Here is a 60,577-nt window from a genome sequence, read left to right as displayed (position 1 = left end):
AGCAGCAAGAAGCCAGAGTTTACTTGATCAGGCAATTGGTGCAATGCAGCTCCTTTAGGCTCCACGAAGAACTTAAGAACGCAAGTTGTGCGGGAGGCATGGATGGCCAGTCAATGTCAGCTAAAGAAGCAGAGATGACCAAAACAGAGAGTACCTAACTAGAAAGGTTTCTTTCTCCTTTATTCCTCCTTTTAACCTCAACACCAGAGGAGCTAGCCTTGAAAAAGAAAAATGTCCTATAACCAGATACAGTCCCAACAAAGCACGTGGAAAGGGACAATGAGTGAAAAAAAAATAACTATATTCCCTTCCCCACTTCAGGTCATTGTGGCCAGCAATGGAGGAGGTTTTAACAGAAGACCATAGTTTTAAACCAGGCCAGGCTGGACTTTGAATATTTTTAAAGACCAGAAAACTATGGAATCTGCCAGGGCGGGGGGGGGTGTGGGGGGTAGGGGTGGGAGGCATTCAACATAGTGCAGTGGGAGTAGGGACTAGAGAAAAATAAAATAAATAAATAAAACATTTTATGCTTGTAGACCAACCAAGTTTAGATTTCTTAGTAAGCTGGGCACATACTTAAGAGCAGTATATAGTTAATGATAAAATGTTAAGTGAATGAATCAGAACTTGAAATTATAATGCATGTGGCAAATACAATTGCACAAGTACTCTGAATATATTTAAAAAAGCCTGGAACACATAACTGACTTTTTCTTAAATCACAATTTTGCATAGGGTCGGTAATGACCATAAATCTAACCAAACCTACTATTATATTTTTTTTCCTTTTTTTTGTATTTATTTGTTTAAGATGTAAAATAAGTTTGGCATGATTGCTTTTCACAAACCCATGCTGGATGATAGATACTTGGCTACCTCTGTGGATCTATAAATTATGGGATCTTTTTTTTTTTGGTTGTTGTTGCTTTCTTTTTTAAAGATTAATGCTATAGTATTTCAAAGAAGCAGATGAAAAAACCTGTGATCCCTCAGTTCCTCCCTTTTCCATTAAAAACTGAGTAGTATTCTTGACTTTTTCCATTATCTGTAATCATTCCAGTTTGCAGGGAGCCCATACATATAATTGTGAATAGCGCAGAGATTTCAGAGAACATGTCTTTGAACACTCTAGTGAAGGTTCCTCTAGGCCCACCTGATGTGAAATCATCTACCCTAACCTATTCCATCTCTAACTCTAATTTCTATAGCATCATTGGTAATATTTGTGTGAGGACTTTAATTTATGAAGTCTTCCTCCCATACTGGAGTGTTTTAGGACACTGGAGCAGGGTTCGACTCTTCTGGTATTATTTGTAGTATATTGATCTTATGCCTAAGAATGCCATATCCCCTTTATAAAAATTAGCCTTAACTGCAAACTTCAATAGTGCCCAAGACTGCCAAGAAATAAAAAGTTTGTGCCTATTATAGTTTTCATATAGATTTTTTAAAGCAGTTTTAGGTTTACAGAAAAACTGTGCAGAAAGCACAGGTTTTCATACATCCTCTTTTCCCATGCAGTTTCTCCTATTATTAACATCTTGCATTCCTGTGCTTTATTAATTACAAATGATGAACCAATATTGATATTAACTAAAGTCCATAGTTTACATTAGGGTTCATTATTTGTGTTGTATAGTTCTATGAGCTTTAACAAATGCATAATGTCATGTATCCACCATTACAGTATCACATAGGATAGATTCACTCCCCTAAAAATTCCCTGTGGTCCACCAATTCATCCTGGTTATCATTTATCTTAAGTCTCAAACATACATGAACTCCATGGGAAATGTACATAAAATGTTGTTGTTAGGTGCCATCGAGTCGGTTCCGACTCATGGTGACGCTATGCACAACAGGATGAAACACTGCCCGATCCTGTGCCATCCTTACAATCATTGTTATGCTTGAGCTTATTGTTGCAGCCACTGTGTCAATCTACCTTGTTGAGGGCCTTCCTCTTTTCCACTGACCTTGTACTTTGCCAAGCATGATGTCCTCCTCCAGGAGCTGATCATTCCTGACAATGTGTCCAAAGTATGTAAGACAAAGTCTCACCATCCTTGCTTCTAAGGAGCATTCTGGTTGCACTTCTTCCAAGACAGATTTGTTCGTTCTTTTGGCAGTCCATGGTATATTCAATATTCTTCGCCAACACCACTATTCAAAGGCATCAACTCTTCTTCGGTCTTCCTTATTCATTGTCCAGCTTTCACATGCATATGATGCAATTGAAAATACCATAGCTTGGGTCAGGCGCACCTTAGTCTTCAAGTACATAAAATAGATAGCATAAAAATAAGGGAAAGTGAGGTTCACTGAAGAATGCCCCTTTCAAATCACAGCTATTTTCTCATCTGTTACAATGATGATTTAGATAAGTATTTACCTATATTTAACAGAGAAGGTATTATCATGTACTAAATGTATACCGAGGCAATTTTCACTTGTGCTTATATATGTGCTCATATACAATTAAATCTTATAATAGGAAATAAAACTGTCATTTGGCATTTAGAGATATTTAATTTATTTCATTTAACAGAAAGCACAGCAAAATCTAAGATAATTAAATCATACTGATACTACCTAAATGAATAGAACACTCCGTGTCTCCCTGCTGCAGGCCTTCTGTGCATTTTACTCAAAAGAACAATGTGAAGATCAAAATGAGAATAAAAAAACTTGCACGTCTACTTGAAAAGAAAAAAACAGCAAAAATCTTTACCAAATGAAGGAAACATACAGTTTAGCTCAGCAGGGCTTCTATATATCCATATATCCAAGGACAATGTAGATGTACAGCCACAGATTTCTGAAAAAAGGAATTTTTTTGCTGGTCTTTGTGACTCTCGTTTAACAAAGCTTACATAAAACAAAATGTTATAATTATTTGTTAATATTTTAAAAGGCTTTATAAATCCCTTGAGATTTCTCTTAAACTTTTTTAATGGAAGTTTTCATTTCTTTAATTATTAATTCTTACATAAGAATATTAGTTACATGCTTGTTTAAAGTTATTTAGATTTTTAGTTAAGATTCCATAAAATGAGGATGTAACCCAGTATTTCAGTAAATAGGTAATTTCATTTATATAGGAATTGTTGTTAAGGACCAGACAAGGAAAGAAGAGGGATAAACAAACCTAAGAGAGTGAGCCTAAGAAGAGAGGATATGGGCAAGCCGAAGTACTAATGTATTAGCTACAAAAAGGGGACCCTGGTGGTACAGTGGTTGAAGCACTGGAATGGTAACCAAAAGGGCGGGGGTTCAAAACCACCAGTGGCTCCTTGGGGGAAAGATGTGGCAGTCTGCTTACATACAGATTTACAGCCTCGGAAACACTATGGGGTTGCTATGAGTTAGAATTGATGGGATAGCAGTGGGTTTGGTTTGGTTTTCATTTGGCTACAACAGTTAATCTGACTAAAAGTCCTTAGTAAACATTAGTTAAAGAAATTTGTTCTCACTTCAAGTTAAGAACTCCAGGATGAAGATGACATAGTCCCAGCCCTGGAGTAGTTATCAATAAGGGGTAAAGAAGTTTAAGAGTGGAAAGGTGATGACTCATAATTATCCCCTGTGAGGACAGAGGAGAAAGTGAGGTAATCCTTCAGTGATAACCCAACCTACCTTGGTGAGTGAACACAGCAGGCCCCAGATATAGCAGGCCTCAACAAAGCCAACTGGAGTGCAGTGAGAGAGGGGTACTAAAGCCTCTCTGGGGATGAAATGTGGGACTGCTGCAGAGAACAGCATAGGCTTGTTGCTGCCTGTTGTGGGAAACCCAGTGAGAAGAGCAGGAGAGATGTTATATCCACTCAAGCAGGGACTAATTACCCAGTAAGCAAGGCACGCACGGGTTTACTTGTGTTTACTTACTAATCTGTAGCACACAATTTCACCTTTTTTAGTGAAATTGTACCCTACAGATTAGTAAGTACATACAATTAAGCCCTTGCTCCCTTGCTTCCTGTAAGCCCGTGCATACCTTGCTTACTGGTTAATTTGCCCCTGATCCACTGTACCAGTTCCCAAGTACCTCTCCTGGACTCCATAAACCCATTGCCATCGAGTCAATTCCGACTCATAGACTCATAGTGACCCTATAGGACGGAGTAGAACTGCCCCATAGGGTTTCCAAGGAGTGCCTGGTGGATTCAAACTGCTGACCTTTTGGTTAGCAGCCAAACGCCAATAGGACTCTGGGTTTGGGGAGGTAGTAGTTTACTTTTAGTGTCTGAATGTTTGGGTTTTAGTGACTGAGGGGTAGAGAATGAGAATAAGCTTCTGGTAGGGAATAGCTAGGCATTTTAGAGATCCATAAGAAGGGTAGAAGTTAATTTGAGATAAAATTCTCTGGAGAAACCCAGGGCTGCTGGAGATCTAAGGAGCCTTGGTGGTGCAATGGTTAAGTGCTTGGCTGTTAACCGAAAGGTCGGCAATTCACATCCACCAGCCATTCTACAGGAGAAAGATGTGGCAGTTTGCTTCCATAACGGTTACAACCTTGGAAACCCTATGGAGCAGTTCTACTCTGTCCTATAGGGTCACTATGAGTTGGAATAAACTCGATAGCAATGGGTTTGGTTTTGGGTTTTTCTTCTGGAATGCACAGGTGATCTACTGGGGTAGAAAATAACTAAAAGTTAGCAATAGTAATATTTAATATATGAATTAACAATAGTAAAAAGATACATATTTATAGGGAGTATATGAATAAAAGTTTTCGTTCATATGTATACCAAGTAAAAAAGTATGACGACTAGATTACTTGATCTCTAAAATGACTTCACTCTAAAATTCATGAGTTTATATTATTCATAGAATGTTAATTTCTCTTAAACTATATTAAAAAAATAAAACCACGTCTATGGTAATATTAACTTCCTAATATACACTAAAATTTTACAAAAATATGAAAAAGCAAACCTTTTATTCTTTAAATGGATCTTAACCCCACTGACACATCCTTCTTACCTGATGAAGCCAGTCCTCTTTGTATTGTATGGTGCCAACTGGCATGACCCTTTCTCCCTCTTTGCTCATTCAGGAGACTGGCAGTGGGATATTCTGAGAGCTCTGTGTTGATGAGCTTACTGACATTAAACTTAAAGTCTGGATCCTCCTAGCAAAATTATAAGAAAAAATTCCTTTATTTTCACTGATTTGCACAGTGATTTGAACCTGGTTGGTTTAGCTTGGCGACAACTTTATATATTTCTTCAAAATTCAGATCTTTAAAAAAAATTAGGAAAAGCACCATCATAAGCCTAAATTTTATGTTATTGTATTTTACGATTCTTTTGAGGAACAGACTTATAAACTAAACACTGAACTAATAACATTATGTACCTGTCATAAAAACTTGTTACTTTGTGGGTCCGGATTGTGGGAAGTAGAGTCTTGTTATATACAGTGATATAGGTAAATAGGTTACAAAAGAATTGGCTTAAAACCAATCCACTAAAATGACAGATTGACAAACAATATACTAGTTTAAAATGAATATTTCTAGTCATCATTTTCACCACTTTTTAGTCTTATTTCTTTAACATCTAAGTAGCTTTTATCGTTTTCTTCATCTCCCCCTCTCCTACAGCTCCTCTACATTAAAAAACAAAACAACAGCAAAAAAACTTAAAATAGAAGTAATGGCCTTTTTTGTTGGCTAAAATTAAAAAAAAAAAGAATTAATATTTGAAATATTTTAACCATGGAATGTGAAATACCATAGGTACTATTATATTACTTACCCTAAGTAGACAAATAAAATTAATGCCATTCTAATTACAGTTTCTAAAAGTAGAGCAGGCATCACTGGCTGCCCATTTTGTATAGAAGTATAAACAATTATAGTGCTTTTCCCTTATCTTGACAGATCATTTCTTATAATGACACGATACAAAACTAGAAGTAATTTTCAACTATTTCTTGTTTCAATTAAATAATCTGCTTCCCTTTGTTTTGTAGAAAACAGAGAAGAGAGTAGTTAGCAACCATGTCGAAAGGTATCCAAAAGGATCAAGAAGTTTCTAATTATACATTTTAAAAAATGCCCCATTAATCCACATTTCCAAACTTCCCCTTCTAGGTGGTGTAGTGGTTAAGCATTTGGCTGCTAACCAAAAGGTCAGCAGTTCAAAATCACCAGCCACTCTTTGGAAACCCAGTTCTACTCTATCCTATAGGTTTGCTATGAGTCGGAATTGACTAGACAGGAAACAGGTTTTCAGGTTCTGCAATTTTTTTTAACCTATTATATAGTAGATATTTTCTAACTCAGTACATATCAGCTAGCCCCCCTTTTAAAAAAATTATTTTTATTGTACTGTAGATGAAGGTTTACAGAACAAACTAGTTTCTCATTAAACAGTTAGTATACATACTGTTTTATGACATCGGTTAACCACCCCACAACTTGTCAATACTCTCCCTTGTCAACCTTAAGTTCCCTCTTACCAGCTTTCCTGTCCCCTCCTGACTTCTAGTCCTTGCCCCAGGGCTGGTGTGTCCCTTTAGTCTCATTTTGTTTTATGGGCCTGTCCAATCTTTGGCTGAAGGGGGAACCTCAGGAGTGACTTCGTCACTGAGCTGAAAGGGTGTATGGGGGCCATTCTCTCAGGGTTTCTCCAGTTTGTCAGGCTAGCAAGTCTGGTCTTTCTTTTTGAGTTAGAATTTTGTTCTACGTTTTTTTCCAGCTCTGTCCGGGACCCTCTGTTGTGATCCCTGTCAGAGCAGTCAGTGGTGGTAGCCAGGCACCATCTAGTTGTACTGGTTTCATTCTGGTGGAGGCTGTGGTAGATGTGGTCCATTAGTCCTTTGGACTAATCTTTCCCTTGTTATCTTTAGTTTTTTTCATTCTTCCTTGCTCCCGAAGGGGTGACACCAGGGGAGTATCCGAGTAGTTAGCCCCTTTTGATGGATATTTAGGTTATTTCCAATTTGCCAGTAAAAATAATGCTTTATTGAACATCTTTGTTTATATATCTTTGCATTTTTGTGCAAACAGTTTTGTAGGATAAATGCTTATAAGTGGAACTGCTGCCTCAAAGGATATACAAACAGAAAATTTTGTTAGGTGTTGTTAGGCCTTCTCAAAAAGTTATATATATATATATGTAATGTATGAAAGTTAAAAAATGGAATGTCCAAAATGTTGGAGATGTGTATATCTTTAAGCTATTCTTCTAGCAGTAGTTTTCAGTATGAGCTGGTCTATTTTTATTTTCTTTCTGGTAAACCATTTCAAAGTTGTCTAGATGAATAGTGGTTTCTGGTTAATTTTTCTGAGAACTAAAACTCATAATCCTACCCTCATTAGTACCACGAGTTAAACAAATAAGTTAACTAGCTATTGTTATTTGCCTGTGGAGAGGTATATATTTTGGAATAAGGACACATTAGTCTTTTTAGATTAGTCTTTTTAGATTTCCTACATCTACTTTCTGGTGACCGTCTTTTTTATATTATGTAAAAACTCATCCCTCTGGAGGTTTCAGGACAGCATGGTTAAATTTACTAGTACATATGCTCTTGAGCCTACACCAAACATAAAGTGGCTAGGTCATTCCTAATAGTGTAATGTAGCCTTTTTCTCCAGAAAAAATGACTTTTTCCAGGTCTCCTATACTAGAACAAATATTACCATGCAATATCATCTCGCATTTACATAGAATTTTAGAGTTTACAAAGCTATTTTATAAATACTACTGCGTTTAATTTTCACAACCCGGTGTGGTTACTGGGAAGGTATTATCATCTCCATATAACAGACAGACAAGGTCCTGTGAAGTTAATTAATTTTCCAAGGTCAAAAAACCAGGAAATAGTAGAATTGGGACTAGTATGACATTGAGGTTTCCACACTATGTTACCTCTCCTGTATATATCAGGACAGCAGATTCACACATTCTTTTTGTAGAAATTTTGTTCCATGGTGTCAACATTTACTTCCTTAAATACCTTTAGAACAAAGTAAAATACAAATTTATTCTTAAATACCTTTAGAATACAACCCTACAAAAAAAAAAAAAGGAAATGCTTTTTCTTTTTGGTGATTTTATTATTAGCTCTCTGAAAGAAACCATTCTTTTATCTTTCACATAAACTAAACCTGTGTGTTCTACAACATTTTTGTAAGTATGTGTGAACAGTTTTAAAGCAAGAACAACTTAAAACTGTAACCTCAATTCTGCAAGCAGATGGTACTAAGTGCTGGTTACACAATACGTCAATAGGTTCCATCATATTTCTTCCCTATAACTAACCATATCTTCATAGGACTAATTCTCTTGTTTTAGGTTTGGGGCAGTTAAGGAATAAATTCCTCTTGATTCCTCCTTAAATCAAAAAATTCCATTGCCATCGAGTTCATTCCAACTCACAGTGACCCTTTGGACAGGGCATAACTGCCCCATAGCGTTTCCAAGACTGTAATCTTTAGGGAAGCAGATTGCCACATCTTTCTCCCACAGAGCAGCTGGTGGGTTTGAACTGCTGACCTTTTAGTTAGCAGCCGAGTGCTTAACCACTGCACCTCCAGGGCTCCTTATAAGGATCATAATTGCTGGTCAGCTATTGACTACAGATAAGCTGGTTTTGGAAAGAAATGATGTCTTGCCATTTTGGAATAGCAATTATAAAAAAAAAAAATTGTTCTTTTTTGACCCATAATGTTATTAAAAAAAAATTAGTAGCACTGATTTCAGTTTTCTGTCTTAGGATTATGACTATCGTTGTGTTTCATTAAAACAAAGAAAAGTGATGTGAACATTCTCCCTCAGTACGTTTTTTGATCTTTATTTTAAGAGGACCATCTCTGTGTAGTGGAACTCGTACTGGACTGGGTATCTAGAGATTTGGCCACTTGTATAGGCTGTATACCAAATAATGTGAACTTGGACAGTGTATCTTTACTGGACTTTAGTTTCTTCATCTCTAAAATGAGGGGGTGTATTAGGTCTAGACTTAATCCTGCTGGTCCACTTTAGCTCTATCATGCATCTTTGTAAGCCTATTAACCAGTATTTGTTAAGACAAGGTATTCTAGTATATAGACAACAATGTGGGAATATTTGTATTGTTGTTTGGTGCTGTCGAATTGGTTCCAACCCATAGCAACCCTGTGTACGACAGAATGAACACTGCTTGGTCCTGTGCCATCCTCACAATCGTTACTATATATTTAAGGATACGTAAATAGTGACTTATCCTCTGGAAGAAACAGTTTCAACAGCTACTAAATATTAATAAAGTCTATGGCCAAAACCAGGTAGTATCCTGTGATGTGATTCAGGTCACTACGGCTTGAGACCTGCAGAATGGAATCAGGCCATCTGAGGTACTATTAGGTAATGACTTTGGTGTATTAAATGGTTGCCTAGAACCTCAAGAGTGAAAGCAGAGGATTGTAACTAGTGTCACAAAACAACATGTATATAAATTTTTGTATGAAAAATTAACTTGAACTGTAAACCTACACCTAAAGCACAATTTAAAAAAAAAAAGGAGTGAAAGTAGGGTACCTGAATATCACACTGTACATTGTTAAAATATACAACGGTATATTGTTAAAAACACAATAAGCCAAAAAAAAAAAAAAAAAACCAAACCCGTTGCCATCAAGTCAATTCCAACTCGTATATAAAATACAATATTGAATATAAAATATTATTAAAATATGGGCTGCCAGAAGAAGGAACAAATCTGTCTTGGAAGAAGTACAGCCAGAATGCTCCTCATAAATGAGGATGGCAAGACTTCGTCCCACATGCTTTGGACATGTTATCAGGAGGGACCAGTCCCTGGAGAAGGACATCGTGCTTGATGAAGTAGCCGGTCAGCAAAAAAGAAGACGACCTTTAATTAGATGGATTGGCAGAGTGGCTGCAACAATGGGCTCAAACACTGCAACGATTGTGACCAGCAGTGTTTCGTTTTGTTGTCCGTAGGGTCACTATGAGTCACAACCAACTTAATGACATCTAACAACAAATATTGTTAAAAACATGAGAGAAAAGAACAAGATCTTTAAAAATATTTACGGCAAAAGTAGAAACAAACAAGGAAAATAAAACTGAAAATTTCTTCCTCAACTGCAATTTAGTTCCAAAAATTTATCTAGGTAAAACTAGGACTCACGTTTTGAATCTACTGTCTAGGCCAAAAGGAAAGCTTTTGAACAAGTCCCCAAACCATCCCGGGGTCGGGGGGAAGGTAAATGGCCACAGAGTGTATTAGTCAAATCAACCCGAAGAAATTCTCCTCGGACCTGCAAGCCTGTCTACTTGGAAGGTTCCAAAGGCGGCCTCCTCCTCCTGCTCCTCCTAATCCACTGCCGTCCAGTCCCTGTGACCTCATAGCGATCTCACAGGGCGGAGCAGAATTGCCCCATAGAGTTCCCAAGCTGTAATCTTTACAGAAGCAGGCTACCACATCTTCCTCTCCCAGAGCGGCTGGTGGATTAAGCTGCTTGCTGACTTTTTGGTTAACATCTGGGTGTTTAACCACCGCGACAAGGTTAACAGACGAGCGCTTAACCACTGCACCACCAGGTCTCCTCCGGCTCCGGCCTGCAGAAAGAGGTCGACTGCAGTTGCAGTTGCTAGGCGACGGACTGAGCATTCCCGACTGTGCCAGCTTGCCTCTTGAGGCACTTCCGCTAACGAGCGCCTTGAACGTTTTTCTCTCACTGGTTACCGTCACTCCGAGGGTGGGCGGGGGAAATGCGTTTGATAGTGCGCTCACTTCCGGCCAGGGAGCGCGCGGGTTGATTCGTCCTTCCTCAGCCGCGGGTTCTCGCAGCTCGGAAATGGCGGGTAAGTTCCCGGGAAAAGTTTACCAAGGGGAGGGGCGGGCACGGCTGGGAAGGGACGCTGAGGCGGTGGTGGCAGCGCTCGCCTGGAACCTCGGGGCTCTGGCTTTAGTTCCAGAAGGCCTTCTTCGGCCAGGAAGCGCGGAACTCTCAGCCCAGCACCCTGTTGGCCGCATTCCTCGCCGCCCCCGCCCCCACCCCCACCCACCCCACCCCCACCCGCTCAGGGTTCTGAGCTTTCTGCGAGGAATCCAGCTCCTGCGAAAGGCTGAAGAGGACTGGAGAAAGCGTCACAATCTGGGCTTGAAAGGTGCCAGATGCCCTCCAGACCTTGCCTCTTTCGGGCCTCTTTCTCTTCCCGTTCCTTTTGCCCACTGCCTCGGTTAGACCACAACTGACCCTGCTCCCGCTAGCTGATTTAGTGCTCTGATCCCTCTCTGCCGGGTCTCCCTCCACTTTCCACTCCAGTCAACTTCTCAGCTAGCGCATTACTGTTTTGATCTGCACCAGGGCTCTCACTTGAGTCTTGACTGACTTCGTCATGGTCTTCGTCATCTCCCGCAGCTCACTACTCCTAGTATCGCGTTTAGATTTCCTTTGGAGAAGAGTTTGTTCCCGCCCTCTAACTTCATCTAAACTTTTAGCGTATTCTGTAATCGTGTTCATTCTACTCTGCTCTCTCCTTTATTGAGTCGCTTCAATTTGCAGCATTTAAAATTGTTATGACTTTGTAAGCGTATTAAGGCTGTTTTGGTGGGAGTATATACTTTTTTCCAATTGTATATCTTTCGAAGTGATGGGTAATTTCTATTTCTGCTTCATCTTTTCCCAGTGCCTTCATAGTCTCACTGTACGTACCTTAAACATTCCGTTTTTATGAATGTGCTTAATAGACAAGCCGTAGCTTGAGCTTTACAGATGTTTAAGGAAGTACTGTCCTACCAGATAGAGACTGTGATCTTGGGGTACACAGGTACCATAAAACGGGAACGTATGTGCCGTAGAGGCTGTACATATTTTAAGAATTGTACCTAGACTCGAATCTTAGTTCCATCACTTAGTAGTTGCTCTTGAACAAGTGACTAAACCTCTTTCTAAACCTAAGTTTTTAAATCGGAAATGGGACTGATACAGGTAGTACTTGCATGTTTTATAGAATTGTAGAAACTAATGTATGATTTTGCACGTTAAATTTAGTTGCTTAGGTTGTTCATAAATTTCTTAAGACGAGTTCTGTTATCTCCTATCTGTTTTATAAATAAGGATCAGAGAGGTTTTATAATGTGCTGAAGTTCATAGAGCTTGTAAGTAAATTGTTAAGCCTGGGTTTAAATCCAGGAATTCAGACTTCAAACCATTACTCTATCCTGTCTCAGGTCTTTCCCATTTTCTATGTATGTGTGTTTTAACCACTTTTTGAAGTTCATGGCCTGTCATTGTAGCCCTTTTTTGTGCTGCTCATGATTTTTGTTTGTTTTTGCTGAATTTTCATTTTGTCAGGAAATTGTATTCACCTGAAAGTTTCTGTTGATAATGATGTCTTCCGATGTTTGGTCATTCCAGTAGCCTACAATGTCTGACTTTTATGCACACATGGTAAAACAAAAATTAATACAGCAAAAAGAATTTTCCTTGCTACCCCACCCCTATTCCCTTTCTCTTATCCCAGAGGTAATCACTGTTAACCAGTTTCCTGTATGTTCTTCCAGAGATAATCCATGCATCATCTGTTGACAGGTTACAGAAATGAAATGTTGCCAAAATTATCAAAGGTCTTCCTCACTTTGCTCCTTACACCTGGTAGTGGTAGCAGTGGTATCCTTTAGCATTATGTATCTTTAAGATAAAGACTATCTGGGTATGAATGCTAGCAGGTAATTTGTATTACTATCGAATGTTCAGAAATGTCAATAGTCTGTCACGTTAATTTTTAGGCTTACTCATTTACGTAAAGCAGGCCAAGTTCATAAGCTTCTATCTCAAAGTGTTTTTTTTTTCCATTTTGTTATGAGGCAGTCATACTCAGTACATTCATTTAGGACTATGTAGAGAATGGGCTGTACTTTTATGACCGCTTAGCGTGTTTTAAATCTTACCTTCATCCCTCTTCTAAAAAGAATCCTATTTGTGGTTTTCACTGTTTAAAGCACTTCCAACCAAACCTTTTAAAAATCTTTTCTTCTAGGGTTTGGTGCTATGGAGAAATTTTTGGTTGAATATAAGAGTGCAGTGGAGAAGAAACTGGCAGAGTACAAATGTAACACCAACACAGCAATTGAACTAAAATTAGGTATGTACTGGCTATGTATGTACATATAATCTTTCTTTTTAAATTTGAAGTAGGATTTTATGTAACAGCAGTTTACCTAACTATAGTTCTGCACTTATTGAACACATTCAGATTTTATTCTGCCTTGCTTTACATCATGGAGTGGGTAGATGTTTGAGACGTGGCAGAGTTTCACATATAGGAAATATAATGTGGCAAAAAAAGACAAGTATATATATCTGGTCTCAACCTCTTATAAATATTTGCCTTGACTCTTTATGCTTATAAGAAAGAAACAATAACAAGTGTTGATGAGGATATGCAAAACTGGAACATTCATACATTACTGGTGGGAATGCAAAATGATCAGCTGCTTTGGAAAACAATTCGACAGTTTCTTAAAAAGTTAAACATGAATTTACCATATGGCCCAGTAATTCTATCCCTAGGTATCTACCCCAGAGAAATGAAAACATCTCTGCACAAAAATGTGTACATGAATGTTCATAGCAGTATTATTTATAATAGCTGAAAAATGGGAACAATCCAGATATCCATCAGTTGATGAGTGGGTAAACAAAATGTGTCCTACCCATATGAAAGAATATAATTTGACATTAAAAAGGAATGGAGTACTGATACATGCTACAACATGGATGGACCTCAAAGATATTATGCTAAGTGAAAGAAGCCAGACATAAAAGACCACATATAGTATGATTCCATTTTGATGAAAAGTTCAGAAAAGGCAATCCATAGAGACAGAAGGCAGATTATAGTTACATGGGGCTAGAGGTGGGAATGGAGAGTGACTTCAGATGGGCAGGAAGTTTCTTTTTGGGGTGATGGAAATGTTTTAAAATTAAATTGTGGGAATATTTGCAAAACTGTAAATTTACCAAAAAACCATTGAATTGTACACTTGAGTGAATTTTATCATATGTAAATTATACCTCAATAAAGCTGTTTAAAAAAATAATATATGCTCATGAACTCTGGCTCCATCATTTGCCATGCCTTAGTTTTCTCATCTGTAAAATAGAGTTAATAGTGCATACTTCATAGTGGTGGTCAAGATTAAATATGAGGGTACATACAAGTAAAGTGCCTAAATAAATTGAACATACAGAAAATGCTCAATAAGTGTTAGATGCTGTTATTGAAAACAATGCAGATATAACAGAAATAAAAAGAAGGTGGCAGTCCCCTGAACCCTCATGACAAAGATACTAATCAAGATTCTTTTTCTTATTCATACATTAGTTTGTTTTTCTGAAACCAGGATCCGGTTGTACAAAATGTGTTGTTAGTTGTTTTGCTTAACAGTACCTTGAGTATTGTTTCCTGTACCTACATACAGACCTACCTGATTCTTTTAAGTTATGTAATACAGTATGACTGTATCACTCTTCACCAGTTAATAGACATTCAGGTTGTTTCTAATTTTGGTTGCTGTAAATAACTCTGCTAAGAATGTTCTTGTACAAGTCTTTTTTGTGAACGTATGCTTTTATTTTGGATAAATTCCTAGAAGTGGATTTGCTGGGTCGTAGTGTAATTGTATGTTAAGCTTTATGGGATCCTGCCAGACTGATTTTCAAAGTACTTTTATACTCCACCAACAATGTGTTAAAATTCTGGTTGGTCTATATCCTCACCAACATTTGTTGTCAATTTTTACAATTCCAGGAATTATAGTGGGTATGTAGTGGTATCTCACTGTGGTTTTAATTTGCTTTTTTCTGATGGCTGCTGCTGTTAAGCATTTTTTTTTTTTTTTCGTGTGTACACTGGCCGCTCGTATACCTTTTGTGAACTTTCTATTCAGATTGTAATGAATTGAATTGTGTCCCCAAAAAATATGTGTCAGCTTGGTTAGGCCATACATGGTTGTCCTTCATTTTGTGATTTTCCTGTGTGTTATGAATCATAATCTCTGCCTGTGGTTAAAGAGGATTAGGGTGGGATGTAACAGCCCTGCCCAGGCCACATCCCTGATCCAATGTAAAGGGAGTTTCCCTGGGGTGTGGCCTGCACCACCTTTTATCTCTCAAGAGATAAAAGGAAAGGGAAGCAAGCAGAGAGTTGGAGACCTCATACCACCAAGAAAACAGTGCCGGGAGCAGAGTGTGTCCTTTGGACCTGAGGTTCCTGCGCTGAGATGCTCCCAGACCAAGGGAAGACTGATGCATCACAAGGACCTTCATCCAGAACCAACAGAGAGAAAGCCTTTCCCTGGAGCTCATGCCCTGAATTTGGACTTGTAGCCTACTGGACTATAAGAGAATAAACTTCTTTTTGTTAAAGGCGTCCACTTGTGGTATTTCTGTTACAGCTGCACTAGATGACTAAGACAGAGATCTTTTGTCCATTTTTTTAGTTGGGTTATTTGTCTTTTTGTTATCAAGTTATAGATATTCTTTATACGTTCTGGGTATATGTCCTTTGTGCCAGATAAATGTTTTGTGCATATTTTCTCTCAGGCTTGTTTATTCATATTGTAATCAATATCTTACAGACAAAAGTTTTTTGTTTTGAAGAAGCCTGGTTTATTAATTTTTTTCATTTACGTTAATGCTTTCTGGCCAAGGACATGAAGATCTATGTTTTCTTCTGGAAGCTTTGTAGTTTTAGCTTTTTACAATTAGGTTTATGATCCATCTCAAATTATGTAGATAGTATGAGGAAGGCGATGAAGGTCCCCCCCCCCATATCCATTCCAAATGGATATGTTCTTATACAAGATGGATATGGATAGCTATTTATTCCAGTACCATTTGTGTTAATGCTTTGGTGCCTCTGACAAAAACAAATTGACTTTTTAAGGGTGGATCTATTTCTGACTCTAATCTGTTCCGTTGAGTTACCTGTCTATCCTGCCAATATCATACTGTCTTGATTATTGTGACTTTTATAGTGAGTCTTGAAACTGGTTAGGGTGAGTGCTCCACCTTTGTTCTTTTTTCAAGATTGTTTTGACTGTTCTTGACTTTTTCATTTCTGTATACGTTCTTGAGTCAGGTTTCCAGTTTCTATTAAAAACTCTGGGATTTTCATTTGTATTACATTGAATCTGTAAATGAATATGGGTAGAATTGTTATTTTAATAACACTGAGTCTTCCAATCCATGAACGTGGCATATCTTTGTATTTATTTAGGTCTTCCAGAAGTGTTTTAAGTTTTCAGTCTTAGATGTATTTTGTTAAATTTCTCTCTTAATATATCTAAGTATTTTGTTTTCTGATGCTGTTGAAAATGGTATGGTTTTTACATTTCCTTTTCCAGTTGTTTCTAATGTGTGCGAGTGTGTGTGTGCATAGTTGTACAATTGTCTTATATCCTGCAGCCTTGCTAAATTCACTTATTAGTTCTAGAAGTTTTTTTTTTTTTTTAATTATACATTACTTAGGGTTTCCTACATACACAATCATTTTGCCTATTATTGAAGACGTTTTCAATTCTGCCTTTGCAGTCTGTGCCTTATATTTCATTTTCTTGCCTTATTGTCCTGGCTAGAACCTCTAGGATAATGTTGAATGGAAGTGTGGGAACAGACATCCTTGTCTTATTCCCAATCTAAATAGGAACACGTTGAACCTTTCACCACTAAGTATGATGTTAGCTGTAGGTTTTTCGTGTGTGCCCTTTATCAAGTTGAGAAAGTTTCCTTCTATTCCTAGCTTGGTAAGAGTTTTTATCATGAATGAATATTGCATTTTGACTAATGATTGTCTTCATCTATTAAGATGATCATATGATTTTTCTTTTTTAGTTATGTTAATGTAGTGAATTACATTGTTAGATTTTATATATACATATATATAAAATCAATCTTGCATACCAGTATATTGTCCCTTTTCTGCTTGCTGGATTTGATTTGATAACATTTCTTTAAAGATGTTTGCAAGTATGTTCATGAGCGATAGTGGGGTTTTTTTCTTGTTATCTTTGTTGGATCTTGGTATCTGGATTTTGCTGGCCTCATAAAGTGAGTTGGGAAGTGTTTCTTTTGTATTTTCTTAGTTTATGAAAGACTGGATTTATTCCTTCTTTAAATATTTGATAAAACTCACCAGTGAATTTTCTCTGTTGGAAAGCTTTTAACTATATCTCTAATGAATAGATTGAGTTCTATTCTGATTTTGTTTCTTCTCGTGTCAGTTTTGATCATTTTTGTCTTAAGGAATTTATCACTTCATGTAACTTTCTTGGCAGAAAGTTGTTCATAGTCTCTTTTTAATAACTGTGGAATCTGTAGTCCCTTCTCGTGGATATTGCTAACTTGCATTTTTTCTCTTTTCCATGATAAGTCTGGCTGTGAGTTTATCAGTCTTATCGATCTTTTCAGTAATTTCTCAATTATTTCCTATTTCCCATGTTTAAGCTTTATGATTCTTCTTTGGGTTCAATTTGCTCTTCTTTATCTCTTCCTAATGTAGAGGCTTATATCATTAATTTTAAACATTTCTAATACCAGCGTTAAAATTATAAATTTACCTCTAAATACTTATTTTGTTACATCCCACTAATTGATATGTTGTTATTTTTATTATCATTCAATTCAAAATATTTTCTAATTTCCCTTGTGATTTCTTCCTTGACCCATGGGTTATACAGAAAAGTGTTAATTAATTTTCCAAATATTTGGGACTTTTCTAGCTATGCTGTTGTACTGATTTCTGATTTAATTCTATCGAAGTCAGAAAACATACTTTTATTTCAGTTCTTTAAATTTACTGAGACTTGTTTTACAGCCCAACATATGGTCTGTTTTGGTGAATGTCCCAGGTACACTGGGGAAACAAATTTGTATTGTACAGTTTTTTGTATAGTGTTCTATAAGTGTAAATTGGGTTAATAGTTTTGTTCAAGTTTTCACTATTTTTACTGATTTTCTGTCTACTTCTATCAATTAGAATAATTGAGAGAGGCTGTTGGAATCTCCAGCTAACTGTGAATTTGTTTCTGTGTCTTCAGTTGTCAGTTTTTTCTTTATGTATTTTGAAGCTCTGATATTAAGTGCATACAGGTTTGTTAGACTTGTATCTTCTTGATGAATTGACCCTTTAGTCATTATGAAATGTTCCATCTTTACCTCTGGTAATATTCCTTATCTTGAAGACTACTTTGTTGGATATTAATATGGCAATGAGAGTTTTTTAAACATGGGAGAAATAACATCATGTTTATATATTAATGCCAAGGATCTATCAGAGAAGGGGAAAAATGGTACAGGAGAGAAAGGGGAGTATTGGTGAAGTGTGATATCCTTGAGAATATGAGCAAGAAAAAGATCTCATTCACCAGTAGAGGAATTAGCTTCAGGAGCATGGAGAATTTCTCTACCATAACAAGAGGAAAGCAGACAATATGGAAATAGCTACAATGAGTTAGGTATAGAGGTAGCAGACTGAGCAGATTCTCTTGTGAATGTTTCTATTTCCTAAATGAAGAGTCGGTAAGGTCATCAGAAGAGAATTTGATTATAGAAGAAAGGTGTTGGAGGTTTGAGGAAATAGTCACGTAAACAAGTAAGAGGAGTGAATGGACTTGAAAAATACGGTATAATTGTCAAGCAGCACAAAGGGTTCACTTGAAGTTAATACTCATGATGAATATAAAGTGAGGTCAGCATGGAGGGGCCATATAGTCGGATTTAACTAGAGTTGGACTTTTACCAGACTGATATGACAAAGATTGGAGCAAAGGAATTGAGGATGTGTATGAGGGAATTGAAATATTGACAGGCCATGAAATTCTGTGCTGGAAAGGGAGGAAAATGAGTGTATGAAAGAGGGGAGGGAAGTGAAAGGGTGACGGAATCAATATGTGGTAAGTTCTGTGGGGAGGAGGGTTTGAATTGTTGGAACAGGGCTATCAGAGTAAGCTAAGACTGAAAGAGTTTACAGTGTTTGAAATTGAGATCAAGAGGGTATAGTTATTGATAGTAAAGGATAGGGTATATCATGGGAATAAGTAGCTAAAGTACAGTGAAGACAAGATTCTTAAAGGAGGAATCAAGGAACTGAGAGGGGCTGGTTTAGAAGATTAATTTTCATGAATTTTGAAGTCACTAAGAATTAAGTCTAATGTAATGTTGGAAACAGTGACAGTGAACCAGTAGCTAAATTCTTCAAGGAATGATGAGATATCTGGCATGAGCTTCAAGCTGGATGTTCTTAGGGTATGTAGAGAGAGACATTAGTCTGAAACAATTGTCCCAGCAAATATGAAGGCATGGATAAAGAGAAAAGCAGCCACTACTTAAGAGAGCTGTAAGAAAAGCAGTGTCCTGGAGGAGAGTTCTGTTGTCAGTGAACTGTTGGAGCCAGAAGGCATAGGGGAACATTCAAGAAGAAGTTGGGGATATGGAGAATTTTGCTGATAATTGACCTGTGAATTTCACAGTGGTTACAGGGAAATGGAGAAGAGTAGGAGATGGCATCAAATTAATGGTTTTACGTTGTTATGTAGGATAAGACTCCAGGTGTTAAGGGATAACCTAGGAACTTGACTGAAGTTAATTGGAATAAAGAGTATGATAGGATTAATTATGATGGTCTCCAAAGTATGTTTTTTATAACTTATTTTTGTTGTCAAGAATATACACAGCAGAACATACACCAATTCAACAATTTCTACATGTGCAATTCAATGAAATTGATTACATTCTTCAAGTTGTGCAGCCATTCTCACCTTCCTTTTCTGAGTTGTTCTTCCTCAATGAGTGTAAACTCACTCACTGCCCCTTAAGCTTCCTTTCTTAACCTTCCTAGTTGTTGTCAGTTTGATCCCATAATGATAGATCTTAAAAGAGCACAATGCTAAAGGCAGACATTCTTTACTAGTTAGGTTTGGTTTTAAGAAGACTTCAGGGGATATTGTTGGTTTAAGGTTTAAAGATTAGAACAATTGTTTCAAGGTCTCAAAATTATTTTTTAATGTTGAGACCTCTAATGTTGCAAGTTGGTGGTGCTGATGGGAGTCTTGCCAGGAGCACACTGGGCCCCGTCCTTCTAGTATTTATTTTGTTATATATGCATGTATATTATTTCTCTTTTACAAAATTGGGTTTACAATGTCATGTTGTGTTCACTTAACAGTGCACTGTGAACATTTTCCTGTGTCACCAAATATTTCTCAATGATATGATTTTTAATGATTTTATAGGGCATTTCACATATAGGCAGTCCCCAGATTACAAATGTACAATTCGTAAAGCCTATTATATTAAAAATTCAAGGTATATACAGTGATTCATAATAATAAACAGGTGCTACTTTGAGCCATCAAAACATTATTATTATTAGTGTATTATGTTAAAGATGTTTTAGTGTATCTGGAAGTGTTTCTGTAGTGTTTTTATGCTAAAGCGTTTGACAGACGTTAGATACGAAGCATACCTGACCTTTCCGACTTAAGTACAAATTTGACTTAAAGACATTTGAGAACAAAACTAGGTTGTGATCTGGGGACTGCCTGTATTTACTATAATTTAATCATTCTATTGCTTGACATTTGGATTGTTCGCTTGTTTGCTGGCATAACTGCATTGGAAAGACTTAAAAATACTTAAGGTTTATGATATCCAGGAGAGAGTTCACATTTTGTGCATATTTTTATGTATATCTATTACATTGATTCAGTCTTTGTACTTTGAGAAAGTCAGTCTTTTTTGCATTCTTTATCTATAAAGAGAGGTAACAATGGTTCCTACCTGTAATGACTTTTGTGAGGATTAGCTGCAATAATGTTTATAAAATCCATAGCACATTGCCCGGCACACAGTAAATATTCCATTGACAACTAATAATGTCATTGTTTTGTGTGTGACTGTTGCTTAAAAGTACACCCAGCGTTCACACAAAAACTTGTACATGAATTTCATAGTAGCATTACTTAGGGTAGCCCAAAAAGTGGGAACAACTCAAATGTCCATTAACTGATGAATGTGCACACAAAATGTGGTATAGCCATAAAAATGGAGTATTATTCCGCCACAAAAAAGCACTGATACATTACAACATGGGTATGGACCGTGAAAACATTATGCTAAATGAAAGAAGCTGAACACAAAAGGCCACATATTACATGATTCCATTTATATGAAATGTCCAGAATAGGCAAATTTAGAAACCTGGTTTTGTTTCATTTGTCATAATTACTATACTTATATAAGTATCGAAAGTTTTTCTTTGAAACTAGAAGACTAACATTTGTCCCTTATCTAATAAGAAGACTAACCTTCTTTCCCTAACATAAGTTTTTGGTTCCTTTTGTCTAGGTCTAGAATTTTTTGCCCTAACCACACTCTTTTTGAGGAGATAACTGTCATTCTAATCTCTATCAAATACATCCCTTGATATCTTCTGATCCCAGGAGCTTTTTGGCAGCTTCTTTAGAAATCTGGGCAGTTAGGTTGAAGGTTGTGCGATCAATGAATTTCATATAATGTAGTGACTAATATAAAAAATTACATTCATTGTATCCTTTATAAAATACATAGCATTGTGTTTAAAGAGTTTCTATTGGATTCTTGAATTTACAGGCTCAATTTCATCAAATCCAAACATTAAATATTTAATTAAACTACACATTTGCCTTAAGCTATTCATTTCAACTAAAACTCATTGCTTTCTTTTTCTTTTAATTACTATTTTCTTTGGACCAAGTTCTGTGCTAAAATAGTAAAACTTTACTAATTTGGATAACAGGGGCATTGGAAAACAGGCCAGTCCAAGTTACAGGCAGCCCCGGATTTCAAATGAGTTCTGTTCCTAAGTCTGTCTTTAAGTTGAATTTGTACATAAATTAGAACAGTTAGGTACATCAATTAGTTAAATGTTTGTCTTAGCATATAGTGTGCCTTTTTATGCATAAAAAACATTAAAGAAACACTTCCAGGTACACTGAAACATCTTTAACATAACAATACGGTAGTAATAATAATAATAATAATGTTTTGATGTGCATCACAAAGTAGTGCCTGTTATTATGAACCATTTTATGTACCTTGAGTTTTTAATATAATAGCTTTACAGGGGTTGGTTCATAACTACGGGTTGTACTTAAGTCAGACATTCATAACCCAGGGACTACCTGTATAGACATAGTTATCATAACTAGGCTTAAAATACTTGTCTTATTTATTGCTTTTCTTTTTCTCTGTACTATCTCTTTATCCATTGCTACCAAAGTGCTATATAACATACCATATTTTTATGCAAATAATACGTGCATTCTATGTTTGTTTGCCAACTGCTCCCTCCCCCTGCAAGATATTAGCATAGTGCACTTACAAAAATACCTTGTAGGGGGAGGGAGTGGTTGGCAAACAAAGGCACTATTTGTGTAAAAATATGGTATATGTTATATTAGAGGTAGTAGTTTGAAATTTACCTGTTTTCACAATTTCTAGAGATTTTCAAACATTAAAGATGCAGTAAATGTGAATTTTTAGGTTAATGAAGCTAGACATGTTGGACTACTTTATTTTTCTAAGTTATGGAATATTATAGACATGGAAAAATATAGAGCAAACTAATGACTATCTGTGATCCCATCGCTCAGCTTTTTCAAATCTTGGCGTTTTGCTGTTTGCCCAGGTCTTTTTTTCCCCCTCCAATTTTTATTATGAAAACTTTCAAACATACAGAAAAGTTGAAAGAACAGAAACCATCTATATGTTCAGCACTTAGATTCAACCGTTGCTAACATTTTACGATATTTGCTTTAGTGTGTATATATTTTTTTTTATAAACTTTTATTAAGCTTCAAGTGAACGTTTACAAATCCAATCAGTCTGTCACATATAAGTTTACATACATCTTACTCCGTACTCCCACTTGCTCTTCCCCTATTGAGTCAGCCCTTTCAGTCTCTCCTTTCGTGACAATTTTGCCAGCTTCCCTCTCTCTCTATCCTCCCATCCCCCCTCCAGACAAGAGTTGCCAACACAATCTCAAGTGTCCACCTGATATAATTAGCTCACTCTTCATCAGCATCTCTCTCCCACCCGCTGACCAGTCCCTTTCATGTCTGGTGAGTTGTCTTCGGGGATGGTTCCTGTCCTGTGCCAACAGAAGGTCTGGGGACCATGGCCGCCAGGATTCCTCTAGTCTCAGTCAGACCATTAAGTATGGTCTTTTTATGAGAATTTGGGGTCTGCATCCCACTGATCTCCTGTTCCCTCAGGAGTTCTCTGTTGTGTTCCCTGTCAGGGCAGTCATCGATTGTGGCCGGGCACCAACTAGTTCTTCTGGTCTCAGGATGATGTAGGTCTCTGGTTCATGTGGCCCTTTCTGTCTCTTGGGCTCTTAGTTGTCGTGTGACCTTGGTGTTCTTCATTTTCCTTTGCTGCAGGTGGGTTGAGACCAATTGATGCATCTTAGATGGCCACTTGTTAGCATTTAAGACCCCAGACGCCACATTTCAAAGTGGGATGCAGAATGTCTTCATAATAGAATTATTTTGCCAATTGACTTAGAAGTCCCCTCAAACCATGTTCCCCAGACCCCCGCCCTTGCTCCACTGACCTTTGAAGCATTCATTTTATCCCAGAAACTTCTTTGATTTTAGTCCAGTCCAATTGAGCTGACCTTCCATGTATTGAGTGTTGTCTTTCCCTTCACCTAAAGCAGTTCTTATCTACTGATTAATCAATAAAAAACCCTCTCCCTCCCTCCATCCCTCCCGCCTTCGTAACCACAAAAGTATGTGTTCTTCTCAGTTTTTACTATTTCTCAAGATCTTATAATAGTGGTCTTATACAATATTTGTCCTTTTGCCTCTGACTAATTTTTTAGTGTGTTTATTTTTGCTGAATTATTTGAAAGTAGGTTTCGGAGTATCATCACGCTCTTCTAGCATATCTCCTGATGTGTGAACCCTCACATAAATAACCACAATACCGTTATCCCACCTAAGAATATTAATGCTAATTCTTTGATATCATATAATTTTCTGATTTCCCTGGTTACCCTCAAGACTCTTTAATAGCTTTTAAAAAAAATTTTTTTTAAACCAAGATCTAATCAAGGATCATGTATTGCCTTTTTTTAAGTTTCTTTAATCTCTTTTAATCCAAAACATTTCCCCCCACACACACAACTTTATTCTTCCTATCCCATGGATTTACTTGGAAGAGTAAAGTCATTGTATAGAATAATCAGACACACCTACATTCTAGATAGTCTATTTCCTATTGATGTTGCTTAACTTATTCCTCCATCTTCTGTATTTCCTGTAAATTTGAAGGTCTAAAGCTTGATTAAATTTAGGATAAACATTTTTGGTGAGAAAACATAATAGGTAATGCTGTATCATTCATAATGTATTGAACCAGGCGACAACATGTTGGGCTATCTTACAATGAGTGATGCTAAGTTAGATCACTTGGAAAGGTGGTGACTGCCAGATCTCTATGGTAAAAAGATATATTGTTCCTTTCGTAAATTAGTAATCTGTTTTGGCACCCGGTGAATGGCCTGCTCTACGAGGACAGTGTTAGTGTTAGAAATTTTTAGTCTGTACCTTATCTTATCGATCTTCAGTTATTTAAAGATTTGCTGATAAAGCTTTTCTTTATAAGATAAATTATATTTGGAAAATGTCCAGTAGTATCAGAACTACTGCCAGATATTTATTCTAAATATATATGCTTATAAAACAACAGTTAAAAAAAAACATTGCCATCGAGTCAATTCTAACTCATACTGACTTTATAGGACAGAGTAGAACTGCCCCGTAGAGTTTCCAAGGAGCCGCTGGTGGATTTGAACTGCCAGCCTTTTGGTTAGCAGCCAGTCTCTTAACCTCTGCACTACTAGGGCTGACAGTAACATGCATATAAAGATGTCATTGCAGCAGTATTTTTAATAGCAAACCTAGGAACAACAAATATCATCTAGCAGTCAAAAAAAAATCATGTGATGATATAGGTTTCATCAAACTCAGGTTATTCTTGTTCTTAGGCAAAAAAAGTGCCTTCTCTTCCTTTTTGCATTGAGTTTTAATGTATAGAAAAATAGAAACTAAATCAGGTTGTGCCTTCATCATACCTAGTTTTCTGATTCTTAGACTCAGTGAGGTTTTGAAACTAAAACACTCAAAGTGATATTCTAGTTTGCATTATTTATTAGTTTCAAGTGTAAATCATATAATAGAGAAGTGACATTTTAAGTGAGAAAAATGTTGGCTGTATCAGTTATAGTGAAAATCTGTCATCTTAATATCTTTAATATCTATGTATTTCTTATACTTTTTTTTTTTTTCCTTTTAAACAGTTCGTTTTCCTGAGGATCTTGAGAATGACATTAGAACTTTCTTTCCTGAATATACCCACCAACTCTTTGGGGATGAGTAAGTAACTTAGTAAATTGTTTGCAAATGAGTATGGCAAAAAAAAAAAAAACAGTCTTTAGATTTAGATACCAAATTTTCTGTCCTGTTATTTTTCATGTAGTTTAATTTTAAATATATTGCAATTGCATTTTGTACATCAAGGCACCAAATCTAATGCAGAATACCCATCATTTAGTGCTGTAAATGGATCATCAATTTTCACATTACTGTGTGATGGTATTATTCATTACATTGTACATTGATTGGTGGCATTGGATAAATGCCTAAGGACGTATGAATGGTTGACATTCAGATTCAGGCAGTCTGATCCCAGAGCCTGTATAACTCCTACTACTTTTTTCTGCCTCCCATTTTGCTATGGGATTGCTGAGAGTCAGAATTGACTCAACGGCAGTGGGCAACGGGTTTGGTTTTATTTTGCTATACTGCTTCTAGTACCAAAAACCAAACCTGTTGCTGACGAGTCAGTTCTGACTCATGTGTTGCAGAGTACAACTGCTCTCCATAGGGTTTTCATGGCCCTGACCTTTCAGAACAGATCATCAGGCCTTTCTTCCGAGGAGCCTGTGGGTGGGTTTGAACTGCCATCCTTTTGGTTAGTAGCTGCAAGCTAACCATTTGTGCCACCACGGGACTCCATTTCAAGTACCAAAAAAAACCATTGTCATTGAGTCGATTCCAACTTACAGAGACCCTGTAGGTCAGAGTTTCCAAGGAGCACCTGGTGGAGTCGAACTACCGACCTTTTGGTTAGCAGCCATAGCACTTAACCAGTACGCCACCAGGGTTCCCTCTTCAGGTACAGCATATATTACTTCCTTTTTTTTTTTAATTTATTTTGAAAAAAAATTCAAATTTGCAAGCAAGTTGCAAGACTAGTACAGTGAACCCCATTACCTAGATTTATCAGTTAACATTTAGCCATATTTGCTTTAATCATTCACTCTTCTTATATAAATGTATTATTATATTGCTGTTATTGAAGCATTTGAGAGGAGGTTGCAGATATATCCTGATACCCTTACTCCTAAATTTTTCAGTGTGCCACCTAAAAACAAGGACAATAACCATAGTGGAAGTATCAGAACTCAGGAAACTTAACATTCTTGTATTGTTTTCTAATACATAGTCCATATTTCAAATTTTGCCAGTTGTCCCAGTAATTTCTTTTATAGCAATTTTGCCCCATCCGGAATTCAATCCAGAATCACATAGTGTATTTAGTTGTCATATCTCTTCAGTCTCTTTTAATCTGAAACAGTTCTTCAGCTTTTCTTGTTTTTCATGACATTGACATTTTTGTAGAGTATAGGCTAGTTTCGTAGAACCCTCGTTTTGGATTTGTCTGATTGTGTCTTCATGATTAAATTCAGGTAAAATGGTTTTTGTTTTTTTTTTGCAGAACCACCAAAGAAGTAATATTGTGTCCTTCTCAGTGTATCACATCAGGAAGTCCATGTCAGTTTGTCCCATTGTTGGTTAACTTGGATCACTTAGTTTAGAGATGTCCTCCAGGTTTCTCTACTTTAAGGTTCACATGTTTCCCTTTGTAGTTTATAAGTCATCTGTCGGGAGATACTCCGAGACTGAAGATAGTGTTTCCTATTAAACTTTCACTCAGTAGTTTTAGCATCTATTAGTGATTCTTGCCTGGATCAATTTTTTTACTATGGTAATTGTAAAATGGTGATTTTCTAACTCTTATTCCTTCTGTATTTATTACTTGGCATTCTTCTGTAAGGAAGTCTTCTCGTCCCCCTTAATTTATTTCTTAGTTTATATCAGAATGGACTCAGGAATTTTCTTTTTAATTCAGTGGGCTATAATCAGTTGTTAGTAATTTCTTGAAATTTTATTGTGGTAAAATATATATAATAAAACATTTGCCATTTTAACCATTTTTTAGTGTACAATTCAGTGACACAGATTACATTTACCATGTTGTGCAGCCATCATGACGATCCATTTCTAAATGATTTTCATTACTCCAAACAGAAATTTGGTACCCCTATTTTTTTTAAAGCAATAACTCCTCACTCCCCCTCCCCCAACCGCTGGTAACTGCAGATAAACTTTTGTCTTTTCTAGATATTTAAGTAGAACCCTACAATATTTGTCCTTTTGTGTCTGGATTATTTCACTCAGCACAGTGTTTTCAAGGCTTATCCATGTGCCAGAACTTCCTTTCTCTTTGTGACTGAAAAATATTCCACTGCAGTTCAGTGGTTAAGCACTCAGCTGCTAACCGAAAGGTCAGCGGTTCAAACCCACCAGCTACTCTGCAGAGAGAGATGTGGCAGTCTGCTCTCCGTGAAGATTTCAGCCTTTGAAACCCTATGAGGCAGTTTTACCCTGTCCTGTACAGTCGCTGTGAGTCAAAATTTGACTTGACAGCAATGGGTTTAGTTTTGGGTTTTGGTATAGATACACCACATTTTGTTTATTCGTTCATCTGTTGGTGGACACTTGAGTTGTTTCCACCTAATGGCTACTGTGAACATTGCTGCAGTGAACACTGATATACAAGAATCTCTGAGTCCCCGCTTTCAATTCTTTTGGATATATGCCTAGGCATGGAATTCGTGGGTCATTAACTTTTTGAGGACCACCAAACTATTTTCCACAGAGGTTGCATCATTTTACATTTCCACCAGCAGTGCACAGGGGTTCCAATTTCTTCACATCCTCCCTAACACTTGTCTTTTGTTTTTCTGATAATAGCCATCCCCTTGGTGGAAAGTGGTGTCTCATTGTGATTTTAATTTTCATTTCTCTAGTGACTAATGACTGTTTAGCATCTGTTCATGTGCTTGTTGTCCATTTGTGTATCTTCTTAGAAATATCTGTACAAGTCCTTTGCCCATTTTTTAATTGAGTTGTTTGTCTTTTTATTCTTGAGTTGTATATTCTGGATAGTAAACTCTTATTAGATTGGGGCTACCAAATATTTTTTCCTATTCTGTAGGTTGGCTCTTCACTTTATTGATAAAGTCCTTTGATGCATGGAAGTTTTTAATTTTGATGAAATCCAACTTACCTGTTTTGTCTTTTGTTGCTAGTGCTTTTGGTGTCATAGCTAAGAATTCATTGTCAAAAACTAGACCCGAAGCTTTATCTCTGTGTTTTCTTCTAAGAGTTTTATGATTCTACTTTTTATATTTAAGTCACTGATCCATCTTGAGTTAATTTTTATATATGGTATGAAATATGGGCCCAACTTCATTCTTTTGCATGTGGAGATCCTGTTGTCTCAAAACCATTCATTGAAGAGACTGTTCTTTTCTCATCAAATGGACTTGGCACCCTTGTCAATTAAGCCAGATTGTGCAAGTGGCTACCCTTTCAGACTAACTTCTGAGTCATTTTGATATGTCTGCATCATGTGGGGGATACTTCAATTTCTGGCGTAATAAAATACTCCAGATTCATCTTGTACTACTAGTTCTGGAATCAACCATTTTCCCAAGGAACAGTTAACATTTAAAATGTTTGTTTTATATAGATTCATATAAAAATTTGAACCTTTCACATTTTAAACAGGTTTTATTATAAAAATAAGAATATTTTCTCTTTGAATTTCGATCTCTAATGGGACATTTATTCTCTTCCTCTTAACTACTTTTTAAAATAATTTCTCGTGGTAATATCTTCACAGATAAGATCTAGTCTTACAGATGCCGCTTCTTAATGACACTTTGCACATTGATCTGTTTTGCATAATAACACTGAAAGTGCTGAGCTTGCATATCACTCTTCTAAGGTAGGCAATTGGCAGTCACATAATCATGACAACATTGTGTTTCATGATCCAAACATGATATTGGTCTTGATCTTGGTATCATTGCCACTCTTTTCTACTGTACACAACTTTGTTGTACATGGTTTACATTTTTTTTAACTTACTCGTTTAACCCAAACAGCAACCCTAAGGTAAGTCCTGTTATTGCTCCATTTTATAAATGAGGAAAACTCAGGCACAGTTTCATTACAAATACCTGTTTCTTTCTTTCTTTTTTTTTTTTCATAACTATAGTTTAAAATCTTGAAACTGCTTGTTCAGTTGAAATTATTTATATTTGTATGGAGGGTTAATACTTTATAATGACTTTGCAAAAATGCATTTTTTGGTTTTTTGCTTTTTAGTGAAACTGCTTTTGGTTACAAGGGTCTGAAGATTCTTTTATACTATATTGCTGGTAGCCTGTCAACAATGTTCCGTGTTGAATATGCATCTAAAGTTGATGAGAACTTTGATTGTGTGGAGGTAAGAACAGAAATTTATTTTAAACTACTTCCCAGTTGAGTTTAAAACAGGTTTTAAAATGGAAAGATTTGAGGGAGGAGATAATCTGTTATATAGTGCTTGTAAAATTGTGTGTTCAATATTTAGTTATGTAGGCAATTGCCTTCCTGTCATTTCACTTAACCCAGGGATCATGATCCATAGCCTGTTCTGTTTCCCGAGTAGACCTTCTCTATAAAAACCTTTGTTTTGGGGATCCAAATGGTATTTTCTTTCAAATTCAGTTTGTTGACTTCGTTTTTTATTATGGATATGAAAAATACTTCTTTTCCTAGAAGTTGAAGAAGATGGAGGGAAATATTTAAATTTTTTATTTTTATTTCATGCAGAATTTGCATATTTAAATTTTTCTTGCTGTACTTCAAATTCCACAAATTTTGCAGTGTATTCTTTGTGAACATGGATAACTAAGCTGGTTATGCAAGTATTTGAAACAAGTGGACCAAAGAGAGTGAAAGCAAAGAGAGGGATTGAAGAGTATGCACCTGAGTATGTAGCCTAAATAATGGCCCCAAAAATATTCACATCCTAAGCCCTAGAACCTGTGAATGTTAACATACATGGTAAAAAAGGACTTTGCAGATATTATTAAGTTGTGGATCTTGAGATAAGGAAGATTGTCCTGGATTATCTGGGTGGACCTTGAGTACAATCATATGCATTGTCATAAGATGGAGGCAGAAAGAGACCTGACAACAGATGAAAGAGAAGGCAATGTGACCACAGAGGCAGAGATGGGAGTGATGTGGTCATAAGCCAAGGAATGCTGGTAGCCACCAGAAGCTGGAAGAGGCAAGGAACAGATTCTTCCCAAGAGCCTCTAGAGGGAGTGCAGTCTTGCTGATGTCTTGATTTTAGCTCAGTGATAGTGATTTCAGACTTTGCCTCTAGAACAGTGAGATAATTTTTATTATTTTAAACCACTTAGTTTGTGGTGATTTGTTAAAGCAGCCACAGGAAACTAATACAGATTTTGGTACCGGCAAGTGGAATGCTGCTATAACAAATAATTAAAAATGTGGAAGTGGCTTTGGAATTGGGAAATGGGTAGAGATGCTAGAAGAATTTTGAGGCTCACAATAGAAAAAGTCTGCATTGCTTGGAATAGTGGTAGAAATATGGACATTAAAGGCACTGGTGGTGAGAGCCTAGAACAAAGTGCGGAGCATGGGAGAGAAACCCTATGTCGTTTCAGAGATTACATATATCATCGTAAAGAGAATGTTGGTAGAAACATGAATGTTGAAGATACTGCTGGGAAGGGCCTAGAAGGAATGAGGAACATGATGTTAGAATAACCAGAAGAAAGGTGATCCTGTTATATAGTGGTAGAAAGCTACTATATCCAGCAGTTAGTTATATGGAAAGCAGAGCTTGTAAATGATGAATTTGGATGTTTAGCTGAGAGAATTTCCAAGCAATGTGTTGAAAGTACAGCCTGGTTTTTTTCTTGCTGCTTATAGTAAAATCTGAGAGGAATGAGTTAAATTGAGGGGAGAACTCTTAAGCAAAAAAGGCTTAATGATTTGAGAAATTCCCAGCCTATCCAGATTGTAAAAGATGTGAATATTATGAGATTTACCTTCAGGAAAGCGTTCTGGAGAGAAAGCCAAGGATGTGCCTGGACAACCTTTTGGTCGTGCTGAAGAGATTAGATGTGTGACTCACGGATTCTTTTAATCCTTTCAGCAAAAGGCAGGGGTAGAGATGAAATAGAGATTCAGGAAAGATCTGTGGAGGACCCTCTTGTCTAATGGTGTGAATCCCAGTGATATACACAGGAGACCCACAAGGGTTTTGAGAATGTTACATCAGGAGAAACACTGCCAGCTTGGACTGACAGGGATAGGAAAAAATGAAAGGATACCGTCAGACTCCCAAAACTCTGTAGACAGGAAACAGGCTCATGAAACTCAGCTTCAAACATGTCTTACCTTTCAAAAAAGAGGGCGGAGCCTTGGGCCCAGAGGATGGAGCTCAGGCCACAGAGGATTATTCCCAGGCCTTGAAACCTAACAGAGTTTGCCCTGCTGCATTTTGAAGTTGCTTGGGACCAGTGACTCCTTTCTTCCTTCCATTTTCTCCTTTTTGGAATGAGAATGTCTGTAACTGTTATCCTATTCCTGCCCCACCCTTGTATTCTGGAAGCAGTAATTTGTTTTCGTCTAGGGAAATTGGAAATTGTCAAAAATGAGATGGAACACATAAACATTGATATCCTAGGCTAGTGAATTGAAATGGACTGGTATTGGCCATTTCAAATCAGACAATCATACAGTCTACTATGCTGGAAATGACAAATCTAAGAGGAATGGTGTTGCATTCATCGTCAAAAAGAATGTTTCAAGACCTATCCTGAAGTACAGTGCTATCAGTGATAGGATAACATCCATACGTGTACGAGGAAGACCAGGTAATACGACTGTTATTCAAATATATGCACCAACTACTAGGGCCAAAGATGAAGAAATAGAAGATTTTTATCAGCTGCTGCAGTCTGAAATTGATCGAACATGCAATCAAGATGCATTGATAATTACTGGCAATTGGAATGCGGAAGTTGGAAACAAAGAAGAAGGATCAGTAGTTGGAAAATATGGCCTTGGTGATAGAAACAATGCCAGAGATCGAAAGATAGAATTTTGCAAGACCAACGACTTCTTCATTGCAAATACCTTCTTTCACCAACATAAACGGTGACTATACACATGGACCTCGCCAGATGGAGCACACAGAAATCAATTCGAATACATCTTTGGAAACAGGCAATGGAAAAGCTCAATGTCATCAGTCAGAACAAGGCCAGGGCCGACTGTGGAACAGACCATCAATTGCTTATATGCAAGTACAAGCTGAAACTGAAGAAAATCAGAGCAAGTCCATCAGAGCTAAAATATGAACTTGAGTATATCCCACCTGAATTTAGAGACCACCTGAAGGATAGATTTGACGCATTGAACACTGGTGACCGAAGACTGGACGAGTTGTGGAATGACATCAAGGACATCATACATGAAGAAAGCAAGGGGTCATTGAAAAGACAGGAAAGAAAGGAAAGACAGAGATGGATGTCAGAAGAGACTCTGAAATTTGCTCTCTAACGTAGAGCAGCTAAAGCAAAAGGACGAATTGAAGTAAAAGAACTGAACAAAAGATTTCAAAGGGTGACTTGAGAAGACAAAGTAAAGTATTATAATGACACGTGCAAACAGCTGGAGATGGAAAACCAAAAGGGAAGAACACGCTCGGTGTTTCTCAAGCTGAAAAAATTGAAGCCTCGAGTTGCAATAGTGAAAGATTCTATGGGGAAAATATTAAACGACGCAGGAAGCATCAGAAGAAGATGGAAGGAATACACAGAGTCATTATACAAAAAGAATTAGTCGATGTTCAACCATTTCAAGAAGTAGCATATGATCAGGAACCGATGGTACTGAAGGAAGAAGTCCAAGCTGCTCTGAAGGCATTGGCGAAAAACAAGTCTCCAGGAATTGGTGGAATATCAATTGAGATGTTTCAACAAACAGATGCAGCACTGCAGGTGCTCACTCGTTTATGCCAAGAAATTTGGAAGACAGCTTCCTATCCAACTGACTAGAAGAGATCCATATTTATGCCTATTCCCAAGAAACGTGATCCAACCGAAAGTGGAACTTATGGAAAAATATCATTAATATCACATGCAAGCAAACTTTGGCTGAAGATCATTCAAAAATGGCTGCAGCAGTATATCGACAGGGAGCTGCTAGAAATTCAGGCCTGTTTCAGAAAAGGACATGGAACCAGGGATATCATTGCTGATGTCAGGTGGATCCTAGCTGAAAGCAGAGAATACCAGAAGGATGTTTACCTGTGTTTTATTGACTATGCAAAGGCATTCAACTCTGTGGATCATAACAAATTATGGATAACATTGCGAAGAATGAGAATTCCAGAACACCTAATTGTGCTCATGAGGAACCTTTACATAGATCAAGAGGCAGTTGTTTAGACAGAATAAGGGGATACTGGTTGGTTCAAAGTCAGGAAAGGTGTGTGCCAGGGTTGTATTCTTTCACCATACCTACTCAAGTCTGTATGCTGAGCAAATAATCCAAGAAGCTGGAGTATGTGAAGAAGAATGGGGCATCAGGACTGGAGGAAGACTCATGAACAACCTGTGTTATGCAGATGACACAACCCTTCTTGCTGAAAGTGAAGAGGACTTGAAGCACTTACTAATGAAGATCAAAGATCACAGCCTTCAGTATGGATTGCACCTCAACATAAAGAAAACAAAAATCCTCACAACTGGACCAATAAGCAACATCATGATAAACGGAGAAAAGACTGAAGTTATCAAGGACTTCATTTTACTTGGATCCACAATCAACAGCCATGGAAGCAGCAATCAAGAAATCAAAAGATGCACTGCATTGGGTAAATCTGCTGCAGAGGACCTCTTTCAAGTGTTGAAGACTAAGGTGCGTCTGACCCAAGCCATGGTATTTTCAATCACATCATATGCAGTGAAAGCTAGACAGTGGATAAGGAAGACCAAAGAAGAATTGACATCTTTGAATTGTGGTGTTGGCGAAGAATATTGAATATACCATGGACTGCTAGAAGAACGAATAAATCTGTCTTGGAAGAAGTACAAGCAGATTGCTCCTTAGAAGCAAGGATGACGAGACTGTATCTTACATACTTCAGACATGTCGTCAGGAGGGATCAGTCTCTGGAGGAGGACATCATGCTTGGCAAAGTACAGGGTCAGTGGAAAAGAGGAAGACCCTCAATGAGGTGGATTGACACAGTGGCTGCAACAATGGGCTCAAGCATAACAACGATTGTAAGGATGGCGCAGGACCATGCAGTGTTTCATTCTGTTTTGCATAGGGTCACGATGAGTCGGAGCTGACTCGGCGGCAGCTAACAACACCGATTTGTTTTCAAGTTTCACAGGTCCACAGGTGGAAAGGTATTTTGCCCCAGGATGAATCATTCAGTAATACTCATACCTGATTTAGATGATGAGATTTGTGAATTTTGAGCTAATGATAATTAGATGAGATTTGGGGTTGAGTTACTGCTGTAATGAGTTGAGAATTTTGGGGATGTTAGGATGGGGTTTCATGTGGGATCAATGTGACTCTTTGGAGGCCTTAAGAAAATTATATATTTTAGACTTGTTTTATTCCTGGTATTCATCATTTAAAATTATTGAAACTTTTTATAAAGAATTGCTTCACAGAGTTGATTTCTTTTAAACAAAATGCCATTTTTGTTGTTGAATTTGTAAAACTGCCAAGTTGGCAATTGCATTTTTTTAGTAAAATCTCTTGTCCCGTAGATTTATGAATTTGGCAGGTTCTATCAAATCAGATATGTCATATTATTGAAAGTACTGTGATACACACCACAACTGGGCATAGAATTAAAATACCAAAAATGAAGATTAGATATTATATATTACTACATACTGTATGTCATAATTTTCTTTCTCTGTAGAAGTAGCAGTTTTTCCAAAGAGGCCAACTTTTTCAAGACTTGAAACTGACTTTAGACTTTTGACTTTACATCTTTTTCTAATCGTTTTGTTTTTTAAAACTTTCTCTCATTATTTGAACTGACTTTTTTTTAGACATCTTATCTGGGAACAGAGCCCTGGTGGGGCGGTGGTTGAATTGAGGGGAGAAAGAGAAAAATAAAAGAGGCTACTGCAATAGTTAAAGCAAGAGTGCCAGTAAAAGTAGAGAATGGTACAAACTCAATTGGATTTGTAGAATGAGTAATAGAAGAAAGAGAGACAGTAAAAATCTAGATAATGTTTCATTTAGATTATTAACTCCAACCCAAAGCAAAGAAACTTGATGTCTTAGTGTTGACTGTTGTATTTCAGGTAACTGCATTGTTTCTGCTAGGTTTTTTTTAAATTATGGGGAGGGGGACTTGTGGACCCCCATGTCCTACCTTCTGATACTCTCCTAACAGTGTGGGCTATTGTAAATTGCACAATACAACAGAAAAGCTCGCGGACTGCCTGAAATACCCTTAGCGATTGTCAACTCATTTAGTTATTTGAGAGGGCAGTTCTACTTGGAAATAAATAGTCCACACACAGTCTTCTTATTTTGGTAGTGGCAAGGCACCACTTGGTAATTCCTGCACACAGAATCTTTCAAGCCTAAACTTGTGTTTTCCATGATATATGGGTGGAATTTAGGGTCTTTAATTGATTTTGTATTCAAATATTTGAGCCACTCTTTGAGAAGAATCTTTACCATGCTTATATATGTTCTCGCACATTTTTTGCAAAGATGTGATAGCCTTCCATTTGAGCAAGACTGCAGTTGGGGTCTTTCATTTTCATAGTAAACTGTTAATGAAACTCCAGTATGAAGCAGATGAATCAAGAAACAAGGAGGCAGGAGGCCTTGGATTTCAGAGAACTAGGTTACAATTTTGGCTGCATATCTTGTTTAACTGGGTGAATTTGGGCGATAGCACATAATCTCTTAAATCTGTCTCATCAGAGGATAATACGCATAGGACATTATGAGGAGTAAATGAGACAGCATACAGTGTATAAAAGTGCCCAGTATAGTATTTGGAACTGGAACTAATTATATTTGAATCTACCAAAAGGGCTAGATGGTAGTTAATGTGATTTGCATAGAAGATCCACGTAATATACTTTTCATAATTTAATACGAAGGGAAGGTTTTTTTTTATTTTAAACATATAACCTGGCTTACTTTTTATTAGAAGGAAACTCTGTAATCCCTCACGTTTTACCTTTCTGTCTTGACTATCAGAAATTTCAGTTAAGCTTAGAGCTTGGTTGTAACAGGCCAGGTTTTTCTGGTGTGTTTTACTCTCTATTATCTAATATTTTTGGCTCTGTTTTATGGCAAAGGACTTGCCCAAAGTCACACAACTTGTAAGTAATTGAGATTGTACTAGATATGGAAACCCTGGTGGTGTAGTGGTTCTGGTTTGGTTTGGGTATGCTAATATGCTATTAGCTTCCAGTTTACTGCTGTCATGAGAAATTTCCCTCTTGCAAAAAATCTCCGTGTGTCTTAAGTGTTAAAAAAAAAAAAAAAAAATCACTAAGCTTAGTGGAATCACGTATAACAAATTGTGTACAGCATGAATGGTCTTTTGTCTGTTATTCCACTTTATTGTCAGAAATATTTTCAGTACCTAGTTTGTTTTTTGCTCCCAGTTCTCAGCTGTGTTTGAGATGGCTAAGTTTGTGAAATAAATATGTAACTGCACTTAATATTTATTTTATTCAGTTGTTTGTATCCTTTGGAAATTTTTGAAATTATAAAAGTGATTCTGAGCGACACTGTAGTTGTGGCGATTTGATGTTTGAGAAGATTTAATCTTAGATAAACGAGCATTTAACATAGATTTATTAAAATGGAATTTTTCCTTAATTGAATATTTATTATATTGTTAAATTCTTCAGACTGAAACCTAGCTAGGTGTTCTTATTAAAAGTGCAGGTGGTATTTTCCGTTGTATTGTACAAATTCACTGTTGTTTGAGGCTTTTTTATTTTGTTTTTTAGCTGAGGCCTATAGAACTGAGTTGATTTCTTCCAAAGGAACTATTGACTTATTATTGATAAATCTTTCAAATGCTGTATGCAGTGAAAATAGCAATGTATTTGCATTGACTTCTCAAATTGTTCTACTCTTGAAAGCCAGGTTTTACCATGTTAGAAATACTGTGTTAGGAGTCTCAGGGATCAATATTTTATACTATCTTTTTGTAGGATTAATTATTTGCTTCATGGTCAAAGATAATTTTTATTACATGTTCAAGTAGCGACTTTTTTTCCGTTATATAAAAAAGAATAGGTAGTAGACGTGGGGCGAAAGTGTGAGTGTTCATTCCACAATGCCTACTGTGTTCTTGATGCTGATGATACAGCGCAAACAGAACAGCCACTGCTCTCATGGAGCTTACTTTCTAGCCATGAGAAAAAGTCAATAAAGAAATAGCAAGTTAAATTCAGATAGTATTAAATGCTATGAAGAAACATCTTAGGTTAATAGAGTGGGGTAAAGGACTTACTTCAGACAGAGTAATCATGGAAGGTCACTTTGAGGAATTCATGTTTTTGCTGATTCCTTAATGATAAAGAGCCAGACACGTAATAATTGGGGTGGGGGTGGGGGAGGGAGTTGAGTTTACTAAGCAGAAGGACCAGCAGATGCAAAGACCCTGAAATAAGAACACCCTTGACATTTTTGTAGTGCAGAAGCGTCACTGTGATTAAAAGTTATTGTGGTGGTGGAAAGAGAGATAGGAGATGGTTGAAGGAGTTGGCAAAGCTAGACCATATAGGGTCTTGTAAGCCATAATAAGGTGTTTGGAAAAGATAAGAATAGCTGGCAGCCTTTAGAGGTTCTAAGCACGTGGGGGGAGGGGAGGTCACAGGATGTGATTTATATTTTAAAAAGATAATTCTGGCTGCTATGAAGAGAACACACTATAGGTGGCAAAAGTTAAAGAATGGAGACCAGAACATTGCAGTAGTATAGGAGACATTGGATTCAGTTGTCAGACTGAGAATATATTTTAGAGGTAGAGCAAGTAGGATTTGCTGTTGAGTTAGATGTGATGGATGAGGGCAAGATGAACAAGGACCTCATTGCATAAGCAATAGTGGTACTACTAACTGAGATAGGAAAGATTGGAGAAGTAGGTTAAGTGGGAAAAATCAAGAATTTTATTTGGAAAATTGCATTGATAAAGGGTTACAAGCTGATTAATGCAGTCAGTAAATTGTACACCTGTAAAAGGTAGAATTGGCAAAAGTCGTGTGATAGATATATTTATAACAAGGACAAAAAAAGAGTAGCTGCTGAGCCTGCTTAATGTACAGCCAAACACCTCATGGGATTTGATTCTGGTGTTTGGAAGTTTAGGGTCATGGTTTCATGGGACATTCCAATTAATTGGCCTAATAACACATTTAGTGCACCTGTTCTACCTCCTAGTTCCTTGCGCAGTGCCTGGGGTCCTAAAAGCTTGCAAGTGGCCATCCAAGGCACAACAGTTGGTCTCTATTACCTAGAGTAACAGGAAGAAGGAGTCAGGAATAGGAGAAGGAAGTAGAATGTGTGGCCAATTGCCTCCGTGAACAACTGCCTCCTTTGTCATGAGACCAGAAGAACTGGATAATGCCTGGCTACCATTATTGAAGAATCCTGATCAGAAGGTGGAAGTGTTAAACAGAATTTCAAATTCTCATGGAATCCAGACTTTACGGAGCCATGGAGGCTGAATGAATCGCTGAAACTATTTCCCTGAGATAACCTTTAAAGCATAAGCCAAAAATATCCCCTGAAGTCTTCTTAAAATCAAACAGTACCTTAGCTTAACTAGTAAAGAATGTCTGCCTTGAACATTATGCTCTTTTAAGATCTGTCTATATGAGATCAGATTGACAACAGGAATTTGGAAAAGGAGAATGAGAATGGTTGCTCGACTTGAAGAATGTAATCAATGTCACTGAACTGTACATGTAGAAATTGTTCAATTGGTGTATGTTTTGAGTATATTCTCAACAGTAAAATTTTTTTTAAAAAAGAATTTTGTTTGGATATGTTAAGTTTGACTATTATATAACACCATATTTGAGTTTTGACAGACCACATCATGTAGTAGTATTTTTGAGGATGAAAAATATGCTCATTTAGGTGGTCAGAAGCCATAGCAAATCTGCTTAGAGGTTGATTTTCTTGTTAGAATTTTGCCATTAAATTAATCCTTGCCATCATGCGTTCTTTGTCCTTTCCAGGCCAAGTTCTCCAGTTGCACCAAAATTCTTGAGACACAATTAAGATGTTTGTAAAATCTATCCACTTGCCACCATCTTTAAAGGCAACATAATTATTTTGAATTTTACAGTACAATAAACTTTTGATTATTTAAACATTGATGACCCATCTTATGTTTGTCCCTGACATTTGCTTTTATTAATACCTCTTGTCTTCCCTTGAGGTAATTTAATTGCTTTTCAGTGAAAGTGTGTGTAACTAAGATTGTTTAATCTTGGTAGTTGCTGGCATTTCTGGGAAATGTTTGGTAGAGAATGTTGAAATACGTAGATAAGGTCTGGTGTTAGCTGTGAATTTCAATTATCTGTTGTATCCTTGTCTCATTAAGGAGATTGAGTTTCAGAGTAGATTAGAGCAGATTTTTAAAAATTTCTAGATTCTTCAGCCTCTTTATACCAAAATTCTGTACACTTAGAAACGTTTAATCTTGAAGAAATGAAAAAATTATTGGTAGACTACTAATGTTTCACTATACGCTTTATGGTACTTGTGATAGTTTTCTTTATAGGTAATACTTTTTATGAACTATCAAAGCTTTAAAATAATTATTTAAATTTTTATCTTGGAATTTGGTTTGCGTGTTCAGAGCAAAACACTTGTTACTGTTGTCAGTTACCTTTCGAGTCTACTCATATGAGTCAACTCATAGTGACCCTGTAGAACAGAGTAGAACTGCCCTATAGGGTTTCCAAGGAGCAGCTGATGAATTCACCCTGCTGACCTTTTGGTTAGCAGCTGAACACTTAACCACTGCACCACCAGGGCTCCAATACAGTGTAAATAAATATAACATAGCCTTATGTTTTACCAGTAGTGAAAAAAGTTTGCACTTAAAAAACATTTTGTTTTCTAACAGTACTCTCAATTTCTACAGTTGAAGCTTAAATATTGTCAGCGAATATGAGATTGAACAAAGTAAATAGATGCAGATTTTTTTTTTTTTGGCTTGTTTTTGTAGCATATCTTAGTCATTCTTTAAATTATAATGTTAAGTCCATGTGCCACTTTAACCAGGTAAAGGACAACATGTACCACCTGCCTAACATGGCTTTGATTGCTACCTCAGAAATAACTCACCACAGACAAATGGTGCTATTTAGGATAAGAAATTAAAGACTGATGTCACTGGGTTTTTAGATGTGTGTAAATACAGATAGGTATAACGTATTTATATTATAACAGATGACAAGTTTTTCTTAGGCACCTTTTTATGCAGTAAGGAGGAAAAACAAAAACTATTTCTTACGAACATCTTCATGTGTAACAAAGTAGAGAACGCTGAAACTTGAAATGACCATATTGAGAAAGTACACAGTTCAAAACATTTAATCATGACCTACCTAACATAAGACTTAACTAGAATAGTTATTTTATTTTTTAAAGAAATAGCCACATATTAGGAAAACATTTGTACGGGATGTCTTTATTAGCTGAATATATCAGGTTGCATTCTGGATTCTTGATTTAGTCAGCTTAATTTTTTATCCTTTTTATATTTTTATATAATCTTAATTTAAGCTTTGAGTGACATTCTTAAAGATAGGGAATTTTTCAGTGATCTTCAGAAAGTAGAATTTAAAGACTTTAAGCTACTTGATTTGTAAACTTTCACTTAAAGCACAATAAAAATTATTTAAAAAAAAAGACTAAGCTACAAGCATTGAAATGAGAAAGTTTGAGTTGAACTTTAACTACATTCAATTAAAAATTGATTTATTAGATGGATTTTTTTTTTCTAATGATGATTTTATACCTGGCCAATTACCTAATTTGCAAATAAGTATTTTAAATTTATTTTAAGAAAAGAGTACAGATCTCTAAAACATGGTGGTTATAGGGTTTTGTTTTGTTTTGTTTTAAGCAAATCCATTTAATAGAGAAATGCAGACATTTTTCCTTAGAAAAGCAAAGTCCTGAATTCTGGATTTGAGGAGATATTTGGTCTTAAGTTAATGTGTTTTATTATGTAAGTAAATCAGATAGATACACATTTTTTCTAATCTATGCATATATAACAGATTCCTCCTTTTCGTCCCCCTGTAAAACAGTTCTTAATATGTAAACTTTGCAAAAGCAAAATATTTGAAGATATTTATTATAATAAATACTAGGTATCCTTTTAAGGCTGAAAGTTAAACATTAACTCTCCTTCAACTTTGTTTAGCTCAAACCTTTGGGTTGTTCTGTCTTCCACTAAAACTGCCAGTTGAAGCTTAGTTTCTGAGAAATATGTGAAGTAGATTGATGGAAGAAATGTAAAGTGATTTGATCATGTTTTACAGTGCCTTGTTGAGAAGACAGGACATAGGGAAAGTTTTCAGAAGTTAAAATTTTAGGTGCTGTAAGTGTCTTGAAGTGATTTTTTTAAATTGATAAATTATAAACCTGTTTATTTAAGTATAGTTTTTCTTAACTTTTTTAAAACTGACCTAAATTATACTACTTTATTCATCAGTAGTTTGGATCTTAATTACCACATAACAGGCCTATTTTTAAACTATCCCTCCCTATTATAATTTTCTTTTATAGTTATTGAAATTATACTAATTCTGTAAAATATGCTTAAGATGGTCTCTTCATATTAGATAGCAGTTTCAAGAAAAAATATTTATCAAATAGTACTTTTAAAAGAAGCAAAGATAGTCCTATCAAATCCAGTTTATTTGATCTTTGGGTTGAATGGATTGCAAGGACGTGGTGAATGTTTTAGAAATAAGCTGTTGAGCAAAATGTTGAAGAGCTATATTTTAAATAAAAGCTCTTTTTTATAGCTATAAACAAGTTATATATAAATGTTGGTGGTACCAGAACATTGGGAATAAAACTTGTTTGTAATAAATTCCATCCCTGGTTCTGTATCCTAAAATGTAACTGAATGATAATGAAGTGCTATTCATCTGCAGGTGCATTGCTTCTACTTAGTTAAAAGATGGTTGAAAGGACAGGAATTAGTAGCATGTTGTATTAGCCTTTTGTAGTGTATTTTGTCCTAAGCATCTTAATTTCCCTGTTTTGAATGCTAAGTAGTAAGGGTCTTGGTTTAGAACTAATACCCATCATGCATGTAAACGGTATGAAAGAGCTGCTTAGTAAGTTAACACAAAGTGTTCTTGTGTCAGTCCTTGTGGAAATAGATACAATACAAACATTACAGCTGAACTCACGGCAAACTCCATTAAGTAAAAACCTGGCCTCATTGTTCAGGGAAAAGTTTGAATAGAATGCAAGCTCATTTTGTTGAATGTAATGTCAGGCTTTTAGGGGACTGTATTGAGGGATAAGGTTTTGTTAAGTTGAGACCAATTCATTAAGTTTTATTGCCTGGTGAGAAGCAGTAATACTTTATTGTAAGACTTCATCAAATATTCATGGTTAAAGAGAAGTAGTAAATGTATTCAATCAAGTGGTCTTTTGGGGTTTTGAAAAGGATTATGAAGTCTGCTCAGCTGATAGTTTTAACATTCATCAAGGTTGTTTAACAAGGGTAATTTTAATCTCTAAGTTTAATTTTGTTGTCCAGACATGTCTCTCTTTACCTTCACAAGTCCAACTCTATAAAAACTGTGCCACATTATAGGAACGAGTGGATAATGTAGCCATTCATATAATTTATGTATTTCCTAAGTGGGTATATTATAAAAACTATCTTCCTAGTTTTGAATTTGACATGTAAAGGAGTTGTGACCTGTCTGCTTGTTCATTGGGGGATTGCTATTCATTTGCTCAGACTCTAGCCCCACCTCACTACTGCTGGTGATCTTTTCATGTCTGGGATAATATGATCTCTTTGACACATATAAAATAACAAGCAGCCTTTTGTTTTGGCCAGTTCAAATTGTTGTGAGGGAGATAGTCAGCATTTTCTGTATGACATGAATTTCAGCAGTGTTGTGCCTTTATTCTTATACTTGATATCAGGCTATTTGCCTCTTACTTATTTTTTAGCTCATGTCAAATTTGTGTGGCAGTGTAGTTTAAGCACGTCACTTATCCTTTCCCTGTTCACTATGTGTTTAATTCTTTAGTTTGTTAACTGGAGTTTTGTGATTTTGTCTGTTTCAAAGAAGTTGAGCATATTCAACTAGAAGTCAGATTTGCTATTAACCTTATGTCTTTTAAACCTCCATTCCTTAGGCGGATGATGTCGAGGGTAAAATTAGACAGATCATTCCACCTGGATTTTGCACAAACACAAATGATTTTCTTTCTTTGCTGGAAAAGGAAGTTGATTTCAAACCATTCGGTACCTTACTCCATACCTACTCTGTTCCCAGTCCAACAGGAGGAGAAAACTTTACCTTTCAGATTTACAAGGTAAATATAAGAGTAAATATTTCTTGGGTAAAGTTATTCCATTTGCCTGAAACTGTATGCTGTTTTGTTATTTTCAGTGATTTGTTCTAACTTCAGGAAGTGAGTTTTTATCAGCACTGAAAACAGGGATCTATTTTCTGTGCGTGTGTGTGTGTGTGTGTGTGTGTACGCATCTTAATCTGAGACTTCTAAACATTTTCCCTTAGGATAGTTTTATGTTTTGCAGACTTTCACTTACCTCTGTGATGAGTTTCACCTGACTTTTCCTGGCTTTTTCCCTAGGCTGAGATGACATGTAGAGGCTTTCGAGAATATCATGAAAGGCTCCAGACCTTTTTGATGTGGTTTATTGAAACTGCTAGCTTTATTGACGTGGATGATGAAAGATGGCACTACTTTCTAGTGTAAGTACAGTTCTAAAGCAACAGTAGACCTTATTACCTCCACAAAGCCAGCATTTTAATTGTGGCAGCCCAATTATTGGGACAGTATAATGATATTTTTCCCAGGAAAGAAAAACTATTGTTTATGAGGCATGAGTTTTCCTTCATTATGCTTTGGGAGACCTTGAGAATAGAGCTGAATTAAATGCTGTTGTCCGTTAGGACCCTGAATGTAGGCTTAAACAGTAAAATGAGCTTTGCCTGTGTTTTCTTTTACTTGCCACCTATTCATCTTTATAATAGGCAAGTGCACTGAAGTGATGTAAAGAGGTCTGATTTATCCAAGTTGCTGCACACCAATTAAGTGAATTGTACATTCAGAACATAGCAGGTGTACCCATTGGGCCCTCACAGAGTAGCTTGCTGACACTGAAAATTCAGTCAGAGAATGGAAAAGAAAATGGACACTGCATGGGAGCGCGACTGTAATTGACCTGCTTGGCTTTCTGTTTTATCTGCAGATTTGAGAAGTATAATAAGGATGGAGCTACGCTCTTTGCGACCGTAGGCTACATGACAGTCTATAATTACTATGTGTACCCAGACAAAACCCGGCCACGTGTAAGGTAATTGGCAGTATAACACGTGCCTTGTCTTTTATTTCAGAAGAACTGTTGAAGTTTCCAATACTTGTTATAGTAGTGTTGATTTGTTTAAAAAAAATTACCATTATTTACTGGCTATGTACTGATTTATTTCATTGTTCCCTTGGAAAAAGTGTGGAAGATTAAACCAATTTTGAGTTCATAATATTTGAATTTCTTAAAGATTGATTTAAAAAAATCACAACTTTAAAATTGTTCATAGTATGTTAGGAATTCGTACTTTTTAAACTTATGTTTTGATATTTTAATTTTAAAATAATTTTTTACTATAGTCAGATGCTGATACTGACTCCATTTCAAGGTCAAGGCCATGGCGCTCAACTTCTTGAAACAGTTCATAGATACTACATTGACTTTCCTTCAGTTCTTGATATTACAGGTATGTAAAACTTGATTTGATGCTGAAAAAAGTCTTAAAAATGTCTTCTTTCCTGGCTAATATTATTCTTATCAGAAATAACTATTTTAGCCAGCTGCAATCTCCTGGCATTTTTTTGGAGCTATCTAAAGATGGCTTAAAGTTAACATTTTACACCATAAATCTTTGTGGGGGATTGGATTGCATTTCTAACTCTAAAGTGTTTAATTGAACAAATTGAAGATGATGAACTGAATATATACCAGAAAAATCTTGGTCAGGCATAAGTACATTGAAACTCTGATACAACTTTTATTTTTTCAGTTTATTTGACAAACTGTTACAGTATTCAGAGGCTGCCTGGGCTCTAATTTTCATGTAGTCTTTCTTAAAGAGGACCAAAATATTCTAAATTCCCCTGAGAAAAAAAATCAAGGTAAATAGTTCCTGAGTACACATTTATACTCTCTAAATGTGTGCTTTGACAGCAGTAGTATAAGTGAAATGTAGGCCCGTTTGTTTTGAAAATGACTTTCAGTATAGATTAGCCATAGAAGTAGTATTATGTACAGGATGCTTAGGAGAAGAGGCCCTGCTCTTCAAGAGGAGAAGCCATCATAAAATGGAGTTACAAGTGATAGTATGTTAGTATGTGAACCACCAAAGGACAAAGTTGCCCAAGAAACATTTATGTTGAAATTTTTTTCTTACCCCCTAAGTAACACAGTTTCAAATTTGTTACTCGTAAAGCTGTTGAACCACCTTTTTTTTTTTTCATGAAAAATACCAGCTATTCACATCCAAATAGGTATTAAACTTTAATTCTATAAGTGTTTGAATACACCTTTGTTTTTAAAACTACAATATTTAACATCCACTACAATTTTAATTTTAAAATGCTATTTTGTTTAATTTGTTTAAAAACACGTACAAAAAAAAAAATGCTAGATGTGGGACTAGCAAAGAATATAAATAGGTAAAAAACCAAATGTGTTGCAGTCGAGTCAATTCTGACTCACAGCGACCCTTATAGGACAGAGTAGAGCTGCTCCATGGCGTTTCCAAGGAGCCGCTTTCAGATTCGAACAGCCTACCTTTTGGTTAGCAACCCTAGCTCTTAACCACTGTGCCACCAGGGCTCCATAAATAGGTTAGTAATTACATTATCAGCGTTTTCCTTTTTTCATATAGTGGTTTTGTGTGTCCAGGTTAAAATAAGTTGCTCCAAAAAAAGATTTTTAAATTATTCCTGTAGACCAATAAGCTGGGGAAAAAGCATGCTGTTTTTATAAAGGAGTTCCACATTTATAGAGTTGAATTGTCTTTTCATCTGACTTTCTTGCTACTGTTAAGTGGGTTTTAAACTTGGAAGACAAAGAAGTGTTAGTAAAGTTTGATTGTATCAAAAGTTATAAATTGTTGAAGTGACACCTTCACCAGCTTGGTGACTTGTAAAATTATAGAAACATAGCACAAACTACATTACTTCCTTTATTAGAGCTGAAAATTGTTTAGCTTCTGTTTATTTTTAGAGCTTGGATTTGGTGCTACATGAAGGGACTTTTTGGTGATTTTAATCTGGAGATTTAGAGTTCATATCAGTAGTCTGTCTTTTCTAGTGGCTAACATGTCAGCAGCGGTTGCTTCTATGAAGCCTCTTAACTACTTTCTTCTGTCTACCCCAGCCAGTAAAGTCCTTGATACTTAGCACCAATTAACAGATAAAGAATTTTATTTCTTAAATCTCAGTGAAGAGTCATCAATAATGGTAGTCTTTATTCATTGCAAGCTGAAGTCTTTAAGGAGAAAAGGCTAAACATGCTAAAGTACTTCTGAATTTGACAAGGGGGTAAAAAAAAAAATTTTGACAAGGGGGTGTTGGCCTTTATTTCTAGTATTAACATTTCTCAGCTTTATAAAACACTCAGAATGTCTTAGAAACTGTTTTCCTTAAGATATTCTAGATTTTGATACCCAGTCCTTATTAAAAAAAATACAGAATTTTCCACTCTGGTTGTCTATTCTCTAAGCTTGTTGTTGTTGTTGTTTTTTTTTAACTTCACAGATCTTCAGTAGGCTCTGGATCTCTCTTTTACAATCCAGGATATTCTTTATGTTCAGATGACCTTTTGTTTACTTGACATATAACCAGATATAGTAATAATTAAAACTTACTATTGATGACCTAGGTGATATCATACTACTGATGGATAGATGTTTGTGGTGTAATTGTCACTCATTTTCTTTTTTTAACGCTCAATTTGAAAAGTGGAATACTGAAAGATGGTTGTTTATATTATGTACATCTTCCTTTTGAGGATGTCAGCCTTTTAAGATAGATACATTTAAATGTACCTGAGTTCTGTGACTTTATAAATAGAATCAACAATTCGTTTCCTCCAAAACTGTGAAGAAAGTTGTATTTGCAAATAGAAATTGATCTTGAGCTAGGATATATATATCAGTATTATTAATCTGTCAGAGCTAATTATGTTTGTTTTTTAAATGCCCCTTATTGTTCTGGAATACGTTATATAGCTTTTTAGAATATTAAATTTCTTATGTTTAGGTGATTTGTGCTATCATCTCATTTCCCTTCTTCAGAATATTATTTTTCTATCTCTAATATAGCCCATTAATATGGAGAGGCTTTTTTAAAATGATAGAAGAGCACTCACGTTGTTAGATGATGTGTTTAACTTGGAAAAAAAACTCCATTTTTGACCTTGCATATCACTATAGATTTATATTCAGGCACATTTATATGATTTTTGTAATATGGAAACAAAGGAATAGAAGGATGTCACAAATTATTGGGTGTCATTGTAAGTTCATTTTCAGACTGACACTTTTACTCCTAATTGAAGAGCTACGAGATTGAGGGGTGACTTGGCCCCTTATATGAAGTTGCAAATAAAATATTATCAGTCTATAATGGCTGAGTTAAAACTAAACAGAATTTTTTGGCATGGTGTTTTGATACATGCGAGAATTTCAGAGAAGAATATGACATGGGTTTTTAGATTTTGTCAACTGTAATTTTTATATATATATTTTTTAAACTCCTCTGAGGACGTTTAAGTTACTTAAGCTTTTACTCATACTAAATTGTATTTTAAATCAATGTTAGCAGTGCAGCCCTTTTTTCTAAACTAGAAAGAGGTGGTAGACTGGAAAACTAATGCCAGATAAACTGAGCTTTATCCATTAGGACTTACAAAAGGATTTTTCAAGAAGATTTCTTGCTTAAGAGTTTGTCATTTAGTAGAGTTTTTATTAAAACAGCTTTATTGAGATATAATTTACAGGCCATATAATTCACCTATTTTAGGTGTACAATTCAGTGATTTTTAGTAAATCTGCAGAATTTTACAGCCATCACTACCACAGGCCATCACCCTATAAAGATCCCTCTTGCCTGTTTGTAGCAGTCCTTTCTGATTCATTTCTAATTTAATCCCACTGTTAGAGAACATACTTTGTATGATTTCAGACCTTTTTCACTTACTGAGTTTTGTTTTATGGTCTAGGTTAGAGGCCAGAAATCTTTTTCTTCAAAAGGCTAGATAGTAAATATTTTACGCTTTTCAGTCCACATATAATCCCAGCTGTATATTCTTAGTGTTTTGTTATTTTTTTCCTTTTATCACTCTTTTAAAATGTAAAAGCCATTCTTAGTTCAAAGGCCATACAAAAACAGGCCATGGGCCAGATTTTGCCCATGGGCTATAGTTTGTTGCCCCTTGGCCTAGCATAAGGTCTGTCCTGGAGAATGGTCTATGTGTACTTGAAAATGTGTATATTCTCCCATTGTCAGATGGAATGTTCTATAAATCAGGTCAAGTTGGTCGATAGTATTCAAGTCTTCTGTATCTTTGCTGGTTTTCTTTCTTTCTAGTTCTATTCATTATTGAGAGTGCAATATTGAAATTCCCAACTATTTTTGCTGAATTGCCTGTGTCTCCTTTCATTTCTGTCAATGTCTGCTCCTTGTATTTTAGAGCTCTGTTGTTAGTTGTGTATGTTTATAATTTTAATATCTTCCTGGTAAGTTAACCTTTTTGTCATTAGAAAATGTGTCCTTTTTTCTTTTGTGCCTGGTGTGTGTAGCCACTCCAGCCCTTGTACTATTCAAATAGTGTATCTTTTTCAATTTTTGACTTGGAACCTGTTAATCTAAAATATTTACCTTATGAAGATTATGTAGTTGGATCTTGTTTTTTAATCCTGTCTGACAATCTCTGCCTTTTGATTGGAAACTTTAATACCTTTACACTTGATATAATCATTGCTGTGGTTGAAATTATGTCCGCCATTTTTTTATATGTATCTCATTTGTTTTGGTCTCTCTTCTTAGCCCTTAGCTATCAGAAAATACTTGCTTCTGGAATTACTCATCAAAACTTCGTTCTCTCTCTCATTTATATAGCTACTCTAATTGAAATTAAAACTAAGATGCATGTGATAATATACTAGTCAAAAAGTTTACATTTGAAAAGCTCAGCTCTGGTGTCACATGTAATATTAAATGTATTTGTAAAAGGTTTACACCTACAATATTGACAAAGATAATCTATTATTTTAAAAAATAACTTTTTCATATTTTAACTTTTAAGAATATTTCTTTTTTTTTTTAAAGAATATTTACCTTTCTCTCCAGGTATGGGAAACGCTGGTGGCGTAGTGCTTAAGTGCTATGGCTGCTAACCAAGAGCTTGGCAGCTCGAATCCACCAGGCACTCCTTGGAAACTGTATGGGGCAATTCTACTCTGTCCTATAGGGTTGCTATGAGTCGGAATCAACTCGAAGCAGCAGCCTCCTAGTGTGTATGTTTAGATTGCAAATTAGATTGAGTAAGGGAAATGTTATTCTGGCTTTTTTTCTTTAGCGGAAGATCCATCAAAAAGCTATGTGAAATTAAGAGACTTTGTGCTTGTGAAGCTTTGTCAAGATTTGCCTTGTTTCTCTCGGGAAAAGTTAATGCAAGGATTCAATGAAGATATGGCAATAGAGGCACAAAAGAAGTTCAAAATCAATAAGGTATTTTTATTCTGTAGGAGGAAAACAGATTTAAATTTTAAGTTTTTTGTTTGTTTTTTAAGTACGTAACTAAGATATTGTAAGTACACTAAGAATACATTTGTGGGAGGCAGTAGTGGTTAGGAGTACAGGCTCTGAAGCCAGATTGCCTGGGTTCAAATGTGACTGCACCACTTATTTTGTGACTTAGTGCAATTTTGTTTACTCTCTGTGTCTCAGTTTCTTCTTCTATAGAGTGGAAAAATAATAGATTGCATGGATATATTAAGTGTAACAAGCAGAACAGAGACATAGTAAAATCTTATATTTGCTTTTTTTTTTAATGTATCTAACCTGGTTAACTGGTTATACCACTGGAGAAGTATTGGTGGGAGGGGGGTTGGAGTAAAATACCTAACTTTCACTTAATATGTGCCTTTATATATTTTTTTAAATACACACACACACACATATATATGTGTGGTAAATGTATTAAGCTAGGTACAGAAAAAGTAATATGGGTGTTTAGAGGAGGGAGTTTATATTACATTTATGTAAGCATGGGAGCCCAGAGTATTTCATGTGAGGGATGGCATTTGATCTAAGCCATGAAAAATGGGTAGGATTTGGATTGTGAAGGTATGTGGATTGAAGGGTATTCCAATAACAAGGACAAGCATTTGATACTGTTGACCACCACTTGCTTAACTTCTAAGACACTGTATTCCCTGGTTTTCTGTCTACCACTCTGATCTGTCTCAGGATTCTTTCACTGGTTTCTACTCTTATGTATGCCTCTTAAATGTAGCTCCTCCCAAAGGTTCTTTATTTTTCATTTTGTCTCATTCTTACTCTGGGGGTCTCATTTAAATCAGGGCTTTGAACCAGTTCTAACAAATTCCCTGGTAACACTAATGCCGCTGGTTAGGGACCAATTTGTTATACATAAGAATCACCTGGGGATCTTGTTAAAACTATAGGTTCTGATTCAGTATATCTGGGGTGGAAATGCAAATTGTCAGCAGCGGTTAGAACTGAATGAACTGGCCAAAGCTCTGGTTTAAATCTCCAATCCGTGTAACTTTCCTGAGCTCCAAATCTATATATCTAAACGTTTGCTGGTCACCTTCAGAAAACTACTCAACTTTTCATCTTCTGCATTAAAACAATTTAAGGATTTCTTGACTGTTAGGTAAAAATCTACATACTTAAAAAGCATTTTACATCTCTAGACTGTATTAAACCTATTTTTATTGAGAATTTATTTAATAACTCAGATTTTAAAAGAGAACATGAAAAGGAACATATTTTTTTAAATCATGCTGTTTTGTTATTTAAGGAACCCAAACTTCTTAATATGACACACAGGGCGCATCATAATCTGGACCCTGCCTACCTCACTAGCCACAGCTTCCTACCACTTACCTAAGTGCCGTGGTTTTACTGAATTGCTTGCTATTTTCCAACTATGCCGTAATCTTTCTTCCTTTTGTGTACCTTTATATGTACTATTGCCTTTGCCCATTCCCCCATCTTCACCAGACCAAATAGGACTCTTTTTTTTTTTTTTTTATTAGCTCAAGTGTTCCTTCCAGGATGTTTAAATATTATCTTCCCAACTTGCTTCAGATTTATGTTCTCACTGTCATTTCATACTCTTCCTTCACAGGCAGTCTTTCCTCTTAGGTATTTCTAGAATCCTTGTCCCCTCAGTATTCTTACTTGGGTTACCTCAGTTCATGCTTTCATCATTTTTTCCTGATTTAGTACCTCAGGTCCTTAACTGGTTTTCTTCCCCCTTTTTCTCTTCCCTTTTCCATGTAAGTGCACGAATGCTTAAAACTCGGATTTGTGTATGTCACTCACTTCCCCATTTAAAATATATGACCTACTAGATACAAGTCCACCTCTTTAACTTCAGTATATAAGGCTCTCTGTTACTTGGCTCCATCTTCATTCTCTTCCTACCGCTTGCTTCTAATTTTGTGCTCTAGCATTGCCAAACTCACTCACTCACTCACACACACACACACACACACACAACTGCCCTCTCCTCTTTCTGGAATAGAACACTCCCTTCCCTTTAAGTCCAACTCAGGTCTTATTCTCCTGGGAATCCTCTCCTAATATCACCCCCATTCCCGGGCTTTGCTACCATAATACCCAATGAATATTTATGTCATTAAATTGACCATACCTTAATAATTTGTATTACCCACTACACTACTAACTCCTTGAGGACAATGTCTGTCCTTTATTGCTTTTCTTCTGGTACCTAGGATAGTCTCTGGCATATATACAGATACAGATATTCAGTATGTCTTATATTCTTTTGAAAAAGTGTCGCTATTACTTAATTTGAAATTTTTCACTTTTTTCTTTTTTTTTATTAGCAACATGCTAGACGGGTTTATGAAATTCTTCGACTACTGGTAACTGACATGAGTGATGCTGAACAATACAGAAGCTATAGGCTGGATATTAAAAGAAGACTAATTAGCCCATATAAGGTAGGACTTTCAAGAGTCTTAACCGTTGTATTCTTGTCAGTGTTTAAAATGGGAAGAAAAGCTGGGAAATACTAGTGTATGGGAGAGTTCAAATCATTTCCCTATATTAACTTTTATAAAAGTGAAAATACTCTTCCAGTTGGTTAGTAGGAATTCTCACTGTCATATTTTACAACTTAAGCTATAAATCTGCTTTTCATTTGTATAAATGCTAGTCCCAAGGATAGTCTACCCATGGTTAGTTTTTTCTTTCACTTGTATGTATCTTTTAAAAATCTGAATGCCCAGGCTTTTCCTCCAACAATTCATCTTGTTTCTTTTTCCCCAAGTCTCTCCTCTTCCCATTTTTCATATTTATTCTCTCTTTGCCTTAGCTGTCTCTTTCCTAGATATGGCCTTGGTTGTCCTTTGTAACCTCTATACCACAGCTAAGATTTCAGCTTACTATTCTTTACCTTATTCTCTTTAAGCATTCTTCTTTCCCTTTTTCATTTCCCATATTTTCTTCTTTTTCTTTTACCTCAACAGTTTCCCTACTAGCTCAGGTTTGGCCTCACCATTGTTTGGCCGTTGTTAGAATGGATATTATCCATGCCAACTTGTGTGAATGAGGAGTTGCTATGCTAGTTGTAGCTAGGGAGTGAGGTGATTGTAGAGAATATTTAATTTATACAACACAATTATTAAGCACCTGCTATATGGTTGTTGGAAACCCTGGTGGTGTATTGGTTAAGTGCTACGGCTGCTAACCAAAGGTCAGCAGTTTGAATCTGCCAGGCGCTCCTTGGAAACCCTTATGGGGCAGTTCTACTCTGTCCTATAGGGTCACTATGAGTCGGAATCGACTCAATGGCAGTGGGTTTGGTTTTGGTTTATATGGTTGTTGTTAGAGGAGACCTGGTGGTGCAGTGGTTAAGCATTTGGCTGCTAACTGAAAGGTGGGCAGTTCGAACCCACCAGCCACTCCATGGGAGAAAGATGTGCCAGTCTGCTTCCATAAAGATGTACAGCCTTGGAAGCCCTATGGGGCAGTTCTTCTCTGTCCTGTAGGGTGGCTATGAGTTGGAACTAACTCAGCGGCAGTGGGTTTGGTTTTTTGGTGTATATGGTTTCTACATTTATGAACACTGTACCTGTAGGCTTACACAGTAGAATAGCTAGGAACATAAATGGCCAAGGCAACTCTGTCTTAAAATTTAAGGTGAAAATAAAGGAAATAACAAGTAATTAATATATCAAGTACACATGGTTCTGATTTTCCCACATAACGTTAAAGAAAACTCAGGTTTTATTTGCCATGGATTTTCCTTTTATAGAGCCAATCCTTTCAATGTAAGTGGTTTACTTGGGTCACACTACTCCTTTTTTTTTTAATAATATTTTTTTAAATAACATCTTACTACTTTGCAGTGAAGGTGTATTTCCTAATTTGTCATTCAAAAATGTCACATTCTGAATATAAAAATAATAATTTTCCTATGACTGTAAAACATTTCATCTTAAATCATGTGTACACATAGTTCTTCATACTGTCATTTCAGTAAGCAATTCAATGAGTTTATTTTCTCTCTTATGAACCACCATCTGCATATAACAGGTTGTATAAATTACTATGGTCTCCTCAAAAATTGTCCGAAGTCACATTTTATTCTTTGATGTTTATCAATTCAAAAACATCAGAAAATAGGTAACAGTGTTCCTTTCTGAAGATTTTAAATCTTTAATATTTACTCTGTTAGCGAGAAAATTTCTGAATTCAAACATATAGCCCACTGCCATCGAGTCAATTCCAACTCATAGCGACCCTACAGGACAGAACAGAACTGCCCCATAGAGTGGAACAATGTAAATAGATCTCACCATGACAGCATTTGAGTATACTCACTCCTCACTTATTGACACGGTTAGGCTCCAAAGATCAGGTGGTTATGCAAAAATCAGCATTATGTGAAAATGGAGTAAGACCACATGAGATCACAAAATGGAGGACAACTACATCATTACATAACTGCCAAACCACTGAGAATCGTGGCCCAGGCAACTTAACACAGAACCTTAACCATCACAGCCAGAGATATTCTTGCCTTGCACTGTCAGCATTTGTTACTGCCGCATATATGTTGTTAATGCCAAGATAGTAGATTTTTTTTACTATTGTCATTAAATGTGAAATATCATCTAACAAGATAGTCGATGAGTGATGAGTAGGTGTATTAAAACTGTTTTAAGAAAGTGAAATGACTATTGAAGTACGGCTCTCACATATTTTAAATGATAATCATTTTTTATGTTGTTATTAAATACCCTCCCCTGAGTTAAATAAAACAAGTCCTATAGGAATGGAGGAAACCCTGGTGACGTAGTAGTTAAGTGCTGTGGCTGCTAACCAAGAGGTCTGCAGTTCGAATCTGCCAGGTGGTCCTTGGAAACTCTTATCGGGCAGTTCTACTCTGTCCTATAGGGTCGCAATGAGTCGGAATTGACTTGACAGCAGTGGGTTTGGTTTTTGGTTTTTATAGGAATGGAAGAAGCAGTAAGATTTCCTCATTGAATATAAGCAAATGATTATCTCCAATTTGTCATTTTAAGCTGATATTCATATGCTTTGTTGTATTATCACAACATTCTCAAATGTGAAATTAAATAAGAATAAAGTAACATTTCTTAATAATAAAGCATGGTTTGAATGCTCTTTAGGTCTTTAAAATGTATGCTTAATGGTGAACAGTTGGAATATAAAAAAATTTAACACATTTTATGAAAAGAAACTCTAGAATTTTGATCATTAGTGAATTATTACTGAGGTATGAGCTAATTATTGTTATCAAAGTCCACCAATTTTGTACTGCCTTGATTTGAGGGATCAGGTTTATATATCAGCTGAAACAAATGCACTTTCTCTCTAAGAAACTACCTTGGTTTCTTAGTACTTCTTTAAGCACTTCTACCTTACTTAAAAGTTCTTTAAAAACTGGCAGTTCATTTTTATCAGTGCCAAGAAGGGAGAAAATAGCCTGTATTAAAGAGAATCATAAAAATGAAGCACAAAAAGAGACATCATATCTAGCACAGAAGTAATTTTCAGGTGTTCAAGAAAAGGTAAATTTCAACAGTTTGGCTAAAAAAAAAAAGAAAAGTTGATGCAGCATTAAAGCATTTGTATTGCTTCACAGGTACATTTAAATTCATAATTGGTTTACAAGTATAAAATTTAGAAATCAGTTCTATAATGCTGGATTTGGAAACAGGAAACTCAGTTTTGAGGTCTAGTTCTACCTTTTACAAATTGTGTGACCATGGAAAATGTATTCACATCTGAGTATAAGGTTTCTCTTTATAAAATGGAAATGATAGTACGTTTATCTCACAGGCTGTATATGAGAATCAGATAAGCCTTTTGTAAACCACAATATGTTGTATAATCTTTCTTCCTGAATACAAGCTGATTGTAATAATATTGAAACTTGCTATTTTCTAAGTACTTTATATATTTTATTTGATCCATACAATTGTCCTATGAAGTAGGAATTACTATGAGGAAAAACTCTCTCATAAGTTAGCCTGCTTCAAACCTCCAGGTCTTCTGGAGTTTGCAGAGCCCGTGCTTTTTTCCTCTCACTTTGCCTCCATAGTAGCCAAGGAACTGAACAGAAAAAAAGTATATTACATTGTGCATGGTTTTAAAGATGTCTTTTGAGAAGTCTTTGGAATTCATATGCCTTAACACTATTATTCTTCTTAAATTCATATTAAAAAGAATCTTATCTCTGCACTTCACAAGAGAGACTTGTTCAGCAGATGGAAATCAAGGAGACCTTAGAGGTGCTGGCATTTTTGAGATTATGTTTATAAGCTCTCTTGGACCTGTGAAAAGTAGGCAAGAAGAAAGGTTTTCTGTACATAAATTCACATTTGAGTCAGATATTAATAAACAATTGTATTAACATTAATACCATCTTTAATTTGACTATATTAATTGCGTAATATTAACAGCCCTAATCTATGAAAGAATTAAGTTTTTGTTTCTGTGGAAGAGACATATTCTATAGAATGTCTTTAGAAAGTTCACTGTGGTCCCCAGCCATTATCTTTCAGTATTTCATTTATACTCCCAGTGTATGTCACTTTACTGGATAGAGGTGTTCCTCAAATCAGTTTTTCCCCAGTTCTTCTTTTAAAAAATTTTTAATATACATATGCAAAGCAATGTGTACAGTTTAAGGACGATTAAAGGTTAAAAAAAATGCTTCAAATTAGTCATTCTTAACTGAGTCATATCTTAAATGCTTATGAGAAACTTTATAGTTTTAATTTTTTTCCATACAGCTGTTACATGTATTTCTTATTCCTAGGTACTAAGAGCTCTTAAATTTAATCTGTATATTTATTGCCACGCCAATAAAAATTACAATATGATTAATTCTGACATCTAAAAAAATTTGATAGTGAAGAAATTGAAGATGCTAAGGAGGGGAGGGAGAAATTGGAAAACTGAGCTCCCTTAGAGAGAAATTTAAAAACAGCATAATTAAAACAGTATGTTACTGGTACATGATTCATTCATTTAGAACAGAATTGATAGTGTAAAAATATTAAGAATTTAATATGATTAGAGGCATCTTTAAGCAGTATGGGGATAGATTATTTAATAAATGTTATAACTGATCAGCAATTTAGAAAAATAGCTTATATTCCTATCATACACCACAGTTTTCTGATGAATTAATTAATCCTTTAGTTCTTGAACTGCTTCCTTGAGTTAGGTCTTTTTATATAGGGCAATCATTACTCTTGGCAGAAAAACAACTTCTACAACATAAATCATTATCATACACAGTAAGAAATATACTGTCCTCCTTAAAATCAGTCCACCTGAATTTTCCAAGAACTAATACTCAGAGTGTGGTAGATCGTCAACATGAGCATCACCTCAGAGCTTGTTAGAAGTGTAGAATCTCAGGCCATACACCAGACCTATAGAATCAGAGTCTGTCCGCCTTCTAATAAGGTTCCCAAGTGACCTGTATGTACACTCAAGTTTGAGAAGCATTGCTGTAGAAGGGCTTTCACTAATGAAGTTAATTTTTCCTCTCCGATGACAGTAGTAGAAGCCTAATTTACTTAGCCCTCCAGTTTAGACCCAGGCAGGATCAACATAATTTTTTTTGTAGTGTCATAACTTATTTGAGTAGACTTAAGTCTAGTACTTTGTTAGTTGTGAACCTTGTTTTAGAAATGTTTGTGTGACTGTAGCTTAATTTTGAGCTTTTTAAGTAGTAATCATAACTTATTTGCCTAGTGTTCCAAAACAATTAGGGTCCCTTTTAAGGAAACCCTGGTGGCACAGTAGTTAGAGCTATGGCTGCTAACTAGAAGGTCAGCCTTTTGAATCCACCAGGCGCTCCTTGGAAACCCTGTGGGGCGGTTCTCCTCTGTCCTTAGGGTTGCTGTGAGTTGGAGTTGACTTGACGGCAGCAGGTTTTTTAAAGGGACATTAGTTAGTGTTTAGGAGTGGTTTAAGGTATTGTTTTTAGGGTTGTGCTTTATTTGAATTGCCTTCTGTGAGGTAGGTGGACATAGAGACTAAGAATACAGACTCCCAGCTGAACTGTTAGGTTTGAATCCTGGCTCCTCAGCTTTCTGCTCTCTAACTGTGGGCAAGTTATTTAACTCCTGTATCCATTTTTTTCTTCATCTGTAAATTGGAGAAAATTATGTTAACATGAGTTTATATATGTGATTTCTAATCTCTATATAAAGTCAGCTCATCGACGGCAGTGGGTTAATAAGAGAGAAAATTGATACAGTCTAGAACAGTAAATCCAAAAAGTATGACAGTTTTTTCGTTTATCTTTCTGAAGCTTTTCTACCAGTTTATGTTAAAATTAGTATGTTTAATGTGGTCCACAAATATACTGGGTAAGGGAACCTGGAAGTGAGCATACTGGTAGTTCAAAAAATGATTAAATAATAGCACTTAATCTCAGTTGCCTTTCTTCAGTTAATTTATTTTATTTGTTAAAGAAATGTTTGAGCGTCTATACTGGCCAGGGTTCCTTTATTATGCTTTGGAGCAGGCTGCTGGTCACCTACTATATTTACCATCAGTTGATGAAAATATCAGGTCTTTTGGTTAACAACTTTTAAAGGGCTTTCAATTCCTGGTTAACCTTAAGTTCAGGCTTCTTTAAGAATAAAACTGTATGAGACAAATTTGGGCATATCCCTGCTACTTTTTTTTTTTTTTTTAACATTGTAGACATGAAATTATAAGAATACAAAGAAGTATCTCTGCTTTCCGAGTCTAACAAATAATTGTGCTTGTTGCTTAGAAAAAACAGAGAGATCTGGCTAAGATGAGAAAATGTCTCAGACCAGAAGAACTGACCAATCAGATGAACCAAATAGAAATAAGCATGCAACATGAACAACTGGAAGAAAGCTTTCAGGAACTTGTGGAAGATTACAGACGCGTCATTGAACGACTTGCTCAAGAGTAAAGATTCTACTACTATGTACAGGAAGTTTGCAGATTTCTGTACATTGCGCTGTGAAAAATCCTGTGATGACTTTAATATCTTGTAACATTTTACTTACATTAAAAGTTATCTATCTTTAGTTGAATATTTTCTTTTGGAGAGATTGTATATTTTAAAATACTGTTTAGAGTCTATGAGCATATATTGCATTTAAAAAAATATATAGGTTCTGAAATACCACTGTAATTGCTTCCCATATTAAACAGTATAATAAATGCTTAGTTGTGATATGTTAATGTCTGATGATATGATTCTTAAATACTGATGATAACCTTTTCCAGTTGTTAAAAATCTTAGGTTTTAAGCTTTCGTTATTCCTCCCATACTTTCCTTCGGTATTCTGGCACCTTTAAAACACATTTAAGGAGTTACCTGGTAACCAACCTTGTTTTTCCTGCAGGATTTTTCAGAAACTTGATACAACCTAAAACCTAAAGGTTTGGATCAGATACTAATGGAAGATAAATCTAGAATTTGGTATAAACATTTTATAAATAATATAATAAGATAGAAATCAGTTCATAAAAATCCAGTTTATATACCATTATGAAAATACATCTTGTGTACAATGAGATGCATTTTTATTATGATTTGCTATAATGTATTGAAGTCCAAGGAAAAATAAGAATAATGCTCAGCTGCTTAATATAGTCTTATTTTAATGTAGAGTGTCAAATTAATTGCTTGATAAGGAATCATTAAAAGCTTGATGTTCACGATGTGTAAGCCAGGTATTAGATAACATCTAAAACTGGATGTAAGTTGAACTTTACTTTTAGAAATTTGACTTGTTCAATGCTGAGGGCAAAATCCCAGCTTGGACAAGCACTGTCTTATCCTTAGACTAATTCTCCATCAGTAAAACACGTGAAACATAGCAGAAGCCAAGTAACTGGTAGCCTTTGAACACAAAGCAACTGTGACCGGCAGCATACTGACTGAGCTGTCCTCCTGAAATGAGGGCGCTGTAAAAACTTCAAACCATCTTATCTCAGAAGCTTGAGTATAGATAAAACTTGTTGATTACTGAGAGATCTTGTATGTGTATGTATACAGACACATAATTTGTTAGAGATAGAATGAACTACTTCAGTTAAAATTCTTTCTCAAACTATATGAAAGCGAATTTTTTTCCATCTGAATTAGCTAATTTTTTAATTTTTTACTGAAGATTCACAATTGAAAGCT

At 35.9% G+C, this 60,577-nt stretch overlaps 1 protein-coding gene across 1 annotated transcript; it reads left to right on the top strand.

Moving 5' to 3' along the window:
* The first annotated feature begins 10,463 nt into the window (after nt 1-10,463).
* Nucleotides 10,464-59,619, top strand: HAT1 (histone acetyltransferase 1). The gene is made up of 11 exons (XM_010602828.3): nt 10,464-10,826; nt 13,008-13,112; nt 25,377-25,452; nt 29,599-29,719; nt 43,735-43,914; nt 44,197-44,318; nt 44,819-44,923; nt 45,235-45,341; nt 50,210-50,361; nt 52,734-52,850; nt 59,183-59,619. Exons 1-11 carry the CDS (start codon nt 10,820-10,822, stop codon nt 59,348-59,350), a joined length of 1,260 nt encoding a protein of 419 aa, XP_010601130.1. The 5' UTR covers nt 10,464-10,819; the 3' UTR covers nt 59,351-59,619.
* Nucleotides 59,620-60,577: the final 958 nt, after the last annotated feature.

This window comes from Loxodonta africana, chromosome 6, assembly GCF_030014295.1.
Source record: "Loxodonta africana isolate mLoxAfr1 chromosome 6, mLoxAfr1.hap2, whole genome shotgun sequence".
Taxonomy (NCBI): Eukaryota; Metazoa; Chordata; class Mammalia; order Proboscidea; family Elephantidae; genus Loxodonta; species Loxodonta africana.
The sequence above is the reverse complement of the archived record's forward strand: the minus strand, read 5'-3'. Positions and strand labels throughout refer to the sequence as shown.

Bases quoted from the DNA above. Each gene is read 5' to 3' on its own strand.
- HAT1 (XM_010602828.3), top strand. The intron at 13,113-25,376 runs GTATGTACTGGC...CCTTTTAAACAG, and splicing joins AGCAATTGAACTAAAATTAG to TTCGTTTTCCTGAGGATCTT. The intron at 29,720-43,734 runs GTAAGAACAGAA...TCCATTCCTTAG, and splicing joins AGAACTTTGATTGTGTGGAG to GCGGATGATGTCGAGGGTAA.